The sequence below is a fragment of the Amphibalanus amphitrite genome, unplaced genomic scaffold (assembly GCF_019059575.1).
Source record: "Amphibalanus amphitrite isolate SeventyFive unplaced genomic scaffold, NRLGWU_Aamphi_draft 001065F_arrow, whole genome shotgun sequence".
Lineage (NCBI taxonomy): Eukaryota > Metazoa > Arthropoda > Thecostraca > Balanomorpha > Balanidae > Amphibalanus > Amphibalanus amphitrite.
In genome coordinates this window covers 98,578-152,637 of record NW_024882559.1, presented here as the reverse complement: position 1 = coordinate 152,637, position 54,060 = coordinate 98,578, and the positions used below count along the sequence as shown (strand labels likewise).

General features: G+C 47.7%; 3 protein-coding genes and 1 long non-coding RNA gene across 10 annotated transcripts in view; 1 reads left to right on the top strand and 3 right to left on the bottom strand.

The window, feature by feature from the left end:
• Positions 1-21,965: 21,965 nt before the first annotated feature.
• On the bottom strand, positions 21,966-31,975 carry LOC122369719 (NADH dehydrogenase [ubiquinone] 1 subunit C2-like). 4 transcript variants are annotated; one of them, XM_043344644.1, is made up of 5 exons: positions 31,470-31,607; positions 26,579-26,758; positions 26,110-26,253; positions 22,286-22,364; positions 21,966-22,232 (listed from the first exon to the last, which is right to left on the bottom strand). In XM_043344644.1, the coding sequence occupies exons 2-4, from the start codon at positions 26,745-26,747 to the stop codon at positions 22,315-22,317; spliced, it is 363 nt and encodes a 120-aa protein (XP_043200579.1). In that variant the 5' UTR covers positions 26,748-26,758; positions 31,470-31,607; the 3' UTR covers positions 21,966-22,232; positions 22,286-22,314. The 4 variants fall into 4 exon arrangements, with proteins under 4 accessions (XP_043200579.1, XP_043200576.1, XP_043200577.1 ...); XM_043344641.1 differs by having other exon boundaries at positions 26,579-26,761; positions 31,470-31,596; XM_043344642.1 differs by having other exon boundaries at positions 21,966-22,364; positions 26,579-26,761; positions 31,470-31,975.
• A 1,467-nt stretch (positions 31,976-33,442) lies between these two features.
• On the bottom strand, positions 33,443-34,375 carry LOC122369718. Its single transcript, XR_006254459.1, has 3 exons — positions 34,234-34,375; positions 33,891-33,995; positions 33,443-33,641 (listed from the first exon to the last, which is right to left on the bottom strand). It is a non-coding gene; the product is annotated as an uncharacterized LOC122369718 (long non-coding RNA).
• A 4,178-nt stretch (positions 34,376-38,553) lies between these two features.
• On the top strand, positions 38,554-49,800 carry LOC122369716 (proton channel OtopLc-like). Of its 4 annotated transcripts, none has more exons than XM_043344638.1 (12): positions 38,554-38,690; positions 39,517-39,575; positions 44,115-44,229; positions 45,242-45,373; positions 45,553-45,709; positions 46,103-46,263; positions 46,466-46,670; positions 46,903-47,138; positions 47,415-47,608; positions 48,244-48,424; positions 48,840-49,013; positions 49,335-49,800. In XM_043344638.1, the coding sequence occupies exons 1-12, from the start codon at positions 38,661-38,663 to the stop codon at positions 49,461-49,463; spliced, it is 1,773 nt and encodes a 590-aa protein (XP_043200573.1). In that variant the 5' UTR covers positions 38,554-38,660; the 3' UTR covers positions 49,464-49,800. The 4 variants fall into 4 exon arrangements, with proteins under 4 accessions (XP_043200573.1, XP_043200571.1, XP_043200574.1 ...); XM_043344636.1 differs by having other exon boundaries at positions 46,876-47,138; XM_043344639.1 differs by lacking the exon at positions 44,115-44,229 and having other exon boundaries at positions 38,565-38,690; positions 46,876-47,138.
• Positions 49,801-52,734: 2,934 nt separating this feature from the next.
• The window catches only part of LOC122369717 (small nuclear ribonucleoprotein E-like), a 5,380-nt gene continuing 4,054 nt past the window's right edge, over positions 52,735-54,060 (bottom strand). The window contains exons 2-3 of the mRNA XM_043344640.1: positions 53,556-53,724; positions 52,735-53,033 (exon numbers count right to left, since the gene is read on the bottom strand). Of these exons, the coding sequence (XP_043200575.1) occupies positions 52,957-53,033; positions 53,556-53,724 (246 nt within the window). The 3' untranslated portion in view covers positions 52,735-52,956. The remainder of the gene's footprint in view (positions 53,034-53,555; positions 53,725-54,060) is intronic.

The following is a 54,060-nucleotide window of genomic DNA, read 5'->3' as shown; positions in this document are numbered from 1 at the left end:
GACAATATTCGTTGCATACAGTGGCGTAGCCAGAAATCAGCGAAAGGGGGGGCCATGGTGCTCGAGGGGGCGACTTTTTCTCTTGAGAGGGGCGCCATTGTCAGCTAGTTTTATTCTCAAGATACGCATCTATGCGAATTTCTTCGGCCGACGTAGTATAGAAGACGACCTTTGATGATGTGAGTGTGCATGATCGACTTTGAATCAGCGCTAGGTATAGAAACCTGCTGATCTCACTGAACATTCGCCTTGCGTAACCCCACGGCAAATATTTACATTGAGGGGCAGGTAAATTTTGCGACCTCTCCATTACCTATTATTTAACCCGCGCCGTGCTGGTGGCCTGTGTTTTCCGTGTCGTGCCTGGGGAGGAGGACGTTTTCACGCCCCCATCTAACTCGGCTCCTGGGCCACGTAGCGACACGCGGTAAGTGGCAATCAAAAAACCGTAAAAAAATAATGACGGAAGCATTTCGCTCAATTTTTAGGTCAGGTCAAAGGTCAGGTCACCAGAGGTCATCAAATTTGAAATTTAGTCCACTTCAGCAATTTTGGAAACTTCCAACGGCTTACTCGGGAACCAATCGAGCTACAGCGTCGCGGGAAAGCGCATTCGATAGCTCTTTTAAGACCTTTCTGAATGTTGCTCTCAGATTTGACCACAGGTCAATGGTTTAGCCTCCAGAGAGGAAAACTAAAAATAGCAGTTTTTATTAAAAACGTTTTTCTGCAACAACTTTTGACTCCAGACAGCGACATTAATTTTGTCGGCATCGTGTTCCTCACGTCAAGACGCGTCGAATAAACTATACGTTGACCTTGAAAGGTCATTTTGACAATTTGACCTCAGGTCAAGGTCATGACCTGACCGGAAAGGGTCATGCTGCATATCAGTCGATCCGTATCGTCGAGCTGAACACATCTGACGTGTTTTCACCGCTCTAGCACGTCACTATCAAAAGTTATAGCCAAAAACCTGCTGGTGACCGTTCATGACCTGAGGGCACACAGAAGGGTCACAGGTGCATTTATCCGATTCTGTGTGTTATTTTTATCTATGAACCGATGTTTGAGAGGGTTTTGAACGACATTCGTCCAAAAGAGGCGCATTTCAATTTGCTTCCATTGACTTACAGGTAATGGAGAAGTCTCAAAAAATGACCTGACAAAAATGACCGAGATGAACATTTTATACATATTGTTAGTCTTATCAATGTCTGAAAGTTTCAAAAGTGATCCTTCAGTCGGTGTAGCTATAGCGAGCCTTTAAACTTTTTCTGAGGTAAGGTCACTTTTCACTCGTGATGTTACCACTTTTATATTACTGAGGTCATCTCAGGTCATGAAAGGTCTCCAGATGTTCTTAACTTCTTGGACAATAATTTTTGACAGATATATGGTAGAGCAATGAAACACCTTAAAGGTATAATTATTTTCCTTCTCGACGATACGGATCGACTAATATGCAATATGATGTTTCCCAGTTAGGTGATGACCTTCACATTAGGTCAAATTCTCAAAATGCCCTTTTAATGTCAAATTCTAGTTCATTTAACTCGTCTTGAAAAAATGGAACGCGATGCCGGTTAAACTAATCTCGTGCCGGTCTGAGCCAAAAGGTATTAAAGATAAACGTCCTCCGCGAAAGCGTATATTTTGAGCAGGGCTGCGGAGTCGATGGATTTTCGGCGACTCCGACTCCGACTCCAGCTTTCAAAAACCAGCTCCGACTCCAACTCCGACTCCGGGCAGAATTGTCGACTCCGACCGACTCCAACTCCCGACTCCGACTCCGCAGACCTAGCAGGGCTGCGGAGTCGACAGATTTTCGGTGACTCCGACTCCGACTCCGGCTCGGGTTTCTAAAATCGACTCCGACTCCGACTCCAACCACAACTGTCGACTCCGACCGACTCCGACTCCGACTCCGACTCCGACTCCGCAGCACTGAAAACCAAAATGATTCTCCTGATGCCCTGGTCATGGGCATTTATACCCGCATGCTTCCCTTTTGATCCTTAGATTATACCCATTTTTTCATTCCCTTCGATTATGCAGGCATCACAGAGGGAATCAGAGTCCCCAAATATGTCCGTAATACTCCCATAGTATACCAGTGGCGCTGATCCTCTCGATAGAACGTAAATATCACCCAATTAGAACTGTAATACTCTCCAATGATTCTCAGCTACAAGAATCATTGAAGAATTAATACTGTCTCGCGATTCCCATTTGACTCTCTCATGATTCTCCAATTATGCCACTATGATTCCCGGAAAGAGCATAACTGCCATTTTCTCGCCGCCATGACAGTTTGTAACTGTGAGGTGGAGTTGACTGCGTTTCGGGGCCTGGGTTTTCGGGCATTTAAGTGTGTTTTTTAGGTTTGTGACTTTCGCAAGCGAAGTTTTTGTTCCTATGGCACTCTTTGATATTTCTGACACAGCGTAAAGGCAATATTTTCCTAAGAAACACAAACAGAATCCATCTTTATGCCATGGATGGACTGAGAGAGAGAAAGAGAGAGGTTGAGCTCATCGCTGGGAAACCTGCCACGTTTGGACGACCAGCCTACGTGACTTTATGAGGACAATATGTTAAAATACATCTCGCAGTCGAGGTAAGGACGATTATAATGTTTTTTAAGTGTTTTTATTCTATATTCTTTTTTTACTGCGCCGTGCTGGTGGTCTGAATTTCCCGTGTCGTGCTGGGGAGGGAGGGTGCGTTTTCACCCCTCCCCGTCTAATTCGGCTCCTAGGCCACGTAGCGACACGCGGTAAGCGGCATTCGAAAAAGCGTAAATAAAAATTGAAAATACTTTGGTCATTTTTTAGGTCAGGTAGCCAGAGGTCATTAAATGTCAAATTTTATATATTTCAACAATTTTCGAAACACCCAGCGCATAACACGGGAACCAATAGAGCTACAGCGCCGGGGAAGATCGCATTCGATACCTCTTTTACAGGCCTATCTGATGAATGTTTTCAGATTTGACCTCAGGTCAACGGATTAGCCTCCAGAGGGGAAATCTAAAAAATAGCCGTATTTACGAAAAAAGTTTTTCGGTAATTGCTTTTGACTCAAATAAGTCACGACATCAATTTTACCAGCATCGTGTTACTCTCGTCGAGAAGCGTCGAATGAGCTATAGTTGACCTGGAAAGGTCATTTTGAAAATTTGACTTCAGGTCAAGGTCATGACCTGACCGGAGTCATGTTGCATATCAGTTGATCCGTATCGTCGAGCTGAACACATCTGACATGTATATTGTTAAACATCTGACATGTTATCACCGCTCTAGCACGTCTCTATCAAAAGCTATAGTAAAAACTGCTGGTGACCTTTAATGACCTGATATGACCTCAGGGGCACAGAGAGGGGTCATGTGTACAATTTGCAGCTTCAGTGTGTCATATTTACTTATAAACCGATGTTATTGAGTGTTTAGAACGACATTCGTTCAAATGAGGCACATTTGAATTTTCTCCCATTGACCTGCGACCTCTCCCAGGGAGAGGTCGCAAAATTGACCTGACCATAGGTCACAGATATCAAAATTCCAAGATATAAATTTTATACATACAGCTACTCTTATCAATCGCCTTAAGTTTTAGAGCGATCGTTCAGTCGATGTAGCTACAGCGAGCCTTTAAATTTGTTCTGAGATCAGGTCACTTGACGTGACCTGGTGACCTGACCTTGAAAGACCGGGACCTGAAATTTTTGCAACAAGTTTATATTCCATAATGTAGAATGAAGTTCATATCCTGGATTGCCATTACAAGAATGCGTGTCTTGTAAAACATTGAGCCTAAAAATATCATGCAAGATATCTATTTTCAGAAGTTACCGCTGTGTCGGGTCAGGATGTCCGCTGTCCAGTGAAGAGTAATGAACATTTTTAGTACGCCTCAGATAGGTATGTTCTCCTGCTTTTACATGGGTGGCATTGTCCCTTTGAATCAGTTAAGTTTGAGTTGAGTCAGATTACAACAATTTAGCATTGAGTTGAATACAGTTTTGTCGCCGTGATTGTTCGTGAATAATGGACAAGTCAATCCGATAAACTTCCTGAGTCTAGTACTACCCTGCTTCCAGAACGTCAGTAAATCAAAAGTAGTAGATTAACAGTGATGTTAGGTGTTTGTTTCACAGAGGACGTGCCGCTCATCATTCTGCGGTTGCTGGGCGAGGAGGCGGCGGTCGTAGTGGAGGCGCCCTGCGTGCTGTCGTCAAGGCCTATTATCCAGGACGGACCCTCTGGAGGCGGCAGCACATTAAACGTGCTGGTGGAGGGCGCCATAGTGACCAGCGCCACCACTCTGGATGGAGCGCTGCTCCTCCTGGGGATGGTGCATTTGTGATTTAATCTGCGAGTGTCACGGGCGGTGCGTTCGACAATGTGGTTTTTGTCGCGACTCATCATGGGCCTGCGCCGGTGGAGTCGACTGCCAGTTGCCACAGCTGACGCTCAGAGAAATCTCGCTGAGCTGCAGTGAAGTTTCGAGCATCGGCCGAAGTGATGCGCTGGTTGCGAAGAGAGCGGGGCGTGCACAGACGGCATGTGTGCCCGTTTGTCGGAGTGGAGCTGCAGCAGGAGGGCACAGGGCTAATACAGGGTGCATTGGTGCATTGAGGCACATAGGCATTGAGCGTGTTTATGTGTTTCTTTGTAATCCCAAGCTGGGAATCACATTTTTCATTCATTCTTTATGATTACGTGACTCAACAAGAGGCTGTGAATTGCATTCGTGCAAGTACCTTTGAAATAATACATGCCACATTTGTAAGATCCATGTTTATATGTTATGCTTGTATTCCTCATTTTGCCAGTGAGAGTCGCGGCCCGGGAATTTTGCGGACTCAAGGGGGAATATCAAGGGTGATAATTGGGGCATCATGAGAGCATGTAATGGGGTATATCGTAAGCATCAATAAAGCATAAAGTGGGATTTCTAGAGGTAGATTAGGAGTGTGATTGGGGCATTATATGGGCATCAAAGGAGAATAGACGCAATTCTGTAAGAATATCTGAAGAATATATGGGGTATTTTAGGGTGCTCGCAGGGGAAGAATCGGGGCATTGTCTGTATTCTCCATAACTCCCTTGTGGGAATATTTGAAGAATTTTGGCAGAATATTTCGAGGATCATAGAGCGAAAAGGGGAATACTTGAGGTAGAGAACAGAAATATTTGGGGTGTTGTTTTGGACCATTCTCCCATTATCCGCCAAAGGGAATCATTTTTGTTTTCAGTGAGCCCTGATTTTGAGGCTAAAACGTTTACCGTTGGTCAAATCTGAGATGATTAAGAAGAAAGAGCTATCGAATGCGCTTTGCTGCGGCGCTGTAGCTCAATCTCTTTCTGAATCCTGTGCGCCGCTTTGTCGAAAATGTTAAAATCGGCGAAATTTGATTTTCGGTTGTCTCTGGCGATCTGACCTTCCACCAGTTCGACCTAACCCTAAAAATGATCTAAGTAGTTTTGTAATAATGTTGTTGAGCGCTTGTGCGAGGAACATTTGTAAAAGCAGTTTTAGTATCATATGACCTTTCCTCGTAAAATATAAATTAGCAAAAAGGATATATTGATATTGATATTTCGATCACAGATCTTCGTCGGAATTGTTAACAAAAGACAGAATAAGAATACATTTCTTGTCTGCTCCTATCTTTATCTCCTATTTCACTATTCGTTATCACGAGCAATTAAATCTTAAGTACATCCATTTTTCAAATCATGGTAACTTTTAGTCGACATACGAATACACGTAACTGAAATTTGTTAAGCCTAATTAACAAACTTCTTACATTAGAAAATACAAATCAAAATCCTAAATTGGCGCAATGCATTCTAACACTCATCTACATTTCGGTTGTCTCTGGCGATGTAGATGAGTGTTAGAATGCATTGCGCCAATTTAGGATTTTGATTTGTATTTTCTAATGTAAGAAGTTTGTTAATTAGGCTTAACAAATTTCAGTTACGTGTATTCGTATGTCGACTAAAAGTTACCATGATTTGAAAAATGGATGTACTTAAGATTTAATTGCTCGTGATAACGAATAGTGAAATAGGAGATAAAGATAGGAGCAGACAAGAAATGTATTCTTATTCTGTCTTTTGTTAACAATTCCGACGAAGATCTGTGATCGAAATATCAATATCAATATATCCTTTTTGCTAATTTATATTTTACGAGGAAAGGTCATATGATACTAAAACTAGTTTTGTAATAGTTTTTGACGCTCTTTCGAACGCCGCCTATACTGCTTGTCTCGACGTGGCCCACAAGCTGAGTTTGAAGTGGGTGTTCAAACACCCCCAGCAAGTTCAATTAGAAAAAAACGCGAACGCTGAGGGCGGCACCGCACTGCTAGGCGGGGGCAGCATCGCAATAATAGCGGCACTGCGCCGAGGGGCACCACTTGCATTGAAGGGTGGCATTGTACGGTGGTCGGTGTAGGGGCGGCGTCGCATTGAGGGGCGGTATCGCAACGAGGGGGTGGCACTAACGAGGCTGCCTTATAAGAAACGCTTGGCACATCCTAGCCCAGCTCAGCGCCGCCTGGCTGCAGCATCTTGAAAAGGGCCCTAGGTGTCGATGAGAAAGCCCCATTGTCAAATAATTGCCTAGCGTCAGTGATTTCAGGAGGGGGGCGCTATCGATCTTGAATGGGGCGGGGCGACTGAAGTCTCCATTCAGATGGGCGTCACTCGTCAGTGACTACTGTAGGGCGCCGAATACCTCGGATAGGGCAAATGTGATCTTCAGAAGGGCACCGGGTGCTCTAGAGGGGTGCAATGCTTGAATGGGGTCACTGCTGCCTTCAGTAGGGCGTCGGACTTTCTGGAGGGGCGCCATTGATCTTGGATGGTCCGACTGGGATTTTCAGAGGGGCACCAGTGGTTTCAGAGGGGCGCCATTGATCTAAGATGGGCCGACTGAAGTCCCGGTTCAGGTGGACGCCAATGGCTGTTGAGGGGCGCCAGCGACCTCGGATTGATGGGGCGACTGTGATCTTTAGAAGGGCGTTGAGTGCGCCATTGGGCATGGATGGGGCCACTGTTGCCTTCAGCAGGGCGCCGGACGCTCTGGAGGGGCACCTTGAGCTTGGGTGGGGCGACTGTAGTCTCAAGGGGTGTTGTCTCGGATGGGGCGAATGTGATTTTCAGAGGGGCGCCGGGTATTCTAGAAAGGCGCCATTGGTTTCAGAGGGTTGCCATCGACCTTAAGATGGGCCAGCTGTAATCTCCGTTTAGATGGGCGCCAGGGACTTTTGAGGGGCGCCAGCGACCTCGGATGAGGACGACTGGGATCTTCAGAAGCACGCCGGTGCTTTAGAGGGACGCCAGTGGTTTCACGGGGCGCCATCGATCTTGGATGGGGTTGATTGGGGGAGCTTCAGAGGTGCGCCGGATGCTCTGGAGGGGCGCCATCAACCTTTAATGGGGCGACTGTTTCGGACCGTTCAGGTGGGTGCCAGCGGCTCTTCAGGGGCGCCAGCGACCCTGGGGGTTCGGAATATTATGGTTTCCAGAGGGGCGCCCTTCAACATTGGGGGGCTCAGGTCCTATTTGGGGTGCCCTGGAGAACATTGGGGTGTCCAGGCAGCCCCCAAAGAGATATTGAGTTCGATCCCTGCCTGCACATCACTTTTTATCCCTCTGTAAAACGGCATCAGCCTAGCCGGCGCTGATTGGGGCGCCATTTGGGCGGCTGGGCGGAAAGGGGGGGCCATGGCCCCCATGGCCCCCCCCTGTCTACGCCACTGGACTTGCATACTATGTCATTCAAAGGTCAAGGTCAAGGTCAGGTCAGGTCAGGTCACCAAAAACAAAATATAGAAAAGAGCATGTGCGACACATGTTTTATGGGTCATTTTACTCATATAATTCAATAGGCACACTCAATTAGTGATATGGACCACCTCTGGATGAATTTCAGGTCAAGGTCAGGTCAAGGTCAGGTCAAGTGAGGTCAATTTTGGAAGTTGGTTGTTAAGGCCTAAAAAGGTATCTATCTGATGCAGTTTTTCACGGCGAATCGAATGGGGCTATTTTTGTTACCGTACAAGGTCTAAAACTTCCAAAAAATCATTTTTTCAAAATTTTTGTGTGTCGTGACCACATTTTTGAACTGATTCTTCTAAAAATTGGTATGTAGGTGCACATAGACTACTTCTCTGACATATATTCCGGTTTTTTGATACACTCAAAATTTTGGATTTTATTATTATTTTCCCAAAAAAGTCAGTTTTTTGAAAAAATTGGGCCAAAATCCAAAATTTTCAAAAACAGTGATAGCCATTTGATAGACAAAGTAGAATCACATATAACCTTTTTTTGATACGTCTTGATTCCTTTAAAAATGAAGATGTTAGCGGCGTTTGAAAATTTGCCGTTTTTGAGGCGAAAATGGCGAACATGACGTCACTAAAACGTCAATTTCTCAAAAATTTTCCAACAGATTTCGCTCAAATTAGCAGAGAACGTGTAAAATTGATGTATGATAAGGTACTGAAAGTTTGACGTCACTGGCGTTACGCGTTTAGAAGTTATTGGCGAAAAACGGGAAGGGGGGCAGATTCTGCCCCCCCCCCCCCCCCCAGCGGGGCACGGGATAACTTACGAACGGCTGGTCTCAGAAGGACGTGCAGAAAACGACGATTGAAAACTCTTTACATGACGATTAAAGTACAAAAAGTTTTGCCTATGTAGGTCACAGGTAGGGTCGGGGTCAGGTTAAGGGTAAACACTGCAAGTTTTTGTATTAGGATGCTGGCTTTGGAGCATAGTTAGCGAAGTTGTAGTGATAGTGAAATAGCCTTTGCTCATACTTAATCGAAAATGACGAAAAACAAAATATACCTATATAAAATGACCTAGCGAAGAATAGCTAGCGAACATAGTTAGCGAAGAATGGACGGAGATTGATAAACCAGAACCTGTTATTATAACGACCAACCAAGACAAGGTCAGGTCAGGTCACCAAAAACAAACTACCTTAGGATATGTGCGGCGCATATTTTATAGGAAATTTTCCTCATATAACACTCGCACCGACCAACTGCGCCAACTTCGTACCAACGCGGGGGGGGCATATGACCCCCCCCCCCCCTGAGATCTCGAGAACGAAGCAAGATAACGACAAGCGGTAAACGGCATCGGATACGCACGGACAAGGTCTACAATTTTTGCGCAGGTCATTTTCAGGTCAGGTCAAAGATGACGTCACAGGGGTCAAAAAGGTCAAAATGGCGGCGCTAGATATGGAGAGTTTTTCCTCGAATAACTTTCGAATTAGTCAAGATAGGAACAAACTAAGGGCATCATCGTGATCCTCTCGTCAATCCGCATCGAATGAAATATATGTTGACCTCGAAAGGTCAAGGTCAAAGGTTGACCTCAGGTCACGTGACCTCGAGGTCATCATGTATATCATTCGATGCGTCTTGACGAGCTGAACACAATTCGACCATCCCACAGTAGGCGATTTCGCTATCCTAGCACTTCATGAGTTATATCTTAAGTTAGACTCAAAACCAGTCATCTTTAAACCCCTCATTTTGTGCCTAGTTTCATGGCGCTTCAACTGATATAAGTGTTTGCATCAGAAGTAATCGGGTTTTCTTTGCAACGTGCAAGAGAGCGAGCAATGCCTTTTCCCCATAGGCTTAATACAGGACAGAAGAGGCTTAGCAAAAACATATACAGTGTTGTCTGTGTTGTGACTTACTTCTCAACTAGCGTCAGTTACGGATGAACCACTTGATCGCAAACCACGTGAGCTGGTTTTGCAAAGAAAACATTGTTGCAGAGGCGCTTTCAGACTGGTCTGTTTGGGGGAAAATAGTACCAACAGACTACCACATTTCAGGAGATCGCAAATTATCGTGTTTTAGGAAGTAGGTAATTATCAGTGAAATGGAAATGGTTTAGCGCTGAAATTACATGCAAGCAAAGCTATGATGCAATTGCAAAGCAAAAAAGAGGAGACCATGACTTGCGAAAAATTGTGGCTGCTTGAACGTTCCGATCGCATGTTCTACAAATAAATAGCTTTAGCTTGTGTCGTGTCTTCCTACAACGTAACGCTTATTTTTGGTGGTTGGGAATCAAAGTTGCGAAATGAATGTACGCTAACGGAGTTCAAGGAAGGAGTAGGAATTTCGTTTTCCGTTTCGCCTCTAAATGAGTTAGAACTTCGGTGCAACGTGGGCATGCTGCTCTCCCCGAACGGAAGCCATTTCTACCTACCCGATTGTAAGTTTTTTAGGTCGGAGTCATCAGGTCACGAAAATGGTCGAAGGAGGTCAAATTGCATACCATTCGATTCGGCAGGTCTTCCTGAGTTCATTGGTGGCTTGCCTGAATCGCTAGCTCAATTTGATGGGGAGTTATGGACCAAAAACTATAATGACCAGACCTTAGTGACGTCATAAATGACGTCACGCAAGTTCAATAATGCAAAAGTAGAGCATCGGACCTTGCAAAAAAAAAAGCTTGAACTAGTTTGATATCGTTCCCGGCGCCAAAATAGCAGTGTTCATTTTACAACAGTGACTCACAATGGTGAGGTCATGTGATCGACCTGACCTCATGTGACCTTTAGGGAAAATCCGAGGCATACAAATTGTGAATCCTTTGGAGCAGGGGTCGGCAAATGGTGGGGCATGCCCCCTTTGGGGGTAATGGCGCCCTTCGGCGGGGGGTAATGAGGGCCTCTGAGAAAGCCTCATCTTTTTTAGAATTAATGGCTCCCTTGATGGGACAAACATCACAACTGTTGTGCCCCAGGATTCAAAGATTAGTCGAGGTCAAACGCACAAAGCATGAACTGATTAGCTGGCATGCCAATTTTCATGTAGCTGCTCACCATTCCGTACAGTCGTGGAAAGTAACTGTCATGTATTAGCCGGCGCTCGTCCATTGGCGTTTTCACAGTCACTAACGCAAGGGAGAGGAGTCGTCCATTGCACCCTGACCTGAGCATCTCGGTCTCTGAGCTGGAGCTTTGCAGAAAAATTGAGCGTGTTGCCCGTGAAGATAAGCAGCCGCTGCTACCCAATTTAAAGGCCGTTGGTCATTGGGTGACCTTCCATAGGTCAATAACAACTGCCGAGTTAATCGGGTCCTGCTGTAACTTCTTGAAGTGAGTTTTTGTGGCCTGCCATGATCTCAAGAAAGATCTCACAAATCAACGGTTATTCGGGTTAAGGTCATGCCATTTTCAGGACAGATAAAAATGATCGGCTCGATGGTACAGTTTTTTTTTTCGTGTTCCGACCCTTTTAACGTGATCTATTCTCGAAAAATACCCGCTACCCCTATACGTATGGGGGTTAACCCGCGCCCCGCTGGGGCTCCTGGATTTCCACGCCCTGCTGGAGATGGAGGTTGAACACCCCCTATTAACTTGGCTCCTGGGTCACAAGCGAAACGCCGTAGTCGGCGATCGAAAGAGCGTAAGAAATGATGAAGAAAAAACTATGGTCACCTTTTAGGTCAAATCAAAGGTCAGGTCACCAGAGGCATCGAACGTAAAATTTCGCCAATTTCCAGGTCAACCTTTGACAACTTTCGACAAACTGGCTTATAGCTCAGGAAAGGATAGAGCTACAGCGCTGCGGAAAAACGCATTCGATAGCTCTCTTAACGTTTTTCTGATGCCTGCCCTCAGATTCAACTGAAGATGGTTTAGCCTGCAGGAGACAAAAACTGCCAAAATGTACGTTGCTTGCTGATAGCTTTTCTTAACTAACTTTTCACTCAAAACTTGCAAGAGCTCACTTTTATCAGCATCATGATCCTCCCGTCGAGAAGCATCGAAGGTTTTGTTGCACATCAGTCGATCCGTATCGTCGAGCTGAACACATCTAAGGCATTTTCATCGCTCTGGGATGCCTTTATCAAAAGCTATTAGCGAATAGCTGTTAGATACAATTCATGACCTGAAATGACCTCAGGGACATACAGTGGGGTTACGGGTGCAATTTTCCGGTTCAGCGGTCATGTTTACTTGTAAATAAGAGTGTCACAGTGTTAGGAATGACACTGGTCCAAAAGAGGCGCCTTTCAATTTTCTTCCATTGACTTTGCGCCCAGGGCGTGAAAATGACCTGAACTTTGGTCACCGACATCAAATCTCCGAGATACAAATTTTGTACATGTTGTTGCCTTTATCAATTCCTGAAAGTTTGAAAGAGATCTGTCACTCAATGCAGCTAAAGCAGGCGTTGCAGTCTTTACTGAGGTGAGGTCACTTGACGCGATCTGGTTACCTGACCTTGAGTGACTCTGATCTGAAATATTCACAGCATGTGCAGAAACGATGTATGATAAAATGTTCCAAAATGGTGGCGCTCCGTGCCAACGTTTTTGAGATATTTGCGAGAAACCGCAGGGGAGGGGGCCTGCGGTTTCTCGCAGATATGGTACCCAAAGAGTCACGGAAAAGTATGGAATTTCAGTAACCTTGGTTGTATCACCAATGGGGTCTGGTAGGTGGGGGTAATGGCCCTGCCTGGCGCCAAAAAAGGGGACACGACCCCGGAGGACCTGCCGACCACTGCTTTGGAGGATACTAGGTTCTGTAAGTTTCATCTCCATGTGAAAGCTGCTCTGGCATTGAGGGCTTTGCGAGCTTTGCGACATCTGAGGATCGTGCAGAGGTTCACTTATGACGTCATTGGTCCGTGAACTGACCTGACCTAAAAATGTAGTTGGTGTCACAAGATTCGACTTGAATCAAAGGTCAGGTATGCCAAGTTTCAGCTTTCTATCGCTGGCGAGTTCGGAGCTGTCGTGAACAGAATCTTCGGTCGGGCGGCGGTACTTCGCCCCTCCCCTGGGCCCTATCCCCACCTTATACGGTAAGGGTTCAGCAAAACGTCCATAACTCCGTGAATCGCAAAAAGTGGCAGCCGATTTTTGTAGGATATTGAGACCAAACACCAGGCTACTATGTAATGGTATTTTTGTTGCCGAATCTCCTGGATGGTAAAAGATGCGCATTGCCAAACATGGTTAACAGTATTGATCTTATGCCGCTAAAAGGTGTGCTGCGAAACACGGGCGTAGGAACGCCATGAAAAGTGGGTGGGCCACCCTGTCAAGGGGCCTCCTTTTCCAGGGGCCTCGTATTTTCAGGGCCTCCAACTTTTGCCTCGTCCTGCTGGCTGCTTTCAAGTATGACCTCCAAATCTAGCTTCTGAGATCGGGCAGATGTACCTAGGGGCGTAACCGCTTAAGCAAACAGTGCGAAAAGTCCGCACCATTTTTAAACTTATTCCCCCTCCGATTTTTATTAGAATCTATTTGCCGCAAACGGCGCATGACCCCTGAAAACCCTTACACAAATGTCTTCCTCGTTTCCCAGGTGCCCCCATTAGGTTCATAGGCGGCGCCCTCTTTGGCATATAAGCGCCCTATGTATAGTCATCAGAGACATCCCTATATGTCCCACAGTCGCCCCGTTGTCGCATACAATGTGCGCTTATCATAGGCGTCTCTCTTTTATGGACACTTGAAGGCGCCTCTCTTTGCCATGCCGGCGCCCCTGTTTCTTATGAATGCACCCCCATGGCATTGCTCAATTGCAATTTGCAGACCTCTATTGCATGTGGACGCCCATATATGTAGGCCTCAGAGGCGCCCCTCTTTCGCATTGAGGCGCCCCTATGGGTTTCATAGGCGCCCCTCTATTGCACGTAGGTGCCCTACTGTCTCAGCACCGCTCCCCTTTGGCATGCAGACGCCCATCTTTCGTACGGAGGAGCCGCTGTGGTTCTTAGAGACGGCATGGTGCTCCCAGACGCAGATGGGGCTCTCGGAGCCGACAGTGTGGGACCTTCAGTCGCTGATGGGTGCCCGCCAGATGTGGACCCTCGGAGACGCCGGTATGGAGCCCTCAGAGGTGCCGGTATGTGGCCCTTAGAGACACCGGTGTGGAACCCTCAGATCCTTACAATTGCTGGTGTGGAGCTGTGAATGCGCTGGCTTAAATCCCTCAGAGGCTGGTGCATGGACATTAAAGCTCAGTGAGAGCTTGTGTGGTGCCTTCAGTGGCCTTGTGGAGCCGTTAGACATCAACATGGTGCTCTCAGGAGCCAGTGAGTCCTCAAAGTCACCGGTGTGGGGCCTTCAGAGCTCCGAGATATTGGTGTGGGGCCCTCAGAGGTGTCAGATGTACAGCCCACCGCTAAAGTAATGTAGGGTTTCACCAATCTCAACGATTGGCTTTGACCGGCGATTGTTTAATGCGGAGTGATCGAAAAGAAGATGTCAATAGCTAAAATTGCAGCTGCAAGGGTGACGATACATATAAGCTACATTCAAAGTTTCATTGTAGTCTGGCTAATCGTTCCTAAGCTTCAGAAGCAGAACATACCCATGACTGAAACCGCACATTACTTCTGCTGTGGACTGTACATACCTATAGAGCCTTGAGATGCACAGGTGTGGTGGCCCACAGAGGCGCCGGTGTGGGGGCCCCAGAGCCACCGATATAGGGCGCTAAGAGACACTAGTATGGCCCTCAAAGGCGCCGCTGTGTGGCGCTCATAAACACTGGTGTGGAGCCATCACAGGCGGTTGGAGCCGTTAGAGGCCGTAAAGGGCCCTTAGATGCCTACAAGGAGCCTTCAGGAGCCGGCGTGGCACCCTTATGAGGATAAGCGTGTCTACTTAGGAGCCCTTGAGGTGCTCTCATGAGCTCTGTGGGGCCCTACCGAGCCGAAATATGGCCACGGCCAGTTGCCGCCGCATGGCTCTTCGGACTATCATTCTCAGGGGCCTCATCTGCCTAGTTTGAATAAAAGGGCCTCTCAGACCATCAGTCTCATGGGCCTCCTCTGGCTAGTATAAATAGAAGGGCCTATTAGGCCATCAATCCTAGGGCCTCCTCTGGTTAGTATAAATAGAAGAGCCTCTCAGACCATTAATCTCAGGGGGCTCCTGTGGACAGTATAAATAAAAGGGCCTCTCAGACCATCAGTCTCGGGGGCCTCTCTAGAGAAGTGTAAATGTGGATAGAGGGCCCCCTCAGATTCATTAGGAGTGGACCTCTCTGACTATCAGTCTCAGGGGCCTCTTGTGGCCAGTATGAATAAATGAGCCTCTCAGACCATCGGTCTCAGGGGCCTCTTCTGACTAGTGTGGATAGAGAGAGGGCCCTCCCAGACCACCGGTTTCAGGGGCCTCCAGTGGCCAGTTATATGAACAGAAGGGCCTCACAGCCATCAGCCTCGGGGGCCTCTTCTGACTGGTGTGAATATGAGGGCCTCTCATACCATCAGTCTCAGGGGCCTCCTATTCCTAGTGTGAATATAAGGACCTCCCAGGCCGTCAGTCTCAGGGGACTCCTCTGACTGGTGCCGGATTGAGAGACCTCCCAGACCGAAAGTTTTGGGGGTCTCCTGTGGCCAGTATGAATAGAAGGGCCTCTCAGTCCATCAGTCTCATGGGCCTCTTCTGCCTGGTGTGATTATAAGGGCCTCTCAGGTATCAGTCTCAGGGGCCTCCTCTGACTACAGTGTAGATGGATAGGCTTCCCAGACCATCAGTCTCAGGGGCCTCTTCTGACTATTGAGGATAGAGGGGCCTCTTCTGACTAGTGAGGGTAGGGGGCCTCGGCTAGACCGCCAGTGTCAGGGGCCTATTCTGACTAGTGTGGATGGAGGGGCCTCCCAGACCGCCAGTGTCAGGGGCCTCCCCAGACCAGTGTGGATATTGGGGCCTCCTCAGATCCACTAGGGCCTCTCAGGCCATCAGTCTCAGGGGCTTCGACTGACAAGTATGAACAGAGGGCCTCCTTGGATCCATCACGGCCCCTTGAAGTCCGTGCGTGGGGATTCGTGGAACTTATTTTTACCGAGTTTGTTTATTCTGGAAGGTGACGACGTCCTCTCAAATCGAGACGAGGGGCCTCGAGTAAAAAGTGGGTGGGCCAAAACACATGGTTGCCCCCCCCCCACCTCGAAAAGTGGGTGGGCACTTGCCCACCTGGCCCCCCCTGTTCCTACGCCTATGCTGCGAAAAATTATTAACCTTCAGTAACAGTATTGTAACAGTATATTATCAGTATATATCAGTAACAGTATATTAACCTTCAGTAACAGTGGTTAACAGTATTGATCTTATGCCGCTAAAAGTTGTGCTGCGAAAAATTATTAACCAATTAATTCTACATGCTATTTTTAACCTGCGCCCTACGGGGGGGGGGGGGCTATGAATAGCCCCCATCCCGTTTTTCTGCAATAACTTCCAACCGCTTGACGTATCGACGCCAAACTTTCAGTACTTACCTTCGGCTGCCGCAATTTGACACCTTATGTCAAAATATGAACCTCGTAGCTACCATAGGTCGGCCGGATATGATGTCAGAAGGACGTCATGTTCGGCCGATTTCGACGCAAAACATTGAACCACGGCAATCGCTCCCAAGAGCTTAGTTGTTAAGCTAGATCCAATTTCTTTGCATGAATGGACTAAAAATAGACTGCGCTATCAAACTGCTATCTCAGATTTTCAAATTTTTGAAAATTTTGAAAATTATATGTAATAAAATTCAAAATTTATATTTTTATCTTTTTTTTCAAAAACGTTTTGACTTTTCGGAATAACCGGAATAGGTATATGTGATAGACCACATGCTTTTAACTTACCTACTCTAGCAAGTTTTAGCTGAATTTCTTCAAAAATGGCCAAGTTATACGCATTATTGCAAAAATTTACCATTATAATTTTTCAAATCAATTTTTTAGTACGTATTTGACATGCTACACCAATATAAATAGCACCATCGTGTTCCTGAACTCAAACTGCATCCAATAGACACTTTTTTGTTGAAAATTTAAACTTCAAAGTTTGACCTTTTTTGACCTGAAAGTGACCTGACCCGAGCTAAATTCAACTCAAAATGACCTCGAATGACAAAAGCGACATCAAACTTGAAATCTATGGCCTAAATGGACCATAAAACATGTGTCACTTGACCGACGCATGATATAATATTTCCGTGACCTGTGATGACCTGACCCTGACCTGAAAATCAAAGTACAAGTTTGGTACCCTCAGGGAATCTAAAACATCTGTTCACGAGTGTCTAAACCAAAAATGAGCCGGATCTGACTTGTAATACGGCGGCCAGAGCCCAAAATGTGAACAAGCCTAACAGCGATAATTTTTACTTTGACCTGACGTGACGTCATCGGTGACCTCGAGGTCAATGAAATTAGGTTTCGTTCGACATTTTTCCGGGGCTATCAGACGCCGTTTGAATTTTGACGATCGGCCCAGTAGTTTTGGAATAAGGGGGGGGGGGGCTAGGAATAGCCTTCCCCCTCCCAGCAGGGCGCGTTATACGCAGACCCCAGTGGGGCTCGGGTTAAAGCCGTTTATCATATGCCGCTACGTAACATAAGAAATGAGTTTGATCGGGACGTAATAATGCCACGCCACCTACCCTTCCCCTTGACGCGATACAATCGGATGACCGCACTGGCGAGGGTTAGGGTTTGCGAATGCCACATAAACATTTAATTTACTTACGTCTTATCTGATTTTCGCTGGTTGTGGTTCTAAATGGAAACAAAATCATATCAATTAACACTCCCGGGTTATGGGAGGGTGGGTGCCGCCCCCCAAAGTTTTTCGCGGTAGGTCGGTGCACGCAGGCGATAAGAGAGGGCTGAAAGTTGGCATACCTATATACAGTTGGCAGAAAGTTGGCAACCATCCGGAGTCGGAGTCGGAGTTGGAGTCAGAGTGACCCTAAAATCCATTGACTCCGCAGCCCTGATGGAAACTGTTATTTTATCGTCGGGAATGATCATAGGCGCGGGAACCGGGGGGCAGTGAGAGCAGCTTGCCCCCCCCCCCCAACACTGGGGCCGTGGGGGCGGTGCCCCCACAACTTTGAGACGGAATACCGCACTTTTTTGCAAATGTTTTCTTTTTTTGTGGAAAAAACCAAGGGATGAAAAATAAGTGGCCTAAAACCGGTGAGAAAACTAGATATGGGAGTAGGGGAGAGCGGGGAGAGTTGTATCATGTCCAAGTTGTATCAGGGCGAATTGTGCCAAACTTATCCAATAGATAGCGCTCGTGACACGACCAGCCGACGAGGTTTTCCGGGCGCCATCTTTCCCTGTTCTGTCGTGTGGCTGGGTGGACGCGTCTCGAGGTGAGAGCCGATTTTATGTTTTTTAAATGTCATTCTAAAAAAAATGAGTTGCAAGAAAATGTGTGTTTTGGGCATTTAGATGTGCACGAATTTGAAAGATCTCCGTAGCGGTGGTGAGGGTAGGTTCTAAGGCTGCGTGAGTGAAAATGGATTTCTCCAGCTGTCCGCTGTTTTTGAGCACGAGGATGTTTTTTTTTTTCCAAGATGGCGGCGAGGTACATGTTGTATCAGAGCCGGGTGGGGTATGTTGTAACATGTATGTATGTATGGGTATGTTGCTTTTGATCGCGAAAGCTAAGCCCTGTCTCGCGTTTGTAGGTAGCTAGTCAATACTCGTTCCATTTCGGCACAATGTGTTGGCTTCTTTGCTCTTAACGGGCCACTTTTGCATCTGGTCTGTTGATGTGTCGTTCGTTTCGATGTTTCGTTCGGATTGCATTGACCTAAGTTTGGTCTAATAAAAGTGAAGCCTTTGAGCATATACATTGTATTAACCCCATTTAATGTTGTTATTATGTTTAAAACCAGTAGCAAACACACTCCCTGAAACGTGAAATACCTAGTGATACAGATTACCCCACCATTTGATACAACTCACCCAAGCCATGGGCAAGTTGTATCAAAAACATTGTTCTATTCGGCAGACCGTAGACGAAAAACTGGTAGAGGTAGCGGAAAAGTTACTTTACACAAAAAAGCAGAAGAATCAAGGAAGGAGATAGTATGGAAATAATGAGTTTATCACGGATAGTTACGAGGTTATGGGTCTCGGAGTAAAAACTGATACAACCCACCCCACTCTCCCCTACCCTAGGTTGATCTCTTTTATGGTGTGCCCCCCCCCCCCAGTCTGAAAGTAGTTCCCGCGCCCCTGGGAATGATCTTGAAACTATCCAAAACACTCGGAATCGTGATTTCATGCACTTCTTGCAAGTTGCAAGGATCTAATGCTTCGCCTTTGCATTGTTGACCTTGCGTGAAGTCATTTATGACGTCACTAGCCCGCGCATGACTGGGGGGGGGGCTCTACAGAGCCCCCCTCCCATTTTTCGGTAATATCTTCAAAAACCGTTTGACAGATCAACACGAATGTTGCGGCACCCTCAGCGGCATCAATTTGACACCTTGTGTTAAAATTTCAACTTTCTAGCTACCAAAGTTTGGCCGGAAATGACGTCAGACTGACGTCATGTTGGCCGATTTTGATGCAAGATATCGAATTACGGCAAACGCTCTTAAGAGCTTAGTTTTAAAGCTAGATACAATTTCTTTGCATCAGTGGGTTACAAATGCACGTAGCTATCAAACTGCGATCTCGAATTTAGAAAGCTTTGAAATTTTGAAAAATATGTTTTTACAATTACAAAAAAATATATTTTTTGATTTTTTCAAAAAGTTTTTGATTTTTCGGAAAACCGGAATATATGTGACAGAACACACACTGATGAACTACTCTAGCAAGTTTTAGCTCAATGTCTGAAAAAAATAGCCAAGTTATTAGCATTATTGTCAAAATTTTACAATTATATATTTTTAACCCTCGCCGGCACAGGGCCCCCCCCCCCCTAAGGTTTTTCGCAAATAACTCGCGTAAAAAGCGGCCGATCGCGACGAAACTTTCAGTACCCTCGCATTGATCAATTTTACACCTACCCTGAAAATTTCATGACCCTGACCCAAATGACCTTTGACCTGTGACCTTTTTTCCGAGACCATGTTTGGCCGGAATCGCAATTTCGCGTATGTCGGCTCACATTAGCCGCGAGTTTGCAAGCTTTTCGTGGTTTCAAACGTTCAAACATGTGATTTGATGCTGCTCCCATGCATTAGGGTGGGTGTCAAGGTCACCTGAAGGTCAGGTCAGGTCATTGACCTTTGGTGACCTCGGGTGACCTCGGTTCACTTTTTCGAGTTTTACATGTTTCTAGGCTAGTTTTTGGAGCTGAATTCGAATTTAGCATCCATTTGAACATTTACGAAGTAGTTTCGGTGCCTTCGTAACATGTTACGAAGCTGTCAGAGGCGGTTGACACGTATTACGAATACCCGTCACAACCCCTACCGGTTGACCTGACCTGACCTGACCCGACCTGGTCTAAATGCTTAAAGACATCATCTATGATCAAAACTAACACGATATTCGTGATCAGCACCCCGGAAAACCACATAGCAGCCACGCTTTACGACTTTCTAACAGGTTCCGATTTTCCCGGTTTTCGGGTCATTGACCTGACCTGGAAGGTCACCCGATGACCTAGGACCCTAAAATTGGGTATCATCGGCTTCGTCTCGTGACGGGCAACACGCTCGTTTTTTTCCGCGAAGCTCTAGCTCGATCAGGGGCCAAACGCGAGGGGGGGGGGTCGTACCAACCCCCCCTTGTGCCGTCGAAGGACGCAAAATGGCCTGTGCCGGCGAGAGTTAAACCATTTTCAGTACGTTTTAGACATCGTACAGCAATATAAATGGCACAATCGTGTTTCTAAGCTCAAATTGCATCTGATAGGCACCCTTTTTGTTGAAAAATTTCATTTTCAAAATTTGACCTTTTCTGACCTGAAAGGTGCCTGACCTGCGGTAAATTCAGCTGAAAATGGCCTCTAATGACACAGACGACATTATTTTCGAAATCTACGAGTAAAATGGACCATAAAACATGCGTCGCGTAACCGATACATGATGTACAATTTTTGTGACCTAGGATGACCTGGCCTTGACCTGAAAAATTCGAAGTAAAAGTTGGTACCCTCAGGGTATCTAAGGCATATATATCAAGAGTGGAGTGGATTATCAAGGATCAACTAAACCAAAAATAAGCCTGATCGGACTTGTCAGCCGGCGGACAGAGCCTAAATTGTGAACAAGCAAAAATGCCGATAATTCTTACTTTGACCTGTCCTGTGACGTCAATGGTGACCTCCACTTCAATGAAAATAGGTTTCGCTCGACAGTTTTTCTAGGGCTATCAGACGCCGTTTGAATTTTTACGAACGGCCAGTAGTTTCGGAGATAGGAGGGGGGCTCTACTCGCGTTATGGAAAATACCCCAGTCATGCGCGGGCTAAGGTCATCGGAGTTTTTCATCAATAACTCCCGATCAAATTAAGCCAGCGAGTTGGGAAAGGCACAAATGGACTCGGGAAGATCTGCCGAATCGTTTGCTATATGACCCGTCCTTCGACCAACTTCGTGCTCTGGGGGCTTTGACCTGACCTTGACCCGAGGTCAGCACCTTAGGTTGACCTCACTCAAAAAGTGCCATTTGTCGCGTCTGAGTTGACAAACATGATAATGCCAAAATCGTGACGCTGCGACCATCTTTGGCGAAATTACAAACCGAACCCGTGCCATGGGCCACTTCACCTGATCTCAGAGGTCATCAGTTGACCTGAGACATTAAAATCGAGTACCAATCGTTATTCGCTGCGTCTCGTAACGACATACACGCTCGCTTTTCCGCGAGGCTCTAGCTCTGTTAAAGGCGAAACGTCGAGGGGGTCGTACCGCCCCTCCTCCCTCGGCCGGTATGTAGCAAACCAATAAGTCCGGCGGTGAGAGTTAGATCAGTGCAACCGGGTTGGACGACAGCATTTAATGCGCTCTATCAGCACATGCAATGTGGCGAGGTTGTTGGGAACCTTGCGACGCGCGCATCGTAGTTCGTCCAATATTCTGCACCAATGTTATATTTTGTACCCGAGTTTTGAATTGCGTTCTGCGAAGACCCCCACGACTTTAGCCGCTCGATGAAACACACAGGAGAAACACTTCGCATATCTTACCATGTTTATTATATATTTACACACACTGCAGAACGCATCACATCACTTTATACCAGCACATGACTACGCCCGGCCCGGGTGGCGGCCGGTCGGGCTGCCGGCGCGCCCACGGCCGGCGCGACTCTCCACCGGGCACGGATGTGACCCGTCACCCGCAAACATGCCAGTCACGTCCCTGTCCCAATAGCACACCTCTACTAATGGCCACAGCGGACGGTCACCGCCGGCAGACGCGGCGGCGCGCCCGGCGGCTGCGGCAGCCACTCCGCTGCAGCTCAGGGGAGTGGCTGCCGCAGCCGACACACCGCGGCTTGACCGACGCCAATAGACAGAGGACAACTCATCGCAGGGGACTCCACGGTTGTAGAATTTCGCTGTACTTTTTCCTCTCTGAAAAAGACAGAATAAGCAATTGTGACGTTTGCCTGCAATTGGGCTAGTCGAGGTGGGCGCGGGCCTAGATAAGATTAACGGGAAAAACGAGCAGCAAAAAACGTCCAAATAAAATAAAAGGGTGTCCTGAAACGGAAAGGATATCCTACGTAGGCTGACTAAGGCTTAGTGATCGTCCCGTGCTAAGGCTTAGTGATCAGCATAATCAGACTTAGTCGAACGCAATATTTCACATCTTATTCACTAAAACCAACAGCATCTCCCTATATGATACGACGCCTGCGCCCCCAGCCGTTTAGCGACTCATCAAAGTGATGGGCTGGTGCCCCCCGCCTGACCGGGGCCGCATCCGATCGGCATTCGGGTCACGGCGCGCGCTTGCATCCCATTGACCGAGACTGACACGGATGCAGAGCGCACAGGACACTTAGCGGGCAGAGATGGTGTGCAGTGGCGGAATGTGGTGTTCGGGCGACGATAAAAGGGCGATTATCCCCAGCTTACATTGCTGACAAGGTTGCAGTGAGTGCGGCTGTATGTTGGCGACAGTATCTCTGCAGCACAATGGCTATACTCCAGACTGAAGAAACAATATTTTTGAACTAAATGAGAAAAAATGAACATGGGAATAAATCAAGCGTTGACTCTTGCCTAATACAACACCAATGTGTATCTAACAACCAGTATAGCGCCTTTTGGGGCGACTAACGGAGCGAGCGAGAGGGTGAGCCTTGCACGTGCGAAATTTCGAGGGGGTACCTCCAACTGACTTGTGCACGGCACCCTACTAACCGGTCTCTAGCGATGTGCCAAATTTGAGCACAATCGGCCCAGCCGTTCTCGAGATCTGGAAGCGGCACCCTGCACGTGCGCACGTGCAGAATGGGTCCCAACTGACTTGTGCACGGCACCCTACTAACTGGTCCCTAACCGTGTACCAAATTTGAGCGCCATCGGTCCAGCCGTTCTCGAGATCTGGAAACGACCCCTGCTGCACGTGCGCACGTGCAGCAGCACCCCAACTCTGGCACATGGATATGCAGTGCCTAGTGGGTGCCTACCTACATGCCAACTTTCAGCGCAATCGGCCAAGTAGTTACCGAGATATTGCAACAATTACAAAACTGACACCTCTTCGTTTTGCGCGTGGCACGTGCATAAGGGGTCACCCACATGCATCGGGAATAGTCCAATACTTGGTAGAAGGAATGAAGCTACCCTACAAAAATTACCCCGTGTAAATCGGTCAAGTGGTTGCTGAGATATAAGCCTCGCAAAAGCGTCCGCACGGCCGGCCGGCCGGCCGGCCGGCCGCTCATACTCAGAAATTTCCGTTAATCTAAGAAAAGACTACGCTCGCTTCGCTCGCTCCGTAATGAGAACATCCTGAGTCTGACAACAGGGTAGCTATTCTGCATGCATGCCCCAGTTCAATAATGTCTAGAATGAAAAAAAAAACTTCTTTTCCTTGTAAAATGAAGTAGCGTATTAGGATGGAAAAATAGGTATTAGGCGATTACGAAAAGTCATCAACACATCCATTTCACAATTAGGCGGCAAACGACAACAAGCCCGTTGTGACAAGCAAGCTAGTGAAACAATTTAATTTCAGGCCGAGGGCATCCATGCACTATACTTGGTTTCACGTCAGTAACGTCTCCTCAACCAATCATTACCAAATCAAGGATCTCATATGAATTTGTACTTTGCAGGCAAGCTGTATAGATCGTACTGCATTTAACCCTCGCCCATGTAGGGGGGGGGGGGCGGGGGGGGGGGTGCAACCCCCCCTGAGGTTTTTCTTAGCTACACGCCGAACCGTTTCAGATTGCCTGCTCAAATTTTCAGTACCCTTTGGGGCATCCTTTGCGCAACTTTTGGTAATTTTTTTGTCAAGGTCATGTCAGGTCACGGAGTTATGACGTCATAAAGTGAACAACCTCCGGCCAGATTTACGCTAAATTGGAGATTGCTTCACATTGGTATAAATACCGACTGACCTGACGCACTGATGGATTGTTTTAGAATCACAACTGGCTGATTTGACATTGACACAATGTCAGTTGACATTTTGAAGGTCACTAAAGGTCAAGGTAAGGTCAGTGACCTCGGTTGACCTGTAATGACTTCTTGCACTTGTAAGCCTTTTCGGTGTATTTTGATGCCCTGAATTCGAATTTGCTATCCATTTCAGGCATCGTCAGTTGTTTCTTGTAGTTCATTTTGGGTCAGGGTCAGGTCAGTGACGTCACACGCCTGACGTGACCCAATGCACAAATGACCTTGCAGACTTCCGATGCTCCCAACGCATCATTTTTAGAGTTATGACATCGAAATACACACCAAACGATAGAGAATTGATCAAGGATCACGATAGTGAAGGTTTCAAGTCGATATCTCTTACCGTTTTGCCGCATTCGGCGCGGAAATCTGAAAAAGTTAGATTTTTCCGAAAATTTGATCTTTGACCGGTCATAAGTAGGTCAAATGTTGACCTAGAACCAAAAAATATACCACCAATCGCGAGATCTCGTTGAGAGCAATCCGTTGGTCTTTTCCGCTAAGCTCTACGACGCTTCGTTTTCAAACGCCAGGGGGGTCGCACCCCCCCCCCCCCCTGCATGGGCGAAGGTGGCAAAACACCGTTTACGGGCGAGGGTTAAAAACCTTGCTAGCTTATCTTGGGCTCATCAGTTCATCAGACGATGATTTAATCGCCTTCTATCCTATTATTGTAAATACATTATTTATAAAGATATTAACCCGGCGGCCGCTGGGCCTCCGCGCCACCCGCCGGCCGCTGGGGGGCATATAGTTGCCCCCCCCCCTTTACTTCTGCGACGATATCGTCGCAACGCGAAGAGATAGAGAAGCGAAACTTTGCAGTTTGCACACATTTTCCTGAATACCTAGCCGAGGTTGTGTCCAAATTTGGTGTTGATCTCATTTGAAATGAGGTCACAGTGACGTCATAAGTCAAATGATAGATTTGCGACATTCAGTTTCCTCACGATATATCAGATACATGGGACCGAATATAAAAGGCCGATCATTGGTCAGGAACTAGATGGAAGTGCACTTAGATGTTTTAGGATGACAACAGGTTCTGTCTAGTTCAATTACAGTTGAGTTCCATGCTCAGCGACATCAGAAACGGTCCATATCGGAAAACGACAAAACGTTATGACGTCACTGTGACGTCATCTTAAGTGCTATAACCACCAAACTTTCTTCAAATATTGCGTAGGTATTCATTTGAAGCTATGCCAAGTTTCACGTTCGTAACTCATCAGGTTTCGGAGATATTCTACAAAACGTAAGGGGGGGGGGGCAACTTTATGCCCCCCAGCGGCTCGTGGGTTAATAGAATGAAAAATAACTTTAAGTTGTAATGACCCTTTCTACAAACTTCAAATAATGAAAGATGAAAGTAAGCTTGTGTAACACGCAAAACGAAAAGCATTTAATCTCAGACATGTTTGGCCTCCGAAAGTCTGTTTGGCCTCCGAAAGTCGTTATCATCGACATTCTGACATCTGCGATTGAATTTTCAGTGGTTACGTTCAGAGATGGGACCGCAGACGCGTGGTAGGAGCGATAATGCAGCGTGTCTGACAATGTACCTATATCTGCAGCAAAACGTGCGAAAGCCAAAACTAAACGGTAAAAAAAAACGTTACAAAATGACATTACATGTGTATTTAATATTTATTGCGACAATACTGGCCGGTCTGTTACTCACCGGGCACGGGGAAGTCCTCCGGGTGCAGTTGGATGTAGTGCTTGAGCACGGCGTCCCGCTCGGCAGAGTTGCTCTCGATCCACTTGTTGATGTAGAGGCCGGCCACCCAGCCGATACCTCCCAGCGCTATGTGCCGCTGGATACCTGTCGGTCCGGACGGGTGCGGTACGTCAGACCGCGAGGGGAGGGAGGCGGGATACTCGATGGCTAACTAGATCGACCGAGACTGGACGTTTACTAGGTCGTCCATCATCCTACATTTCAGATGTCTGCTCTTACGCATCGTCGTGTGTCTTGAATAAAAACAACCTAAAATCAGGGAGGGTCGAGTAACAAACCAATTTCCTTAGCTAAAAGAGTAAGTCGTTTTTTTACGTGACAGGGAAGCAAGAACTACAAATAAGACGACTGTGAGACAAACGACGACGAGCGGTAAGGACAGTCGCCCCAGCTCCGGCCCAGCGCTTACCAGCGAGAGGCGGCTTCCTGGCGAACAGGTTGAAGACGAAGGCGGAGGCGAAGCCGATGCCACCCCAGCTGATGGGCTGTAGGTAGCGCGCCAGCAGGGGCCGCTCGGGCGCCGGCGTCTCCAGCACGCGCACGTACGGGTGGTCGTCCTCCTCGCCTCCCTGGAACATGACTGCAGCTGCTGCTGGCCGAAAAACACCAGACACCCGTCAGACAAGACAACAAACAGTCGCAATGACACGAAATGCATAAGGTCAATCACGATCGACGACGACAAAAGGCATCAAGATTCAAGGTTCGAGTATTTGAAGGAATTCAGGAGGGAAAATGCATTTATCCGGGGAATATACCCATTCGTTTAGGACCACACGTACCGTGACAGCACGAGACCAGCTGGCCCGTGGAGGCCGGCGTGGGACCAGGAGCTGCCGGTGTTCGCCGATGGGTGCCGCTGTCAGCGGTGGCTCCAGGATTACCAGGTGCGGCAGTGGAGCACAGGGCTCGACCAGCGGCACTAGGAGGGTCCGAACCAGTGGACGACGTCGGAATCAGGACAGGCAAGTCGGCTGGTCGGGCAAGAGAAGCTCCCAGGGCGCCGGCGCCGGCGGAGGGTAGCGGCCGGCGCAGCACGGGCGGCTCAGGGAACGGCGTCAACAGCTGCGCCGGTATCGACGGCGGCGCCACCTGGGCCAGCGGCGAGCATCGGCATCGGCACCGGCAGCAGCACGAGCCGGCCGCGCCCGGCTCCGGGGGCGGGGGCGGCGGGCAGGTCACCGCCGGCTCCGGGGGCGGGGGCGGCGGGCAGGCCACCGCCGGCGCCGGGGGCGGGGGCGGGACCGGTGGAGGTGGCGGCGGCCGGCGGATCACTATCGGATCAGGAGAGGAGCGTATGCCAAAATTTTTGGCACCCGACATGACAGGTATAACTGCAACAGGAATGGACCGTACGTTGGCTAGGAAAGAACCACGACAAAGCACAAGGATATACATACATGCAAAATGACACATACCTTCCATTTCAATAAGGCTGAACACTGGAGCGGATAGAATCATGGAATGATATACTAGCGGTTACGAAAAAGCGTTGCTTTCACAGCGAACTCGGTTTGGTGTTGTGTGGTTAGTGAACAGGCCACAGATGGATAGGCTCCTTGTGGTTAGACATGAACACGGTAATTGCCATTTGTTCGCCGTTAAGTTATATTCACCACCTGCTTCTGACAGACGCAGTACGGTACCCCCGAACGCTGCATTAGCAAACGACCGTTACCACTGCGGTTATCTGTGAGTTGTGGCCAGAACAGCGCTCCCGCCTAGAGGCCGCTCATCTGCTCAGTCACCGCGCTCGAACGTGTGAAAATCGGCTGCAGGTGGCACCACCTGCCGCCATTCCGCCGCCTGCTGCCCCGTCCACAGCTGCCCACTGCCGACCAGACGCTGGGGATGGCGCAGGAGCGCAGATGCTGATGTAGGTGGCCTATTGACTCCTACATTCAAGTGCCTATTTGGATGAGGATCGGATTGTTCCAGACATGTCGATGGAACACAGGATGCTGGTCAGCAGTACCCAAGATAAAGATGGTGAAAGCAGGGAGTGTTTATAGATCAGTCCCTGTCGGAGGTTGGAGTCCCCCAAATCTCTAACTCGTGACAAGACTTCTGTTCCAGATTTGGAATCAGCATTCCCTGGCTTAAGAGTAAAGCCATTCTCAGAATTTGTCTGTCAAGTATTTTTACCCTTAATTTGTGCCCGTAATGCAGGTGCGAGTAGACTTTTTCCTGCACAATTACCCTTCACCCACATGGGGGGCGGGGAGGGCATTTTTTGTCACAATCGCTTTTTTGGGCGCGTGTAAAGAAAACCACGGTGCACAGCACGCGAAACTTCCGTACAGCCCATCATGCATCAAAATCGCACCCTGTGTGAAGTTTTTGATCCCAGATCACATCAGGTCAGGTCAACAGGTCAAGTTAACCCGCACCCTGCCGGGGGTGTTTGAACAGTCTCTCCTGCGGTTTTTCGCGAATATGTAAAAAAGGCAGCGCGGAGCACTGCCGTTTTTTTGCCATTTTGGCTCATAAAAGTTTCAATGTCTGCCATAGCTACATCGAGTGACCGATCGCTTTGAAAGACTCAGCGATTGATAAGAGCAGCAGCATGTACATAATTTCTTATAATTTTGATATCGGTGTCCTAAGGTCAGGTCAATTTTGCGACCTTTCCATTTTATGTCAATTTCTCCATTATGGGGAAAATTGAAAGGCGCCCCTTTTAGACGAACGCCATTAAACACTCTCAAACACCGAATTACTGATATACATGACACGCTGAACTGGAATGGCACCCGTGGCCGTGACCCCTCTTCATGTCCCTGATGTCATCTCAGGTCACGAATGTTATCAAGCAGTTTTTCGCGAATAACTTTTGATAGAGGCATGCTAGTTAGAACGATGAAAACGCCTTAGATGTGTTCAGCTCGGCGATACGAACCGACTGATATTCAGCATGACCTTTTACGGTCAGGTCATGGCCTTGACCTGGTCAACTTTCAAGTTCACCTTTCAAGGTCAAATGATGGTTTATTCGATGCGTCTTGACGAGAGCAACACGATGCCGGCAAAAGTAAGCCCGTACAAGGCTCGAGTAAAAACGTTATTGCATAAAAACTGTTTCTGCAAAAATCGGCTACTTTGGCAGTTTTTGACCCGCTCGCAAAACCGTTGACCGTAGGTCAAATCTGAGATAAATACTCAGAAAGAGCGTTGAGAGGGCTACCAAAGTGCTTTTCCGGGGCCCTATACTTGTATTGGTTTCCGAGTTATGCGCCAGTTTGTTGCAAACTGTCGAGATTCGACCTGAAAATCGGCGAAATTAGGCCTTCGGTGTCCGGTGACCTCTGGTGACCTGATCTTTAACCTGACAAAACTTGACTGAAGTTATTTCGTCATTAGGTATTTTTGATGCTCTTTCGAACGCCGCCTAGCTCGTATCGCTAGGTGGCCCAGGAGCCGAGTTGGAAGAGGAAGGGGTGCTCAAATGCTCCCCTCCCCCAGCAGGGGGTTAAAATCCCAGAGCCCGACGGGCCGCAGATAGTGATCATGCCTCTAAAATCTTTATGATTCTGTCATTCTAGCTTATGGAACTTGAGGCAGTGCATAAGGGAATCATTAATGATTTGTACCTATATCTTGGAATATTAATATACCTAGGTGACCTAAGGTTAGGTCAATTTTGTGATCTCTCCATTGCAAGTCAATGGGAAAAAATCGATCTGCCCTTCTTTTGGATGAAGTTCATGCTAAACACTCTCAAATATCAGGACATAAGTACCGTAAAACGGGGTGTTAAGGGACAGTTTTGAGGTGTTTTGTTATATAACTCAAGAAGGGTTGGAGATAGAAGCATCAAATTGTCAGCATTTTATGTGGAATTTGGTGCTTTACATGCCTGCTACATTAAACTTTTTAAGATTTATACCTGCATATTATTTTTTATTATTTTTCATCACTGTCCCTTAGCATCCCAATGTGGGGTGTTAAGGGACACCTATATTATTCCAAGAAATGGTCATCAAATGCCCACAATTGGGGTGTGGAAGGGCACACAATTTATTTATTGAAATGTTTTGCATTTTCTATCACAAAACAAGTCAGGTTCATTCACCACTAATGACCTTTTCAGCCAATTACGTGTAATGCAGTTTACGCTTGTGGAAAATGTGCTAATTATAAGGTAAACAGAACCAGAAAGTAATCTTCTGTCATCAATAAAAACCCATGTTGAAGCTAGTCACTTGTCATTATGTTGCCCTCTTTGTTTTAGCCTTTTTATGATGACATCTCATTTACCTACATCAGTCTCCATTGACCCATCATTGTAAAAGAGTGTTGAGATGTTTTGTTACATAACTTAAGATGTGTTAGAGATACAAGCATGAACTTGCCAGCATTTTATGTGGAATTTGGTGTTTTCCATGCCTACTGAAAGAAAACTTAATCAAATTATATTTAGATATTATTTTTATTTTTTCTTCCCTGTCCCTTAGCACCCCACATCCACCTCAAAATATGCATGTATCCGGAAAAGAGGAAGAGGATGATGAATAAATGGGTGGATTTGCACAAGTTTTTCAGGAAACATGTGCAATACCTGTGACAATACACCTATACATTCATTTTCCCTGTACACCCACTAGTTTATGTGGTACACACAGAGTTTTGGAGATGTTTCAATTTTGTGAAAATGTAGCATGATTTTCAAATCCATTTTTGAACCAAATCGCTTGCATGAAAAACCATACCATTCTGTCCTATGGTCAAGAGCAAAACAGTGTCAACTACCACACTGAAGTTTTTATTGAACCTTATCAAATTAGGAAGTTAATATGGCTCAAAGTTTTTCCCATGCAACTGTCCCTTAACACCCCACTGTCCCTTAACACCCCATTTTACGGTAAGCATAACACATTGAAGCAGCAGTGAACCCAACAGTAAACCCTGAAATATATGCCCCTGAGGACCCTTAACCACCCCCCCCCCCCCACCCCTTGCAGTGCCCAAAGTTAGCAAAATTGATTTTTACAACAAAATGAAGACTTCATAGGCTGGAGCATCCAAGATTGCCTTTCTCGATCCGCCAGCTCAAGCTAGAACACACATGAATTGCACGCAAAAAGTCTGGCTCATGCGTCATGGCATGGCTGTGGCACCGGTAGGTTGAGGTAATAACTATGAGGAGCTAGTTACATATTTCATTTCATTTCATTTATTTCTTGCCACAAGGCACATATCCATGGTCAAATGAAACTTAGTTATGTGCCTATATTTGAATATATTCTAATCTAATTTAGGATTTATTTTATACAATCAAATCAATTCGAGGCAGTTCTTACCGAGGTATACCACAAAACTAAATATTCTTCTATGCCTTCACACTTATCGAAATTTTATCACAGTGACCGGCGACAATTATTAATTGACGACCAGTGACGACCATTCGGTACAAGATTCGGGGAAATTATGATCTCTGGTAATGAAATGAGATTTGCTTTAGACCACGTGACAACGACTGAGTATATAGAGCAACTAGATGCAGGTATGGGCTATTAAAATATTTTTTTGAATTAATAAATCGTATTTTTGATTTATCAAATGTCATTTTTATATCATATAACGCATTATTTTGTCATTTACTTCACGTTTTCTTCCTACCACGTGACTAATGAAACCCACTTTCCTTCTCCAGTAACATGCCGGTAACTGAGTCCGTGAAATGCTTTTGATGAGAAGAAAACACGTTACGGCGTTGTTCAAACTGAGGCTAGATTGAAATCAATAATATCAAAATTGAAAATATTGTTGGGGAATGTTGGGGACTTGACTGGTGACAAGACTAGTCACAGTGAAGCCCAGCTGCCCAAGTGCCAAGTGGGATGTATTTCAGCCCAAGGGATGGAAAGATGCATCAAACCCGGTGAAACTGATTAAAAACGAAAGAAAACTCTCTTGAGGAATACGAAGATGTAGTCAAAATTCAAGGTCAAGATCAAGGTCATAACCAAAATTAAAGTAAGGCCTTGCGCTTTATCGTATACTTACCTACTTATCTTATATACCCATGGGCGGCGCCATCGGGGGGGGGGGGGGACGGGGGGGACAGGTCCACCGTTATCGAAAGTTAGGGGGGTACAGTACCCCCCTATCGGCGAGGCCCGTTCAATAGTTGATAATAATGCATTGTAGAGTTATCCGTCACATTTAATGCATCGTTGGTTAATCAAGGCAGGTTCTGAATAAAGATTGCTGTTGGGATGTATCGCAGGGGGTCCTGGCCATGTCAAGGTCAAGGCGACCTGTGACTACGTCGACACTGTTCCTCGTGCTTATGCACCCTCACCTCTGCGGCCTCCGTAACCCACTCGCCTTGGCTTGAGCAACCGATCGGTGCGGGTGCTGGCTGTATCCCGGCAGTTCATCCCGGTACGGCCTGTGTCCTTGCCAGCCGCGGCATCGTCGGCCATCGCTGCCAGTAAAGGAGGGTGATGCGGTCGTGAGGGAGCACCGCCAGTTCCTGTGTGTATCCCGGAATTGCCGCGTCGCCGCCGTCCCCAGTGGCCGCTGCTGCAGGCGACTTTGAAGGCCGCGCCTGGCAGGGCTGCGGAGTCGGAGTCGGAGTCGGAGTCGGAGTCGGTCGGAGTCGACAGTTGTGACCGGAGTCGGAGTCGGAGTCGGAGTCGATTTTAGAAACCCGAGCCGGAGTCGGAGTCGGAGTCACCGAAAATCTGTCGACTCCGCAGCCCTGCTAGGTCTGCGGAGTCGGAGTCGGGAGTTGGAGTCGGTCGGAGTCGACAATTCTGCCCCCCACATAACACACACATATCATAACCATGTGGTAACCATATGGGCATGCCCATCTATTTCACATGGTGCCCACATGGGCTGCCCATATGGGCACCACACATATTTGGAAGGTGTTTCTGCATGGTAACCATATGGGCTGCCCCATGTGGTAACCATATGGGCTGCCCCATGTGGTAACCATGTGGGCTGCCCCATGTGGTAACTATATGGGCTGTCCCATGTGGTAACTATATGGGCTGCCCCATGTGGTTACCATATGGGCTGCCCCGTGTGGTAACCATATGGGCTGCCCTCGTGGTAACCACGTGGGCTGCCCCATTTGGTAAGCATATGGGCTGGCGGGCTGGCCATATGCAATCAATCGCAGCTTGTCGCAACTGGCAGATTATCGGCTTTCCCACGCGATGACTCCATATACCACCTATTGGTTGTAAGTTCTTTTGCAGCTTAAAACAGCTCGTTTTTCATCCCTCCTCGTACATCGATAAGTTAATAGTTACGAAAGTTTCATTTCAACGTAGGTATATTCACTTCAATATTCAGATGACAGACACTTGGTTAAGTTGAGAGACATGTTACACGGTGCCGCTTTCGTTGCCAGCGTTAGCGTCACGTTCAAAGTTCCTGCACCGTTGCTGCTGCCAAGGCCATATAAGCTGCTGTTGCCACCGCCGCTGCTGGTGGTGCCGCCGCCACTGCCGTTCCTGGTGGATCGAAATAGGTGTTTCAGTGTCACCATCCAAGTCAGTATTCACAAAAAATTATCTGAACACAAATATTTCTTTTAAAAAATGTACATATATTTCTTAAAAAAAAAAATATTTCTTAAAAAAATATTTCTTAATATTTATAACACAGCCAATAGCTTTTCAAGTCATCCACACAACACGTCACAGTCACATCATATTATATCATCACAAGCTGACGTCACGCCACGTCACTGAGTCACTCACGTTGTCGGCCGCCGTTCCGTTTGCCTCCAGCTACACATCTTGAGCGAGGATGTCGTCCGTCGAGTCTCGTATCGCATATTATTGCTGGGCTGAACTTCATGAAGGCTGAAATTAAATGTCATTCGTATAATCACAATCAGGCATTATGGCCAGATGTGTAAAGACGAGCCAGTCTTAGCCAAAGGATAGAAATGGTGAGGCTTTGGGTTAATTCAGTGAGTATCCTATTTCAGTTCAGATATTTTAGTGCATATCACCTACATATTTAGCCGTTAATGCTTGTTGCAATAATTCGGATCAATTTTCTGATTATAGTTAAGTACACAACATGGCAGAAACTTACATTGTCAGAAGAGGAGACGACAGACGACACTACACACTCAACACACCCATCTGCACCCCTTGGACGGGCTTGAAACTGGTAGCGACACAACGCGACAGAAGGGGACGCCCGGTCTCCCCTCACCGCCTCAGGCGAGGATCGTCCCGGGACGCCCGCCGCCGGCCGTATACAGTCTCGAAAACAGACAGTGGTCACTAAATTCCAGTAGGTACAGTCTCTAAAAATCACAGCGCACAAACGCACTAGAGATTAGCGTATCTGCTATAGAAGCCCACGATGCTCTTTTGCGAGCCCTGTGTGAGGCCGTGGGCCCATTGGAGTCGGAGTGCGGCCAGCGCGTACCCCAAGAGGCTGATTGGCGCCTTAGGACCTCACGGGCCCGTGGGACTCTGCACTCGAGAGAGGAGGGGGAGTGGGGGGTACGTGGCCCTGTAATCTTGTCAACACAACAGCGGGGCAACGTAGTATCGATATTGAATCGCAATGCTGAAACTCTACTTTGTATCAATGTTAAATCACATGTCGAATCTCTCAGCTTCAGCACACCTAACCCATCTAACACCCATATGGTTACCATGTATTTCCAGCCCATATGTTTCCCATGCCGAAGTGAGCCCACCTAGCCCATCTGAAAACCATATGGTTACCACGTGGGCAGCCCATGTGTTAACCATGCCAACTGAGCCCACCCTAGCCCATCTAAAACCCATATGGTTACCATGTATTTCCAGCCCATATGTTTCCCATGCCGAAGTGAGCCCACCTAGCCCATCTGAAAACCATATGGTTACCACGTGGGCAGCCCATGTGTTTACCATGCCAACTGAGCCCACCCTAGCCCATCTAAAACCCATATGGTTACCATGTATTTCCAGCCCATATGTTTCCCATGCCGAAGTGAGCCCACCTAGCCCATCTGAAAACCATATGGTTACCATGTGGGCAGCCCATGTATTTCCCATGCTGAGGTGAACCCTTCTAACCCATATGAAGCCCATCCATCCTATCTAAAACCCATATGGTTACCATGTGGGCAGCCCATGTGTTTCCCATCATCACGTAAGCCCACATATAGCCCACCTAAAACCCATATGGTTACCACGTGGGCAGCCCACGTATTTCCCATGCCCATGTAAGCCCACCTAGCCCATCTAAAACCCATATGGTTACCATGTGGGTGTGTTATGTGGGCCGGAGTCGGAGTCGGAGTCGGAGCTGGTTTTTGAAAGCCGGAGTCGGAGTCGCCGAAAATCCATCGACTCCGCAGCCCTGGCGCCTGGTGCCTTGGGTCACTGCTGCAGTAGCCTGGGGATGGATGTCGTGCTAACCACAGTATGTAGCTCCAGCAGTGCTGAATAATGCTAAGCCGAACTCTCGTCACTTGGGTATATGAAACGCCGTTTATAAAGTGGCATGATAATCGCTGACACCTACTGTATGCGAAATCATTCATGGACCCCTTCGGTTCGATGAGATCTGCGGTGAATCGCAATGATCTTTTATCTTTTGTAAACGGTAAATCTGATGCTTAATTTGTTTGAAATAGACTGTTTTTAACGTTAAATGAAAAATTTTAAAGATTTTTTCTCGACACCACTGTTCGTTTATGATCTGGTGATGTGACAGCTCAAGTGATGTGGAGCTCGACTTTCCATAGCAATATCGGCAAAAAGGAGTGACAATGCATCCAAAAAGTAGCGTTTCGCACCGATGATTTTATACATATGGTTGGCAAAAAGTGAGCGGGACGTAAAACCCGAGCTCTCCTTCCGTCCCGGTGCGGTTAAATACGCGTCTCTGGCTCCATACGTGAATCACACTCAGATCCGGCCGCTCCAGTCCCCATGTATAGCAAGGCCATGACTTGCCCCATCCAGCGGGTCGCTCGTGTCGCTTTCTCGCGAGGACGGCGACGACCAGTGACGTCGCGAAGTTCGGCGGGCACACCGAGGGGGGTAAACTGCTGGGTCACCACGCGGCGGGCCCACAGACGGCGGCCGGCCAGCGCACCGTGTTTTAACGCTGGCCAAAAACTGGCCAGGACGCGAAATATCGACTATTTTTAAACGTTTTCATTTGGCCACTATCGTGTTCAAAAATGATCAGAGCATCTTTAACGACGGAAACCTGTATTCTCTTTACTTTTGAAAACGTTGAAAATGTACAACAAAGTCAGACAATTCTGGAAAGCTAAACTTCGGCGAACAAACGCAGAAACAGTCGCCTTGCTTCACGTCAACATCTTCGAGCTTTGGATCGACAAAACTATATAATTTGGGTACCAAACGACAGCGCGAGCTTTTGGCTTTGTAATGAGTCAAAATTTATATAATTATGATGCATATAAGTGTTACATTTATTGATTTCCGTCAGCCCTTACATTGGCACACTTTTTTTAATATGTCAATATTCTAATAGAGCTACAAAAAATTGTACGCTAGTGTACGGTCTCGGACTACCACCACACTGTGGGTCAAGGAGTTGTCTATATGCCCTCAAAATTTCAGCTGCGCCTGAGTGCGCCGGTGTTGGGGGTGAACACTTTTTTGAACGAGTCACGTCTGCTCCTGCTGAGCCATGGGACGGTCGCTAGCGTGCGTCAAGGGAAAATGCTAGTACTCCTCGTTCATTATCTCGTCTGTTGTGACGAGTTGGTGTCCCATAGAAGGTCGCCGACCTTTGTGCGACCTGCCGTACCCTGGGGCGTAATCAGCTGACGGCACGACCCCCTACGACACGTGCCAGCTGCATTTTCATGTGTCGCGAGAAGAAAACAAAGGGTCTCCGGAACCGGAGACCGGACAATGTCGATGAATGACAGTTGTTCATTCAAAAACTGCTAGCATTCCTATGAAATATACATTTCTTAAATATCAACAGCGTTACCGGTGTAATTGATGAAGTATAGTACCTATAGGTCTATAACAGGAACCTTCCACCCCATGGCTATTGCAGTAAATTCATAGATGGGCTCTGGAGCTATATGGTCGCTACACATGCTTCCTTGATAGTTTATAAACATATTTAGTACCTGATGAAGCGCAATTAAATATTCATTGTGCCCAGTTTAATATGGGACTTTGAGCTGAAAGGTGACTGTATGAGACCTGACACCGACCGCTGATCACGATGATCGGCTTTTGGTCGTCCATTACCTTTTTGCGTTCGGCAGGGTTACCATCGGCCGCTTCAGTCAGTATTACTACGTTCGATGTAGGTGGTATGGTACCATTAGTGCTGTCCACCTTTATGAAAAAGCATCAGTTTGCTGCAGTAAGCGTCAATTAGTATGACAATGAAGTGCTTTTACATGCACGTTGCATGCTACATAACGCACCATACAATAGGAATTGGTAAGAAGTTTTGGGATACATTCTACCATTTCACGTCATGCGATGACGGATCCAGTGAAGGGCACAGTGGGTATTTGCCCTCCCCATAGCTGAATAGTGTGGGCAAGACTATCCTTTTGCCGCTCCCAAAGCTTTTGGTGATGAGAAATATAATACAGCGTCGATGCCTATCTGGACGAAAAGCAGGTCTTTTTGTCACAATCATTTTGAGGGATGGAGCTGACCGCTCGCTGCTCATTGTTTAGGTCGGTATGCTGATAACAGATGGAACTCCCTGAACTGCACACATGCAGATTGCAGACGTATGAAGCGTTGTAAAATCACCGGCGCGGCGGTGGGTCGAGGTCACCGAATGGGTCGGAAACTTTTGCCCTCTCCAAACGGATTAGCTGGATCCGCCCCTGACGTCATGTGACGTAAAACATACAGGACTCTGGACTTACTAAAGTGGAGACAGGGTTAACATCAAGTTGCTATCAAAACATACGTTTGAAAATGTTTTTGAAATAAATATAAAGATTGTAGGTCATATATATATAAGTCCTATATAAGGGCATTCAACGTCATCTGAGGTCATCAACGCTAATTAACAAGGTCATGTCCTCAACCTTGGCTTGCCTCGTCGATGAGCCTTGCTCAGACTTACGATTACTTTTACAGATACGATTACAAATTTACAGATACCTAAATGCTCGTGCATTCATAGCTAGAATATGACACAATATTTGTATATGTTTCGTGACACTTGTGACGTCATAAACAAGTACATAAGCATCTGGTCCGACACATTTTGCACTTTAAATGATCGTTAGTCTCCAACGTTTCGTTTGAGCCCAAAAACACGTCTGTATCTCATATAGTTTCTTAGTCGAGCCCTGGCCAGTTTTGATCCTGAGTTAAAACATAGTGCAGCGGCGCGGGTGTGCGGAACCGGTCCGGATCGGGAGAGCGGCAAACACCCGCGCACACCCGCGCGGACGGGCAGACGCACAGCGGCGAGTGAGCGCAGTCGCGTGGTCTGAGAGAGGGTTGTCCGAGACGGTGACTGTCGGTGCTCGCATATCTGTGCCAGAAATGGACACATCAGTCGATTCGGATAAAAAGGTACGTTATGGTGATTGCTGGTCTGAACATAAAACGTGTGTTTCTAATTTCTTCCATCAGATAGCTAGGCATATATAATTTGCTAGGAAGCCTAAGTGATTTAAACGCCTTTTATCTACCGGCTAGTAATAGGGGATTTATATCAAGTGGTTGGCTGAATGCACCATGCTGACAAAATCCCCTAAGTGCACTTTTTTCGTCACACTCCGCCACTGGATTCTTAATGACAATTTTGAGGGTCCGTTTTAAGGTAACAGGCTTTTAAAATTAATTGAACATTGAAGGTATTCAGAAACTTTTAAACTCTAGTGTTTGACCCAAAAAGTGTTTTTCAAGTGAACCGTTTCATTGCGATCTGCAGGTAGGTACCAAAATTGGGCTATTAACATCTTAGCTGACAATTATGACATGTTAATCGGTCTTGTGAAAACGCAAATATGCACAATCTCTCAGACTCTCACTAACATAACAGGAATGTTTCACACATCCTAACAGCCGGACATCCAAAGCTCGCGATAAGGAAATACCGGTGCCGTCAACGTCAAACAATTTCGGCCGGCCGTTCGGCGCGGAGACGGTGCATTGTAGGTACTCCAGTCGCGCAGTACCTATATAGGGCATTGGTCGCGCAGATGGTCTCGGCATGCAATGGCGGGCGTCCGATGCAAACCCGCTGGCTAAAGCGGTCACATATGGCGCGAAGCGTATTTAATGGTCGAGATTATGTTTCGTTGGCAAATTATTTTATTTGTATTTCCTTTCACTTGTGTAGGTATTATTTTGCAGCCGACTATACCTAATGTGATCAACATTTCTCGTTTTCCAGGAATCTTTGGAAGACAGTTCTTCATCTTCTTCGAACTCATGGCCAGTCAAGAATTCAAAGTAAGTCTATGGGTGTCTGTTGGCAGAGAGAGCCGGAGTATCGATCAAATTAAGCATCTGTATCAGACCCAGGAGTAAGCCGCGTGTAACTCGATAGCTTATAAGCATTACACGAATTAAACTAAACGAATTTGACAAGACACTACGAACTTCTCTTCGAGCCCAGCATGACTGGCATACGCCCCCAGTCGTGTTGGACATGGATTCGGTCCGGTACTGGGGTCGTGGATATGAACAGTGGAATTCATTGCATCTAAAACGGTCGCCCTCTATTTACGTAGCTGCTATAGCTAGAGCTTGCGGTATAGGTACCAGCCTACCTACATCAACAGCAGTGCACATTGAGCCCTTGAGAGGGCAAATCACTATGTAGAAGAGGGTAAACTTATATGTTTCCACGCGAAAATTTAACAGGCTGACGAACTACAGCACAATCCTTTACAAACGCACTCTGGGAACCTCAGTTCCGTCACAGCAGCCAATACTGTGCCGAAAAGTGCATTTGCTTATGAGATAACTTTGTTGCCAATTCAAAGCCTGCGCTAAACAGATCATCAGGAAGGAATTTGGAATAATTTTGAATCCCAAGGAGGTTACAAGTAATCGTGTGAAGAGGTTATACGAGTAATCGTGTCAAGAGGTAACAATCGTGTCCAGGTAGCCTTGAACGGTCGGTCCTGGTCATTGCCTGCGACTGAACGTGCACTGCTGGCTCTCTCATGGCTGTGACCGTTCCCGCTAACCACCGACCACCCTCTTCAAGAGCATGCTCACAAAGTGACTAAAGCGAAGAGCTGAAAATTTAAACCTAAAAGCTAAAAACCTTTTTAACGCCAGAGTTATTTTTAACTTGAGCTGTGGGTCCTAGACGTACGGGGTTCGATGTTTTACCTATCGTGTAGGTACTGTGCAGGGTCGGGAGAACAAACACCGGTGAGCGGCGCACAAACGTCTAAGTAGGACCCGCAGAGGCCTGAGGCACGCGCGTAGGCCATGGACAAACAGGCCGGCAGTGTTCGTGAACAAACATTTTAGTGCTCATGCTAACCTTTCTTTTCCGAGAGAAATTGTTAATAGACGGGGAAAGCAGCAGCACGCGCCGCCGACAGCGGGTGTTTTGTGAAGGGCAGACGGCGAGGCGGCGAGGCGCCTCCATGCAAGCTTCCTCCAGCTACATAATTCGCACTTGAAAGTACTTTGTGCCCTCCAACGCATCTCAGGCCCCCGTATACACAAACCAACCAACTGGGTTGATTATTCCCGCTCTATAATGCAACATTATCTCCCAATTCACAAATCTATTATGCTGTAAGTCGCAACTCCTTTCACGTATTTGGGACATATGTGGACCGGCCGCATGTTGAGCGCGATTAATCAAAAACTGGCATAATCTTGAATCATATTGTTTCATGAATGCAACATAATAGCCGCATCAAGTACACAGCCTTTGCTCTATAGCCTCTGTCTGCCACGTTGGTATTGTTCCACTTCTTTGAGGCGGACATCCGCACATGCACCCGGCGAAGGTCGGCGTGTCACCCACGCGACCGGCGACTGTTGTGCGGTGCGCGGTGACGTTACTTCCGGTGACGGTGCGGGGAAGGTGACGCGCTGCGCCGGTCGGTGACGGCGCCGCGCGTGCGTCGGCGCCGCTGACGGACCGTTCGGTCCACTGTGATTCAGTTGGAGGACCCAGCGTCGCTCAGTCACCGACCGAAGACGGCGGGCTATCAGAAGCTGCCCGCCTTCGTTATACAGTGGTCTGCTGGAAACTGCCCAGCGGCGCTTATACAGCGTTCTCTCAGGAGCTGCTTGCTCGCCTTCGCTCTACAGCGGTCTACTGGAAACCATGCCCATCGGCACTTATACTCGGCGTCTGTGAAGAGCCGCACGTGGTCTGTCGGAAGCTGCCCAACGCATCTACAGAGATCTTCGTCGCGCTTTGCCCGCCGGCAATACATTGGTCTGTCGGTAGCTGCTCATCGGTATAAAAACGGTCTGTCGGAAGCTGTTCAGCATGGCGGCCAGCGTGGCTCGGCTCGGCTGGAGAGGCGATACCAGGGGAAGGTGAGATCAGCAGCAACGCAGATCTACTGGTAGAAGGTCGGGGATTCAGAAGGTATGTAGAAGCCGAGATTTGTTCGCAGTTGCCGGTCAGCGCCGTAAGATGCACTTGCAACCATCATTTTCCTCCTTCCCGAGCAATTCAGTGGAAATGCAGATGGTAAGATAGGGACAGCGATACAGATTCACGTGAAAATGAATTTTATGATCATCCACCGATCAGCAGCGGTTAATTATCATTTTGTTGATGCCCATGAGCTAAGTTTAAGTATTGGCTTTAGGGCTGATCTGTTTCAAACTGTTCTAATATTTTCTTTTGATCACAGGGAAACTGAAACAATCCAGGTGCCTATTTTTTTTGTAGTAGGTACCTAAGTAGCTCATATCCGTTATAGGTATATTGTCGAAAAAATTAGTTCCTTAAATGTTTATTACTATGACGTTCTTGATTTTCTAACGCAGATATTTACAGAAAGAGGAAAAATTTTCAGGTGCCATATCGAAACGCAAAATATTGAATAGCAAAATCATAGAATGCATTATCTGTAGGTAGGTACCTATCGTCAAAACATCGAAAGCAAAATATTGAAACGGTAAAATTTCGAAATCGCAAAATAACGAATTGCATAATATCGAAAGAGAGAACATCGAATCTTAAAATATCGTAATACCTACTTACAAAATATCGAGAGACAAACGATAGGTACAAACTATAGGAACTATAAACTACAAACAATAGGTAGGTATATCGAAAGCTAAATATCGAAAAAGAAAATAACAGCAAACGACAAATATCGAAAAAATAACATGTAACATACCTACATCTAAGACGATGGTGGCGAGTAGGGATGGCGTTTTTGTTGCATTTTATCTTTCACCTACGTAAGGTGCATAATGCATATGCTCTTTGTTGCGTCTTTATGTTTTCGTATAAGTAACTAATTAGGTACTGATTCACTGGCGAATCAAGAAAGGCGGTCTTGGACACTGTAGGGGGAGCGGGCATCCCCCAAAATTCTCCAAATTCCAAAAACACATGGGATTTCGATTCCTTACGCACTGCCCAGCCGGACGCCGGTCCCGTAGCCCAGTCGATAGAGCGCTGGACTCCTCGTGAGAGCACGCGTTCCCGGTTATAACAGTCCGGGTTCGAAGCGAGACGGGCGCTTGACGTTTATGGGCCTCCTGACAGGTATGGTTGCGGTTGGTGGCAGGCCGTAGCCAGGCGAAGTCAGTGAGGGGACCGGCCACGCGCAGCTATGTGCGCACGTTAAACTTCTGCCAAATTGAATGGACTTTAAATTCAGCCAAGGAACCGGAATTGCGCGATCGGAGGGTAGAGGGCAGGGTCAACGCAGCAAGCTTCGCTTAGCGGGGGCTCTGTCCTTGTGAAGCCTTCCATTCAAAAGGTCCGGGCTAAATTTATAAAAAAAAGAAATACTGCTGTGTAGTCTAACTCAAACTTTCCTAATAAAAGTGGCTTAGTTTTCGGTTTATTCTGAAAAAAATCGCAAATTTTCGCCGATTTCGGGCGCTGCGCGGGGGGGGGGGGGGCATTCGCACCAAATGCTGCCCCCTTCCCCCCCCCCCCCCCAGTATCCACCAGTGTGCTGCTCGCATCCTTGGGCTTTAGATTGTCTGGCGGTGTGCTTAATTACGCCATCAATTACGCTAAGCGGAAATGAATAGCTTACCGAGCCAAAGCCTTTACCTACCTACATCCCTGGCTTTATCCCCTACCCTGCGGTGAGCCTATTGATAGTCGCTGGACCGCTGACCAGCTCAATATTACTCCGAATGAATCAGAACGGAATGCCAATCGTGTACGACAGTGCGACGTAGGACATAAATGAAACAAGGAACCCCTTGGCCCTTTCCTTCGTCCAAGGGATTCGAAAAGCTGGCTTGCAATGTGTGTGCTCGCGAATCGTTTATTTGCGCAACGCGATGGACTAATAGCCACTTTGCTAATAGGTAGGTACCTTTCACGTTTCATTTATGGACTTATCTCTGCTTATTGATGTATTTTTGTGCATTGTTTTTTTTTTTTCGAGTGGTGTTTCGGCGTTTATAATCCGGCAAACGTTATGTCACAGAAGTTTTAATAAAAAAAAATATTGGTCTGAATCCGGCCTCATTTTTTCAGAAAATTGTTTACCTAGAACTTCTCATAGTGGACATCTCATATTATAGTACCATCGCCTATTTATCTCAGATATCGGCCAAAACCTGCCTCAGAATGGGATGGACGGCCTGACTGTTCGACAAGACCGGTGATGTCCAAGTTACGCGGAGTACAACGCTCAGTACGACGATCCCCTTTTAGACTGATTGACTTGACTGTGGGCAGTGCAGTGCTGGGCTCCATTGTTTTATCGAGCTCTACCAGCACGCACACAAACGTGCACGAAGTAAAACTGTTAAGCTGTTCAGACCAATGGTGCTTAATGTTTTCCTCGAACTGTTTTCCCTCAGGACGGCGTCGTTCCGCGTGCTGTCTCTAGTGTACGCCAAACTGTTGGTGGTCGTGTGCATCGCCTTCCTTATCTCCGAGATCGTCACCACCAACGTCCCGCTTCACTATTACGAGGTGAGCTAGGTGACCGGCATTTTCATAACGCCGGTAGTTTGCTTATCCCGATCGTTGGCACCAGTCATTTGTGGCACCGTTTACTTCTGCAGCCACGAGAGCTTTCGTCGACGGCAATATACCAGCCAAGCGTTAAGACTCTTTCAGCAGTGGGTGGGTGTCGCTGAAACGTTCGTCGCTCTAAAACAAAAGACCTTGCGGCAAAGACGATGCCTCAAAGACCGCCTCTGAAATCCCGTTTATGCTGTATCATATGCTTGACTCCTACGCCATATGTCGGAGAGAGCAGCTAACCGTACTTGTCCCGTAACTAGCTCTAGCTCATGAATGACAATTGTGAAAGAAACCCCAAGGTGGGATGGCGAGGGCAGTGCGTGCCCGGGGAGAGGCACAGGCGCTGAAAAGCCACGACTGCTGTCACTGACCGCCTGGACGGACCGGCGACGGTCCACGCTGACTCGGCGAGTTGTGGTGCGGCCCGACGGAGCGGTGAAAGGCTGGTCCAGACAGATGGATCGAGAAACGGCCAGCCGCAAACGGCGGCCTGTGGAACCCACAGATCCGGAGTGTAAACAGCTTTGAGTAGGAATCTGAGCCGTAAGCCAATCAACCGCTAACTTGGCTACGCTCAGGTTTGACCTAAGAGTCGTCGCGTGAAGGATTGGCGTCAGCTACCTATTCGATTAGGACGATGTCAATGTGTTGTTTTGAAAGGGGACTGAAATGTATAATGCTTTACATAGGGTCGGGATGTGAATGTGTATGCGCGAATGGGAAAATTGCCTACCACATTTGTCGGATAACGCAGAAAGCCGACATTGAATTCAACTTGCCATGGACATGTTGTGGACAGGTATTCATGACCAATACGAGAAACGTTTGAGGCTTTCCCTCTGTTTCAAACATTAGACCGCGGCGACCTTCGCATAACATCGCTGAACCACCTGTGCGGTTGCCGGTTGCTGTCCGTCTAATGTCCATGACATTGACACCAGTGTTGCCGGTCGCGCAGGGTTTCTTCGCGTACATGTACGGCGGCAGCATCCTGTTCCTCAGCTATGTGTTTGTCTACCTGCTGAGAGAACCCTCGGGACGGACCGGAGCCGCGGGCAGCAGGGACTGCAACACACTCTTCTGGAACAAGGTGAGTGTTGACCTAAAGCCAGACCTCGGGCAATCGACTTCAACTAGTTATGTTATCGTAGCTGGACTGAAATGCTGCACATGCCGAGAAAGTTGGAATGAAGGCTTACAATACGAGTGCGAAAGCATGCAAAAATACAAGGTTATGTCCATCACCAATCGCCTACATGTTGTCCCCAGTGGCGAAGCCGGGGCTCTCCGGTGGAAGTGAGCCTGAACAACATCAACGGCTCTCATGCGGAGACGCGCGGAGCCAGCGTTGCGCGTCTGCGAAAGGCCCGAACCAGCGACAACGACCACAGCCACGGAGGCTTCTTCCTGCGCGTGGGGGCCATCGGTGAGGCATTGGGGCAGTGCTGGGAGCTCAATATTCGCACATATGCCTACATACACCCACATCCACGTGGCAAGCAATGTAGGTACCGACAATGCACAGCAGTTCATCAACGAACCTGTGAATAGGCATGTTCCGTTGATACGATCATAGGCGGCGGAACGGGGAGGGCACCGGGGCACCGTGCCCCCCTTTGATTTTGGCATTTTAACATTAGCCCTATGGGCGTTGCATGGAAAGAATGGGACCAAAAGTCGGCAGTGCTTCCCCCTTAATTATAGGTGTTCCGCCGCTTCTGGATACGATCTCTTGGCAATTTGCATGACTGCCATGGTACAGATATGTATATTTTCTGTATAATGTGACGTTGCTTACTAACCATCGCCTGTCTGATAGCGTTTGGCCTTGGAGCTATGGTGTACAACGGCCTAGAGCTGGGATCCTATTTCGAGCTGCCGAATGACTCGGACTGTCGGAAGATCCTCCTGGCTGTGAATCCATGCCTCCAGGCCACATTTACTTTCATGCAGATGTACTTCATCTTCGCCAACCCAAAGGTGAGTGGTAGACCAGTTTCTAGGAATTGAAAATGGACATTATGCCTTCAGCGGATTCGGTGCGTAACAGCAACGTAACTGCAGCAAACTTGTGTGGCACTCCTGCTTAAATGATATCACAAATCAAAACGTCTTCATACTTCAAAGTGAAGTCAAGCTCGCCAGAGAAATCTACTGGCATCGTCCCACTTATTCGTTTCAGCTGAACATCCACAAGCTGAAGCTGGTGGCCCGGTTCGGTCTGATGCACGTGGTGGCAACGAACGTGTGCGTGTGGGTGCGCACTCTGGTCCGTGAAAGTCTGCGCGTGTTTGTGGAGTACGCCGAGGAGGGCGAGCGCCACGGGGACGAGGATCACTCCGGCGAACGCGAAGACCACGAGGCGATTGAGGATTTTTCATCATTCGGTAAGTGTGCTGAGAACATACAATTAAAAATGGCGATTTCAGAATGCATGCAAATTTGTGTGTAATTTCATCAAAATCGTGATGGTCAAGCTTCGGACAATGCTTCATCTGATGTTTTTCATGATAGATTCAAAGTCCTTAACATCATCTGAATCTCCAAAATGACCGGTCGGTACTAACTACTAACCAACTAACCGTTCATTAGTCAGAACCTACGGGTTCCGTTTCACAGGAGTGGCGAGCGTGGCCGGCCGCCGAGGGAACCAGACGTGCGGCAGGGTGAACATCATGGGCTCGATCGTCAGCGACGCCTCGCCCTACCTGTTCCCGCTCATCATCGAGTACTCGCTGATCGGCGCCACGGTGCTGTTCGTCATGTGGAGACATGTCGGCCGCTGTCCGCGCTACGTGTCCACGGACAGCGACGACCGGTCCAGCGCCGGCGAACGGCGACCGACGGCTGGAAAGGTGAGCCGCGAAACAGCCCTCAGACGAGAGCTCATTAGAGGCGCCACTCAGCTCTTCATGCATACGTTGTGAATCATTGCGGGAGACTGGAGCTCAACTTAAGTCCACAACAGCCTGTAAATACCTTCATAAATTTCTTCTCATAAGGGCGTTTCGATAAGAACGTAAGCGAAGGCGTAGATGGGGACGAAAACATCCGATAAGGACATGATATACCTACTGAAGAGCGGCACCTGTGTGTTTCCTTGTTGAATCGTCCCGCGATCCTCTGCCCAGGTGGACTGTGTGGGCGTCTCGAAGGGTCTGTTCGCCGGCCTGCTGGTGGTCGCGGCCATCGTCATCAGTCTGGTGCTGTTCTTCGTGCTGGTGGGACGCGACGACCACCGGCGGCTAGCGATCCTCCTGGCCGACACCAGCCACGCAACCATCCTCGTGCTGATGGTGTTCACCTGCCTGGCCGGATTCATCAAGTAGGTTTCCCGGGACTCGGGAGATCTTGAGCTGCGACGATCTTGGTATCAGTCTTGGTTTCTCGAAATTATAACGGTGCCTAGTAGCGTCACCCAATGTAACACTGGTCTGTTGGAGACGCAAGCTGATCACAGTCTCACTCAGAAATCATCTGAATCAGACGGTGATCTGGGCCCGATCAGATTCACGTAGGCAATACGCTGCTCCCCCAGCTGGAGGTGACATGCGTGACGGTCGCGTCACAGATGAGCTGACACGTGTTTATTTGGACGTATGGCGCAGCTCTCCTGAGGCACCCCTGGATCAGACGTCGTGGGTGGTGGGCACGGGCGTCAGTGGCCGCTGACAGCAGATTCATGCCAAGACGCGGGCAGAGCTGAACACAGAGCGCATGTTTGTTTAACCCTGCACAGGGTATACGGTCCGGGGAGGTCACGAGGTGCAGACGCTGACGTATGCAAGTCCTGCGGACGAAGTTCCCATTTTATATCACTAAAATGTACATTTCCCTCGCATTTTCTTCCTTGGATGACGCAAAGCACACATAAGTGTCATCGTTTTGTTTCCCAAAACAATAATGCCATAAGAGTTCACGGCCAAAGACGCTGAACTTCTGTCAACGTGTTCGTCTCAGATGTCGTCAGCTAAAGTTTGCCTACGACAAGCCGGACGACCTGGATACGATTCTGCTGCGTATCTCCGGCTTCGGCCTGTTCCTGTACTCGACGTTCTGCCTGATCGCCGCCGCCCTGTCGCCGCAGAAGAACGTCTCCAGCGTCCTGCTGCTCATCACCTCGCTGCTGGTTGTCATCCAGGTGAGGTTAGGGTACTGGAGGCAACCAACCATGGATGGCAAAAAGTGGTTCTGCGGTGAGTTGCAGCCAGTTTTGCTTACGGACATTTGGGCCCCTAAACAGCCTTTCAAGCCTAACCAACTGAAATCCTTAGTGTTGACGCTATGTTTTTATCTTGTTTCTTTAAAGAGACAATTGTTTTGCTTACATCCGGCCTTAACGACCCAAACCGCCCATGACGCTCAACGTCACGATCGTCGACCAGACACCTGCCGTGACGCTTTGCGTGACGGTGCGACACCATTCATGACGCTGTCCGTGACGATCCGACAATGACCGTGACTCAGTTGCGTCACGTCTCGCGGATCGCTGTCCCAGCCTGTCGACTGGACCCGCTGCCAGGGCGCCGACTGACTGGAGGACATCTCGTTCACAGGTGCTGGCACAGCTGGTCTTCATCTCGGACGTCATGAAGCGTTCTGTGTACCTGCCCGAGCACGACCGGACCAAACCTGGCCGACAGCTGGTCACGTTTCTTCTGCTCTGCAATCTGGCACTCTGGGTTGTCTACACCATGGAAATCGACAAAGTGGACGCCAACCCTGTCCAGGTAACGGCACAAGTCACAACGAAATGTTACGTGAGCTTCTGAGGAGTTTTATGAATGTGTCTCAGTTGACTAGGGCCGCTGTTCCGTTCGGCCACTTGCCACTGGTTTGTGCCATGGCACTAAGTGACCGATTGCTGGTCTGTATCGCCAACTGACTGTAGCCAATGGTCCGTGCCACCAAGTGGCTGTGAATTGTCAATGTCACCAACTGGTTGTTGCCAACGGACTGCCACTAACGACAGTAGCTAGTGGTGTTTATCGCCAGTTGACTGGCCTGTTGTGTGTGTCGCTAACTGACTGTGACCTGTGGTCCGTCCCCAGCTGCATTTCTACGGGCCGCTGCCGTGGGCGGTGATCCTGCGCGCCACCCTGCCACTGGCCATCTTCCACCGCTTCCACTCCACCGTGGTGCTGGCGGAAGTGTGGAAGTCTAGCTACAGGCTCCAGTGAACCGCCTGACGCCGAACGCACTCATGCACTGCTGCTATCATCCGCGCGCATTATGTCTTTGTAGCGCTAACCCAACGTGCCACTCGCGCTGAATGTCATTACTAAGTGTGGTGATTCATGATCTGTTTGTTGATCTGAACGGCATGGTCCGTGCCATGCGCCATAGGACCATCAAACAAGACAAGGTGGCGCATGGATAACGCATTTTTACAGCGTTTTTATATTCTTCCTTTTACAAATTGTGACGCATTGCCGAAAGAAAAGTTGTTCAACCATGGCCTGTCAATTGGTTTACACTGTTTTTAGTTGCCAATATTACATGCGTAGTGTGCGGTGTGTGCGTGTGTTTAGCTTGTGAATATCCTTTGAACTCTTCGTGGTACTCTTGAAAGTTGGATTCTACGCCACGACACTCGGCTTCTTGGGCACACATTGGGTCAGTTGAAGTAGCCGAAAATAAACACCTGCCAATGACTATAAGAAACGCTTAAACAACAGTTGAGTTGCATTTAAGTAGAGTTTAAACTAAAGTGAAAGCATAGTATCTTTGCCCTTCATCTCTTCAACTGCCTTGTAGATGCCGCACATCTCACCAGTTAAGCACAACAGGACAAATGTATGCACTATGCAGCCAATCCCATCGATCTTGCTAGGTCAGGGGTCGGCAAATGGTGGGGCATGCCCCCTTTGGGGGTAATGGCGCCCTTCGGCGGGGGGTAATGAGGGCCTCTGAGAAAGCCTCATCTTTTTTAGAATTAATGGCTCCTTGGGACAGACATCGCAACTGTTGTGCCCCATGGGATTTAAAGATTAGTCGAGGTCAAACGCACAAAGCATGAACTGATTAGCTGACGCATGCCAATTTTCATGTAGCTGCTCACCATTCCGTACAGTCGTGCAAAAGTAACTGTCATGTATTAACCGGCGCTCGTCTATTGGTGTTTTCACAGTCACTAACGCAAGGGAGAGGAGTCGTCCATTGCACCCTGACCCGAGCATCTCGGCCTCTGAGCTGGAGCTTTGCAGAAAAAAATGAGTGTGTTGCCCGTGAAGATAGGCAGTCGCTGCTACCCAATTTAAAGGTCCTTGGTCATTGGGTGACCTTCCAGAGGCCAATGACAGATGCCGAGTAAATCGGGTATCGCTGTAACTTCTTGAAGTGAGATTTTGTGGCCTGCTATGATCTCAAGATATATCTCACAAATCAAAGGTTATTCGGGTTAAGGTCATGCCATTTTCAGGACAGATAAAAATGATCGGCTCGTGGGTACAGTTTTTTCGTGATCCGACCTTTTCAACGTGATCTATTCCCGAAAAATATCCGCTACCCCTATACGTAGGGGGGTTAATCCTCGCCCCGCTGAGGCTCCTGGACTTCCACGCCCTGCTGGAGGTGGAGGTTGAACACCCCCTACTAACTTTGCTCCTGGGTCACTAGCGAAACGCCGTAGTCGGCGTTCGAAAGACCGTAAGAAATGATGGAAAAAAAAACTATGATTACTTTTTTGGTCAAGTCAAAGGTCTGCTCACCAGAGGTCATCGAACGTTAAGTATCGCCAATTTCCAGGTCAACCTTTGACAATTTTCAACAAACTGTTCTATAGCTTAGGAAAGGATAGAGCTACAGCACTGCGGAAAAACGGATTCCATAGCTCTCTTAACGTTTTTTTCTTATGCCTGCCCTCAGATTCAACCTAAGATTAACGGTTTAGCCTGCAGGAGACAAAAACTGCCAAAATATACGTTGTTTGCTGACAGTTTTTCTTCAGTAACTTTTCACTCAAAACTTGCAAGAGCTCACTTTTATCAGCATCGTGATCCTCCCGTCGAGAAGCATCGAAGGTTTTGTTGCAAATCATTCGATCGGTATCGTCGAGCTGAACACATCTAAGGCATTTTCATCGCTCTGGCATGCCTTTATCAAAAGTTTTTTTTTAGCGAAAACTGTTATACACTATGACCTGAAATGACCTCAGGGACATACAACGGGGCTACGGGTGCAATTTTTCGGTTCAGTGGTCATGTTTACTTGTAATTCAGTGTTTCCCAGTATTAGGAATGACACTCGTCCAAAAGAGGCGCCTTCCAATTTTCTACCATTGACTTTGCGCCCTCCCCCATTGATAACCGGAGAGGGTGTGAAATTGACCTGACCTTTGGTCACCGACATCAAATTTCCGAGATACAAATTTTGTACATGTTGTTGCCTTTATCAATTCCTGAAAGTTTAAAAGAGATCTGTCGCTCTGTGTAGCTACGGCAGGCGTTACAGTCTTTACCGAGATGAGGTCACTTGACGTGGTCTGGTGACCTGACCTTCAGTGACTTTGGTCTGAAATTTTCACAACATGTGCAGAACAGATGTAACTATGATAAAATGTGCCAAAATGGTGGCGCTCCGTGCCAACGTTTTTGAGATAGGTATTTGAGAAACCGCAGGGGAGAGGGGCGGGGCCCCCTGTGGTTTCTCGCAGATATGGTACCCAAAGAGTCACGGAAAAGTATGGAATTTCAGTAACCTTGGTTGTATCACCAATGGAGTCTGGTAGGCGGGGGTAATGGCGCTGCCTGCCGCCAAAAAAGGGGGCACGACCCCGGAGGACCTGCCGACCACTGTGCTAGGTGAATAGGACGCACGACACTTGTGCGAAGAGGCAGCATGCGTTGGTAAGTAGTGGTCTGTAAACTGAAATGTGTTTGGTGTTATACAGAACAGAAAAGAAATGCACGCTAATGCGGGTTCCTTATATCGGTCCAACTCTCCGCAACTTAGATTTCAAATGATCGGTCAACAAATTCAAAGGACAAATTGCATGAAGAGGAAGATGGCTCACGTAATTGCTCCGAATCACCGGACAATGCCACTACATATATCGACCAAAACCCTTGGTGCCATTCAACTGAATGCAAACCACAAGTCGACCATGTGCGTGATAAACCTTATCATCTTTAGACAACACCGAGTCCAAGGCGAGCAAAGGGTTTGGAAAAATTCAAATGTTTTGGCACTTATATGCGCAAATAACGACTACTCATCCCGCTTAGGATCCGTGCCTCCATGAAAGCAGCCAGATCACCTACGCAGGGGAAATGGATAGAGGAGGCTCACCAATGCGATATCAGCGCCCCCTTCTCCACCAACCATCCGTACCTATGTCATGCTGCCTAACAAAGCACCCTCTGCCCCCCCCCCCCTCCCTGTTTCATCAGCCGATGCTTGGTCGAATGTGCAACGGATTAGACAATTAACAAGTACGAAAATAGCCCTTCAGACTGTGTAGCCTGTGATCATTTATTGGAACCAGCAAACCGTGCCGGAAAATGACACATGATGGCGATGGACCTCACAAAATGAGTCGGAGTGTGGTAGCGGGCGTACCCACTTGGGCAGTCGTTCCCGGCCATCTCCTCCTCCGGCCGGGCTGCGCTCATGACTGATGATGCACGCGACGGCGGCACACAATGACACGATAACGGTGCGGGCGGGCGAGCTCTACGTGGCGGCGCTGGCCGAGTCGCCGTTCACCTGCTGGATCAGGGTGATGTTGTCGCCCTTGAGCAGAATCCGACCTGAAAGGGAGGCATATGCGTTACAGCTTAGTTGGGCCAATCCTAAAATAAAGCTTATATATACAATCATTTCAAACTTCCTGTGATACGAAGTCACTTAACTTAATTTCACAACCAGACTAGACCTCCGTTTGGCAAAGGTACGACCCCCTCCCTCCAAAAATAAAAGATACCTATTAGATAAAGTTACGGGCACATATCATTACTATTAAATATGACCGAAATTGGGCAAGTAAAAACTGAAAAAAAAACAAGAGCTGTAGACTAATAAATCTATCACTACAATCCAAGCCACTTTAGCGATGTTTCTTGCAAGTTGTTTTTCTTTTAGGGTGTTACAAAGTTAAGCAGCAATGCCACACATTATTAACATGAAACACTATAATAGGAAAGAAAATAGAATAGTAATTTATGTATAAAATAAATTACGCAATACAGAAAATATGAGACACATAAAAAAGGCAGAATGTGGCAGAATGGCACTGTGTCCATCCAAAGGCCAGCAGACTGGTAGTTACATACCGATCTGCCTGCGGGTCTTGTGCTTCTCGTTGACTTCCTCAGACTCCTCGAGCACCAGATTCATGTACTCATCGAATCCGATGATGTGGCCCTCGATCCTCATGTTGACATTTTCGTACAGCCATACGGACACCCTGCTTCGGTTCTGAAGGTACCTAAAGATCAAGTTCTGCATCGAGTAGTTAAGGATTCATCTTGTACAAAATCACAAAGATATAATAAACACGCTCATGCTACAAACAACAGACAGTAAACACTTCGAACAACATACACTACATAGGGGTATGTTAATTTTTCTTCTGCAAAGGGCCTGTTTTCCTATTTTTGCGCAGCAGTAAAGATTCACCCTGTAGCTCATTTGATGAAGCATTAGACATCGCCGGCGGAGAGCCAGGGCCCAGGGTTCCACTTCCCGCTCCAGCGATCGATATATGACACTCCTGAAGGGCGTGGTTAACATGGTCTGTGGTTAGTTGGAACAGCCAAAGTCAGTTAAATTAACTCA

Coding starts and splice junctions, on each gene's coding strand:
- LOC122369719 (XM_043344642.1), bottom strand. CDS start 26,747: ATGTTCCAGGGAGGCGAGGAGGACGACCACCCGTACGTGCGCGTGCTG. Junction 26,254..26,578: donor CAGGAAGCCGCCTCTCGCTG/GTAAGCGCTGGG, acceptor CCGGACCGACAG/GTATCCAGCGGCACATAGCG. Junction 22,365..26,109: donor GGAGGACTTCCCCGTGCCCG/GTGAGTAACAGA, acceptor TGTCTTTTTCAG/AGAGGAAAAAGTACAGCGAA.
- LOC122369716 (XM_043344635.1), top strand. CDS start 43,489: ATGAAACAAGGAACCCCTTGGCCCTTTCCTTCGTCCAAGGGATTCGAA. Junction 43,614..44,114: donor AATAGCCACTTTGCTAATAG/GTAGGTACCTTT, acceptor GTTTTCCCTCAG/GACGGCGTCGTTCCGCGTGC. Junction 46,264..46,465: donor TCATCTTCGCCAACCCAAAG/GTGAGTGGTAGA, acceptor TATTCGTTTCAG/CTGAACATCCACAAGCTGAA.